The sequence below is a fragment of the Bufo gargarizans genome, chromosome 6, assembly GCF_014858855.1.
Source record: "Bufo gargarizans isolate SCDJY-AF-19 chromosome 6, ASM1485885v1, whole genome shotgun sequence".
In the NCBI taxonomy this organism is placed as follows: domain Eukaryota; kingdom Metazoa; phylum Chordata; class Amphibia; order Anura; family Bufonidae; genus Bufo; species Bufo gargarizans.
Window position 1 is genome coordinate 298,856,156 of NC_058085.1, and position 72,089 is coordinate 298,928,244.

Here is a 72,089-nt window from a genome sequence, read left to right on the forward strand (position 1 = left end):
GGAGAGATGTTATTTGCATGGGACTGTATGTTGGAGGGGGCTGGAGGGAGAGATGTTATTTACATGGGACTGTATGTTGGAGGAGGCTGGAGGGAGAGATGTTACTTACATGGGACTGTATGTTGGAGGGGGCTGGAGGGAGAGATGTTATTTACATGGGACTGTAGGTTGGAGAGGGCTGGAGGGAGAGATGTTATTTACATGGGACTGTAGGTTGGAGGGGGCTGGAGGGAGAGATGTTATTTACATGGGAATGTAGGTTGGAGAGGGCTGGAGGGAGATATGTTATTTACATGGGACTGTATGTTGGAGGGGGCTGGAGGGAGAGATGTTATTTACATGGGACTGTATGTTGGAGAGGGCTGGAGGGAGAGATGTTATTTACATGGGACTGTATGTTGGAGGGGGCTGGAGAGATGTTCTTTACATGGGACTGTAGGTTGGAGAGGGCTGGAGGGAGAGATGTTATTCACAAATATTTCCTTCCCTCCTCCAACATACAGCCCTATGTAAATAACATCTCTACCTCCAATATACAGTACCATGTAAATAACGCCTCTCCTCCTCCAACATACAGTCCCATGTAAATAAGATCTCTTTATCCTGCAACATCCAGTCCTACGTAAATAACAGCTCTCCGTTCAGCCCCTCTCACACACAGCCCCACTCCTCTCTTCCCCAACCTGCACCAAGATTCGTCCTGTAACCTGGAGGCCCCGCCCACCAGACCTCAAGTCTCCGCCTCTTCCGGTGACATCACGCCTACCAGGAGCAACTCCATTCTAGTCACTACCTTATCGCGAGTGACTCGTTTCCTCTTCGGCACAGCAGAGGCGCAGTGACAGGCCCAGTTACCGGCAGCAGGGACCCGCTCTTCTCCGTCAGCCCGGCACCCGGTTCCATCCTCCGCTCACCCTGAGCTGCTCCATGGCACTGAAGAGAATACAGAAAGTAAGTATGACCAGGGGGAGACAATGGAGGCCGGCTGCCATAGTGCTCTGTCATCTCCGTCCTGCTCCTCAGCCGGAGCACAGTGCTGTGGCGCCCCCTAGCGTCCTCGGCAATCGGTCCTACCCAGCGCTACGTCATTTAGTGGCTTTGTGTCCTCGGTTATGACGTCACTTTCCCTTGGCTGTGAGCCGTTTACCTCATAAGAAAGCTGGCTGCCATTGTGTCTGCAGGAGTGACTGGTTCTGTTGTGTGCAACATTTATTGGACACAGTTCAAAATGGCTGCCTTGTGTTTGCACGCCACTGTCCTGGTGTTTATACAGTCCATAGTATCCTGTGGGACGTAATCCGGCGTAACCATGGATACAGCCGTGTCAGACACACCGTGGGAGAATAAAGGGGAAGAGGGTCCCTTGCTCCAGACTTTGCTCCTATACTGGTATAGGCTCTGGAGGACTCTAATTCACGGATGCTCGCGCAGAAACCAGCGATTGGCTGCAGCGGTCACGTGAGGACATGACATCAGTTCTTTACTCAAGGCGAATCCCAAGGGTTGTTGGATTTCTTCCTGAAACCAGTCACTCTTTGGGTTTCCCAGTAAAAAAAAATGTTTTTTTTATCAAGTGTCCACAGCATGGCCCCTGAAGACTCATACCCGCTCCGGTCCTCCTCCGGGCTGACCCATCATCATCATCACTGGCTGTGACCACGTCCATAGCCAGCGGCCTGTGCCGTTCACAGCGCTCAGCGGAGTAGAGCGGAGAAGTACGAATCCTCTGTTTCAGGGGCCATGCTGCGGACATCTGTCAGTAGATTTGTACCTATGAAACAGACTGAGCTGACGTGTTCCTATGTGCTGTGGATCGGGGCTAAGTGTTTGTCATTAGACTACCCCTTTTAAAGGGGTTTTCCAAGATTATTTTTTTTACTGATGACCTGTCCTCTGTAAAAAATAAAATCTCGGGAAAACCCTTTTAAGTTAAAGGAGTTTTCCCCCTGAGAATGAAACCCCGAAATCACCGTAGACTTAGAAGCAGAGGTCGCAATAACGCCTGTGCAAGTGTCTGACGCTTGTTCAAGCTATTTTACTCCCAGGAAAAAGTCTAAGGTGTACCAATATGCCTCAGACTTTCCCCACATTCATCAGCGGTGTGAACGGCATGGGCAGCGCAGCGAGGCTGCCTGTGCCTGAGGGCCGGCTCCCGGGGGTGGCTGTAAGGAAAGCGGGGCGCGCTGCCCAAGGACCCCGTCAAACATGATGGGGCCGCTGGAGAGCTAAGGAGCCGACCCCACTAGTGACCCTGCTCCCCGCCCTCCTCCTGTCACCTCCACTAGTGACCCTGCTCCCCGCCCTCCTCCTGTCACCTCCACTAGTGACCCTGCCCCCCGCCCTCCTCCTGTCACCTCCACTAGTGACCCTGCCCCCCGCCCTCCTCCTGTCACCTCCACTAGTGACCCTGCTCCCCGCCCTCCTCCTGTCACCCCCACTAGTGACCCTGCTCCCCCCCTCCTCCTGTCACCCCCACTAGTGACCCTGCTCCCCCCTCCTCCTGTCACCTCCACTAGTGACCCTGCTCCCCGCCCTCCTCCTGTCACCTCCACTAGTGACCCTGCCCCCCGCCCTCCTCCTGTCACCTCCACTAGTGACCCTGCTCCCCGCCCTCCTCCTGTCACCCCCACTAGTGACCCTGCTCCCCGCCCTCCTCCTGTCACCCCCACTAGTGACCCTGCTCCCCCCTCCTCCTGTCACCTCCACTAGTGACCCTGCTCCCCGCCCTCCTCCTGTCACCTCCACTAGTGACCCTGCTCCCCGCCCTCCTCCTGTCACCTCCACTAGTGACCCTGCTCCCCGCCCTCCTCCTGTCACCTCCACTAGTGACCCTGCTCCCCGCCCTCCTCCTGTCACCCCCACTAGTGACCCTGCCCCCCCCCCCTCCTCCTGTCACCCCCACTAGTGGCCCTGCTCCCCCCCCTCCTCCTGGCACCCCCACTAGTGGCCCTGCTCCCCCCCCTCCTCCTGGCACCCCCACTAGTGGCCCTGCTCCCCCCCCTCCTCCTGGCACCCCCACTAGTGGCCCTGCTCCCCCCCCCCTCCTCCTGGCACCCCCACTAGTGGCCCTGCTCCCCCCCCCTCCTCCTGGCACCCCCACTAGTGGCCCTGCTCCCCCCCCCCTCCTCCTGGCACCCCCACTAGTGGCCCTGCTCCCCCCCCCTCCTCCTGGCACCCCCACTAGTGGTCCTGCTCCCCCCCCTCCTCCTGGCACCCCCACTAGTGGTCCTGCTCCCCCCCCCTCCTCCTGGCACCCCCACTAGTGGTCCTGCTCCCCCCCCTCCTCCTGTCACCCCCACTAGTGGCCCTGCCCCCCCCCTCCTCCTGTCACCCCCACTAGTGGCCCTGCCCCCCCCTCCTCCTGTCACCCCCACTAGTGGCCCTGCCCCCCCCTCCTCCTGTCACCCCCACTAGTGGCCCTGCCCCCCCTCCTCCTGTCACCCCCACTAGTGGCCCTGCCCCCCCCCCTCCTCCTGTCACCCCCACTAGTGGCCCTGCCCCCCCCCTCCTCCTGTCACCCCCACTAGTGGCCCTGCCCCCCCCTCCTCCTGTCACCCCCACTAGTGGCCCTGCCCCCCCCCCCTCCTCCTGTCACCCCCACTAGTGGCCCTGCCCCCCCCCCTCCTCCTGTCACCCCCACTAGTGGCCCTGCCCCCCCCCCCTCCTCCTGTCACCCCCACTAGTGGCCCTGCTCCCCCCCCCCTCCTCCTGTCACCCCCACTAGTGGCCCTGCTCCCCCCCCTCCTCCTGTCACCCCCACTAGTGGCCCTGCTCCCCCCCCCTCCTCCTGTCACCCCCACTAGTGGCCCTGCTCCCCCCCCCTCCTCCTGTCACCCCCACTAGTGGCCCTGCTCCCCCCCCCTCCTCCTGTCACCCCCACTAGTGGCCCTGCTCCCCCCCCCTCCTCCTGTCACCCCCACTAGTGGCCCTGCTCCCCCCCCCTCCTCCTGTCACCCCCACTAGTGGCCCTGCTCCCCCCCCCCTCCTCCTGTCACCCCCACTAGTGGCCCTGCTCCCTCTCTTCCTGTCACCCCCACTATGGATGAGTCTGCGTCTGTTCCACAATTTTTGCGGAACAGGTGTGGACCCATTCATTTCAAAGGGGTCGCAAAAGATGCGGACAGCGCACTGTATGCTGTTCGCATCCGTAGTCCCGTTCTGCGGCACCGCAAAAAAGGATCATGTCCAGACAAGAATAGTCATTTTCTCTGAAAGTGGCAGCCACCTGTGGACCGCATTACACTATGGTCATGTGAATGCGCCCTAAGGGTCATTTATTTTTATTTTTTTTCGTATTATTAAAGGGGTTTTCCAGGATTGGACAAATTTCGCTCAGTGGTAGGAAATGGGCTAAAAATAATAAGACACAGTAGTTGCCTGGTAAATCCCCTGCTGTTCCAGTAAACAAAATGCCGGAACGGCAGAGGGATTTGCCCGGTGAGCACTGCATCCATGACCATGCTCAGGAGGAAGTAGTCACGCCACAGACCAGACGGTGGACACATGGGAGGATTCTTTGCATGGTGGAGGCAGGCTGCGATCATCGGTTATAAGTAAGACATTCCTGGACCACCCCTTTAAATAGCCCAGCAGGGCGGACGTCAGTCAGAGGCGTACCTCAAGCTTCTACGACAGGTTTCCTCTCATGTAGCACTTGGGCCATCCTTTTCCTCTGCTCCTCATATACTTACACCCCTGAAAATGCACAGTGATGTCACAGTACAGAGATGAGACGGGAACGTACCATCACTGCTCTGATGTCGCCGATGATGTCAGTATGTGATACAGCTAGTGTCACAGCACAGAAAAGTCACCGTGGGGTTAATGGCAAAGGGATGATGCACGCAGTGATGTCGTAGTACATGATAGACACTGAAGGCATGAGTAAGCGCTATTGCACATAGTGATGTCATAGATCATGATAATAGACACCAAGGACGTGATGACACATAGGTGAGGGTTGTTGCATATAGTGATGTCACAAAGTGGGAGTAATGCACACTGTCAGATCTGTGAGGAGGGTTCATAAGCACTGTTAGATTATTGCACACAGTGATGTCACGGTATGGCAATCATGCACAGTCATAGTAAACAGTGATGTCATCTCACCGAGAAAAAGTACACAGCATTAGAATATAAGGATAGTGCAGAGAATGAGGCCACAGGACAGCGATAACAACTGGTGCCCATTGTGGCCCCAAAGATCCTACCACCCAGGTATGACCAACTCTCTGCTCTCTAGGTACACCCCGGGGGAGCAGTGGAGGAACTATTTGGAGCTGAGCTCTTTTCTTTCTTTTGAGAAGTCTGCCCAATCCCCTGAGCACTAAACAAATAAATCAGTTAACCCTTTCAGTGTACACTGTACCACTATCCAATATGTACATTTTTTTTGTAAATTATTACCCTGGTTATGGATACCAAGACATGATGCCGGATCCTATGTCACATCCTATGCTGTGGTGCCTGTCGGAGGCCATTGACTTAAAGGGGGATCAGTCAAGGTTTCATCATGGTGTCTATCATTTTGATGACCAGAATAATGAGCGCTGTTCTCATCAAATCAGACTGAGCTGGCAGTGGAGGCTGTGTAAGGCTACTTTCACACTAGCGTTCGGGCCTCTGCTTGTGAGTTCCGTTTGAAGGCTCTCACAAGCGGCCCCAAACGCATCCGTACGGCCCCAATGCATTCTGAGTGGATGCGGATCCGCTCAGAATGCATCAGTCCGGCACCGTTTGTCCTCCGCTCAGCAGGCGGACACCCGAACGCCGCTTGCAGCGTTCGGGTGTCCGCCTGGCCGTGCGGTGGCAAACGGCTCCGTCCAGACTTACAATGTAAGTCAATGGGGACGGATCCTTTTGAAGTTGACACAATAGGGCTCAATTTTAAACTGATCCGTCCCCCATTGACTTTCAATCTAAAGTCAAAACGGATCCGTCTGAGCAACTTTCACACTTAGAATTTTTTCTAAACTAGAATGCAGACGGATCCGTTCTGAACGGATCCCATCGTCTGCATTATAGGAGCGGATCCGTCTGTGCAGACACCAGACGGATCCGCGCTGAACGCAAGTGTGAAAGTAGCCTAACTTGCATTGTTGGATTCCGGCAGGCAGTTCCGTTGCCGGATCCGGAAATCCATATGCAAATGGGAAGTATTTGTAGACGGATCCGGATGTGGATCCGTCTCACAAATGCATTGCAATACCGGATCTGTCTCTCCGGTGTCATCTGTAAAAACTGAATGATTTTTATTTATTTTTTTAACATTTTTAAAGGTCCGGAAGATCGCATCCGTCAATGCGTCAATTTTAATGCCAGATCCAGCACTAATACATTCCAATGGGAAAAAAAATGCTCAGAATGCATTAGGATAAAACTGATCGGTTCTTTTCCGGTATTGAGCCCCTGTGACGGAATTCAATACTGGAAAACTTTGACGCAAGTGTGAAAGTACCCTTAGTAGTGTGAACCCAGCCTTACATGTACTGAATCCCATGTGTAGCTTGTGATCCTTCTGAATTGAACACCGTGCCCCTCCCCCGGCTGAGCGACTTCCCGTTATGGCCGTCCACTGATGAATACAGGTATTTCTGGCCTTCCTCCAGGGACGGGGAGCACTCCAGTCTTTATTGCTGACTTGTGTCCTATCTCTGAGTTTAACCCCTGGGCGGCCGGGAGTCTGCTCTGATTCATCATCTGTAGGTATGCAGGCCATTATGGGGAGGAGAAGGCAGCTTACTGGTCGAAGGGCTGTCAGAAATGTATTGAGCCGCTTGTGGGTTAATGAGCCGTGAGGAACGTTCTTGAGGGAGAGGCAGGAGAAGTGAGGTGAGGGCTCTGGAAACTTCTGAAGACTGTACTAAAGGAATGGAGGGGGCTCAGCTTGTCCATAGCTAGAGACAAGACGGGCCCAGGTACACAGCTGTATTATCACTCCTTGTAGGCGTCTATAATACGACTGGGGGGGGGGGTAGTACTGTAAAAACCGTGCGTGCTCCAAAGCATCCTGTATTATGAAGAGAGACTACCTTAGAGGCATTGCTTGGAGTGGAGAATACAGCGCCTCACAGAGGCACCATACTGCGACGCACAAAGTACCTATCTCTGTGTAAGGCCTCATGAATACGACCATATGTATTCTGAGGCCGGCAAAATGCAGATACAGTCCGTGTTGCATCTACGTTTTTTGCAGACCAATTGCCTTCAGTGGGTCCGTGATTGGCGTTTTGCAGGCGAGTGTAGGACATGTTCTATCTTTTTGTGGATCATCCATGTGATTTTCGCATCCCTATGTCTGTTCCACAAAATGCAGATCACTGACCCATTGAAGTAAAAAATGCAGACGGAACATGGACCACATCCGTATTTTGCAGATCCGCGACTTGCAGGCCGCAAAACGTATACAGTCGTTTGCATGACGCCTAAACATGGACTCCAGTGTATGAACTCTGCTTAAAGGCGAGCTCAACCTGACCCCCGAAACCTATAACGATCTGTATCTTCGTACTGCAGCATCATAACATCAAAGGGGTTGTCCGGGAGAATACAAATCTCAGACAGACCCTCTAATTGCCTTGATCCAGAACCATTATCAGTTCTGGTCCTCCTCCCGCTGCAGCGGTCACGTGCCGTACACCTACAGGTCTCTGTGATGTGCAGGTGTACAGCACACCTCTGCTGCAGCCAATCACTGTCCTCGGCGCTAATGGCAGCCGTCACGTTCTGTACTCCGACACATCTGTAGACAACAGCGGCAGGAAAATCGGACCAGCACCACAGAGAATGGCGCTGGGGAAAGGGGCGAGTATACTCAATTGGAGAGCTTGTCTAAGATTTTTAATTCTCTCTGACAACCCCTTTAAAGTGAAGATTCAGTGCCCTGCTCCTCCGCTATAAGTAGACGGTGTGCAGGTAGACTGACCCCCGCATGGGCTCAGCTGATCAGAGGCAGGCACTGATCAGACATTGGTGTCCTATTCTAAATTGTGTCCCATCTGAGCCCCTTTCCAGTCATGTCCTTACTCTACGAAGATAACTTTATTATTATTTTTTTTTCTCCTATCCTCGCTCCAGTTACGTCCAGCGTAATCATAGATGGGATAGAAAAGGTTTACTTAATCTGAAACTGGGTGTAACAAATCCATAAATGCCTGAACTGGCGGATTTACCTCTGGGCACTCGGCCCATTCCTCCAAACCCCGTGCCAGACGCTTGTGCAGTTAGATCATGCGCAGTCCGGAGCCAAAACTACAGCCAGGTTTATGGATGATGGCCTGGAGTTTTGCCGTCTTGGAATTATAGATGAGGAGTATTTGTTCTTTTGTTCTGTTTCCTGAATGTAACGTCTGACTTTTGTTGTGTGGTAATGCCCACCGTATGCTGTGATCTGCTGCCCGTCCTGAAAGCTCAGTCGCGAGATCGCCGGCACTGATTAGGCCGATTGCCCAGATTCCGCAGTTGTCCTGGATCTGAATGTGTGAGCGACGAGGCTTTGTTCACGGACGGATCTTCCACAACCGCCCTTGTTTGTCCAGGATTATTCCTAGAACTGTCTCTGTAAAACTGTGCCGCCACCTCACCTCCAAAATATTCACCGTTCAGTACCAGAGACAGCCTGAGGCTTCCCAGTGGCTCACTTGTGTGGGCTGTAGGTTTTCAGGTTGCATTTTCACCTTCCATTTACTGACAGAGAGCAGAGATCTTGAAAATGTTCTGAAATTGAACCAGGAAGTATAAGCGGGCAATGCGGTTCTTACTTGTAGCTTTCTATGTCTATAGAGACTTCAATAATGTGCAGCGGAAACGAGGGTAAGGCGCCTTTCTCCAGCTTTACCGCTCGCCCACAGCAGTGTGCCTGCTAGAGCGGGCAGAAACAAAGACGTCCTTTACCACTGTTAAAGGGGCCTTCTTGGCATGACTCTGGATTCCACATGTCGCCTGCCCAAAGATATCAGAAGTCCTTGATATATGTCATCCCTGAGCCGCGTTTCACACAGTTTTTTGCTGCATTTTTTTTCATGTGACCTGATGTAACTTTAAAGGGGTAATCCCATGGCTAATGTAAAAAATAAAAATCTGACATCACATAGTACATGACAATCTCTTTCTAACAGAGCTAGAACCAGCCTTGTGGTTTACAGCACTGCTTGGCACTTTTCCAAAAAGTGGCCGGACCTGGGCAGGGAGTGGGCAGTGCCAGGATACCATAGCCAGCCCGGCACATTTATTATACTCTACCCCAGGAAGCGGGCATAGCTTATACTGGAGAGGTACCACATGAATAGGAGGGAGGCGTCCTATTGTAGTGAATAGGATGGAGAAGCGGTGAGTACACTGCTCGCTGCTGCAATGTCGACAGTGAGGAGCACTGCGCTCGTACAAGCGCTGTGTTCTCTATATACAGCTGATCGGAGGAGTGCCTGCCTTCAAGCCCCGGTGATCTGATATCAATGACCTGTCCTGAGGACAGGTCATGAATATAGGGTAAGCAAACAACCCCTGGAAAGGGGCTATCCCATGACTAATGTAAAAAATAAAAATGAGACCTCATATAGTGGATGACAGCCTTTTCCTAACTAAGCTAGAACCAGCCCTGTATCTCCTCATTCATTGCTCCAATTGTTCTGCTAGATTTGTCAAGCTGGCAGCTCAGGGGGCGTGTCTTGGCTCTCCCTATCACAGCTCAGGGGGCGTGTCTTGGCTCTCCCTATCACAGCTCAGGGGGCGTGTCTTGGCTCTCCCTATCACAGCTCAGGGGGCGTGTCTTGGCTCTCCCTATCACAGCTCAGGGGGCGTGTCTTGGCTCTCCCTATCACAGCTCAGGGGGCGTGTCTTGGCTCTCCCTATCACAGCTCAGGGGGCGTGTCTTGGCTCTCCCTATCACAGCTCAGGGGGCGTGTCTTGGCTCTCCCTATCACAGCTCAGGGGGCGTGTCTTGGCTCTCCCTATCACAGCTCAGGGGGCGTGTCTTGGCTCTCCCTATCACAGCTCAGGGGGCGTGTCTTGGCTCTCCCTATCACAGCTCAGGGGGCGTGTCTTGGCTCTCCCTATCACAGCTCAGGGGGCGTGTCTTGGCTCTCCCTATCACAGCTCAGGGGGCGTGTCTTGGCTCTCCCTATCACAGCTCAGGGGGCGTGTCTTGGCTCTCCCTATCACAGCTCAGGGGGCGTGTCGTGTCTTGGCTCTCCCTATCACAGCTCAGGGGGCGTGTCTTGGCTCTCCCTATCACAGCTCAGGGGGCGTGTCTTGGCTCTCCCTATCACAGCTCAGGGGGCGTGTCTTGGCTCTCCCTATCACAGCTCAGGGGGCGTGTCTTGGCTCTCCCTATCACAGCTCAGGGGGCGTGTCTTGGCTCTCCCTATCACAGCTCAGGGGGCGTGTCTTGGCTCTCCCTATCACAGCTCAGGGGGCGTGTCTTGGCTCTCCCTATCACAGCTCAGGGGGCGTGTCTTGGCTCTCCCTATCACAGCTCAGGGGGCGTGTCTTGGCTCTCCCTATCACAGCTCAGGGGGCAGTTGATAGATGAAACTGAGCATGTGCGGCCATCTCAGTGAGCAGGACAAAGAAATGAGAAACAAGCAGCAGTTGGCGCTATACAGATACATTATATTGAATAGCTCAGTAGCTATAATACATTTTGAATTACATGCAATTACAAAAGTGTTCAGATCCAGGTGCTGGTTTGAAAACCGTAGAATATGGGCATGTGCATCCTAATAATTGTAATGCATCTGATGCCAGCTTGCGGTAGACCAGTGTGTAATATGCCAGTCATAATAAGTGTCCCCTAAAGCATTTTTTGCATAGTGTTGGTTTTGTTTTTGTGAAAAGCCAAAATGCTCAAGGTATGGCTTTTTTTTTTTTTTTCCATTTCACCACCAGCAGCATTTAACAGGAGATTGATCCCTGACCTCTGTAGGGGCAGAAAAACTGAGAAAGATTAAATAGCCCACTCCCACCACCACCTCAGTGTTTTCCTGCCCCTACAGTGGCCAGGACAGAGAAAAGGGCCTCTCTGCTCGCCAGGGAGGTGAAGATGGATTTATATTCTTTATTTTTCACAGGGCAGCACATCGGGGGCTGGGACCTTATTTGTGTCACTTATATTCCCTCTAAATAGGTGTCTAAGGATACTCAGAAAAGGCCCCCCAAAAGTATCAAATTAATTTCATGCTTTAAAAAACTGCCAGATCAGTATACAAAAAAAAGCTATGCAAAGAATGCATTCCGGACATTGTAAGAGAGGAACAACCGTCTATGATGGACGATTTAAGGACCATAATCCGTGAAATCTTCCCTGGTTTCTTTAAGAGATATCAGCCCCGGTCCACAACACCTTAAAAGACAAACAAATTAGAGGCTCACTCCTCCTGTGATTCTGATGGTTTAATGGATGAGGCTGCTTCTTCTAAACAGTGGGATGATGATGATGATCCCCTTGCTGAAGGAGAGATCATCGAAGATTCAAAAAAATATTTTTTATTATTCGGGACCTGTTAAAAGCTGTCTGGGACACTATTTGACCCGCCTGAATCTAAAATATTTGATATTTCCAAAATTGATGTACAGGTAGTGAAGGTTAGTAAAAAGACCTCTCCTCCATTTGAGGACTCTTCCCAGTTGAAAGATCCTATAGAAAGAAAGGCAGATAGCCTCTTGCGCAAGTCTTGGGTAGCGGCGATGTGTAGTGTAAAGACCAACATAGCGGCAACATCAGTAGCCAGGTCCATGTATTTGTGGCTCAATGAGCTGGAAAATTATTAATAAAATAAGACCCAATGGGAATATATAATAGATTCGGTACCCTTACTAAAATCAGCCACAGCTTTTCTAGCGGACGCTTCAGCAGAAACTGTAAGATTCTCTGCTAAAGATGCAGCCCTCTCAAATACAGCCTGGAGAGCTTTGTTATGCATAACCTCAGTTCCTTGGTGTCATATTCATTTCAGAACCCTGCAATCCTGGCTACTGAAAAGATAGAACAAAAGACAGATATCCTTAGATAAGAAAATTCTAATACCAGAACATGTAAAACTATCATCTGGTGGACCATCTCGTCAAACCTAAACAAAGGGGTAGTATGGCAGAAGACACTTTTCATCCAAATTCAGATGGATGCAAGCAAGTCAGGTTGGGGAGCAAACATTGACAGAGGGTTTTACCAAGGACTTTGGCCAAAGGCCATAACAGATCGGTAATCAAACTACAGAGAGCTTTGTGCTGTATGGGAGACTCTAAAAGCTGCATCAGATCTCCTAAGGGGTCATCATCTAAAAATTATTTCCGACAATATAACAGTATCCTACTTGAGCTGATAAATCTATCAGGGAAGATATTTTTCATGGGCCGAAAAAACTGTGGAATCCATATCTGTAGTTCACCTAAAAGGTTCCCAAAATCAAATCGCAGATTTTCTAAGCAGAAGGAAACTAGACCAGGGAGAATGGTCTCTGAACATAGAAACCTTAAGCTTGATCAAAAAGAGATGGGGTTCTCCGGTAATAGACTTATCTGCCTCAAAAGAAAACGCCAAAGTTCTGAGATTCTGCTCCCTAAATCCAAGAGACAACCCTTGGGCAATCGACTCCTTTTCTCAGATCTCGGATTGGAGCCTAGCCAATGTGTTCTCCCCCCCTATTTCAGCTGATCCTAAAAGTGATTTTAAAAGATCCTTCAGGAAAAACCGACTCGCATTCTAATAATGCCGTTTTGGCCAAAGAGAAGCTGGTTCTCAAAAATCTGTCTCTACAGGAACCTTGGATTCTGCCTATCAGAAAGGACATTCTAACACGGGGTCCGTTGATTCACCTCATCCAGAATTCTTCAGTGAATCCTGACTCAAAGATATTAGGACGCCAGGGTCTATCAGATAAAGTAATCTCCACTCTCAGATCTTGTACAAAAAAAATCACTTCAGCAGTTTATCTAAAGATATGTTGCTCCTGGTTGGGAGAAGCTAATCCAAATCACTCAGAACCAAATATCCCCAAAATTCTGGAATTTCTTCAGCAAGGGTTAGATCTAGGTCTTCGTTGTTCTACCCTAAAGGTGCAGATGGCTGCCATCGGTGTCCCTTTCTTTTTTTTCTACGGACTTGGCAGAACACAGGTTAAAAGGTTCATCAGAGCAGCTTCTAGACTAAGACCCTTCATCAGACCTCATGTCCCTTCCTGGAACTTGAATATACAGGTCCTTCTCAAAAAATTAGCATATTGTGATAAAGTTCATTATTTTCTGTAATGTACTGATAAACATTAGACTTTCATATATTTTAGATTCATTACACACCAACTGAAGTAGTTCAAGCCTTTTATTGTTTTAATATTGATGATTTTGGCATACAGCTCATGAAAACCCAAAATTCCTATCTCAAAAAATTAGCATATCATGAAAAGGTTCTCTAAACGAGCTATTAACCTAATCATCTGAATCAACTAATTAACTCTAAACACCTGCAAAAGATTCCTGAGGCTTTTAAAAACTCCCAGCCTGGTTCATTACTCAAAACCGCAATCATGGGTAAGACTGCCGACCTGACTGCTGTCCAGAAGGCCATCATTGACACCCTCAAGCAAGAGGGTAAGACACAGAAATTTCTGAACGAATAGGCTGTTCCCAGAGTGCTGTATCAATGCACCTCAGTGGGAAGTCTGTGGGAAGGAAAAAGTGTGGCAGAAAACGCTGCACAACGAGAAGAGGTGACCGGACCCTGAGGAAGATTGTGGAGAAGGACCGATTCCAGACCTTAGGGGACCTGCGGAAGCAGTGGACTGAGTCTGGAGTAGAAACATCCACAGGCGTGTGCAGGAAATGGGCTACAGGTGCCGCATTCCCCAGGTCAAGCCACTTTTGAACCAGAAACAGCGGCAGAAGCGCCTGACCTGGGCTACAGAGAAGCAGCACTGGACTGTTGCTCAGTGGTCCAAAGTACTTTTTTCGGATGAAAGCAAATTTTGCATGTCATTCGGGAATCAAGGTGCCAGAGTCTGGAGGAAGACTGGGGAGAGGGAAATGCCAAAATGCCTGAAGTCCAGTGTCAAGTACCCACAAACAGTGATGGTCTGGGGTGCCATGTCAGCTGCTGGTGTTGGTCCACTGTGTTTTATCAAGGGCAGGGTCAATGCAACTAGCTATCAGGAGATTTTGGAGCACTTCATGCTTCCATCTGCTGAAAAGCTTTATGGAGATGAAGATGTCATTTTTCAGCATGACCTGGCACCTGCTCAGTGTCAAAACCACTGGTAAATGGTTTACTGACCATGGTATCACTTTGCTCTATTGGCCTGCCAACTCTCCTGACCTAACCCCATAGAGAATCTGTGGGATATTGGGAAGAGAAAGTTGAGAGACGCAAGACCCAACACTCTGGATGAGCTTAAGGCCGCTATCGAAGCATCCTGGGCCTCCATAACACCTCAGCAGTGCCACAGGCTGATTGCCTCCATGCCACGCCGCATTGAAGCAGTCATTTCTGCAAAAGGATTCCGGACCAAGTATTGAGTGCAGAACTGAACATAATTATTTGAAGGTTGACTTTTTTTTTGTATTAAAAACACTTTTCTTTTATTGGTCGGATGAAATATGCTAATTTTTTGAGATAGGAAATTTGGGTTTTCATGAGCTGTATGCCAAAATCATCAATATTAAAACAATAAAAGGCTTGAACTACTTCAGTTGTGTGTAATGAATCTAAAATATATGAAAGTCTAATGTTTATCAGTACATTACAGAAAATAATGAACTTTATCACAATATGCAAATTATTTGAGAAGGACCTGTAGTACTAAAAGGTCTAACAGGAAGTCCCTTTGAACCTCTAGACGATACTTAGGTTAAATTCCTCTCTTTCAAAACTGCTTTTCCAGTAGTAATTTCTTCAGCTAGGAGACTAGGCGAAATACAGGCCCTGTCAATCAGAGATCCCTATTTAACGACTCTAAATGATAGAATTATTCTTAAACTTGATCCCGGGTTTCTTTCAAAGGTGGTATCAGACTTCCATAGAAATCAGGAAATAGTCCTTCCCTCTTTTTGTAGTAATCCCAAAAACCCAAAAGAAGATTTTCATTCTTTAGACGTCGGGACAGTGTTACTAAAGTACTTGGAAGTTTCCAAAAGCTATAGAAGGGTAGACAACCTTCTAGTCCAGTTCGGGGGGAAGACGGGCAGCATCCAAAGCCTTCATTGCTAGGTTGATTAAACAGATTATCAGAAACTGTTACCTGATTCAGGGTCTTCAGTGTTCTGTTCAGATTAGGGCCCATTCCACCAGGGCAGTATCCTCTTGTTATGCAGAAAAAGCTGGTGCGTCTTTGGAGCAGATCTGCAAGGCTGCGACCTGGTCCAATGTGCATATTTTTTATTATAGGCTTGATGTGACAGGATTTTCAGATCTATCCTTTTGTAGGAAGGTTCTTCAGGCCATAGCCCCCCCCTTATTTGGTGATCTGTTAGGTCTCCTGTTATATGCCGCCATGGTGGTGAAATGGAAAATCTGAATTGGTCTTTCTGATTCCTTTTCCATGAATCCACCATGACTGCACCGAATTCCCAGCCCCCCCCCCCCCCCCAATAAAAAAAAAATATAATAAATTATATATATATATATATGTGTACTTACCTAGTTATAATAAAGTATACTTTAAAAAGATTAAAATAAAATATTTTTCACAGGCGCTATAGTAATTTGATAAACACTGAGGTGGGTGGTGGGAGGAGGCAATTTAATCTTTCTCTGTTTTCCTACCCCTACAGAGGTCAGGGATCAATCTCCTGTTAAATGCCGTCATGGTGGATTCATGGAAAAGGAATTACCGAAAAGACTAAGGCCTCTTTCACACGACCGTACGGCTTTTTTAGTGTTTTGCGGTTTGTTTTTCACGGATCCGTTTTTTGTTTATGTTCAGTTTTTTTCCATATGGCATATACAGTAGTTACATAGAAAAAATTGGGCTGGGCATAAAATTTTCAATACATGGTTCCGCAAAAACGGAACGGATACGGAAGACATATGGATGCATTTCTGTATGTGTTCCGTTTCTTTTTTTTTTTTTTTTTTTGCGGACCCATTGACTTGAATAGAGCCACGGAACGTGATTTGCGGGCAATAACAGGACAAGTTCTATCTTTCAACGGAACGGAAATACGGAAACGAATGCATACGGAGTACATTCAGTTTTTTGTTTTTTTTTGCGGAACCATTGAAATGAATGGTTCCATATACGGACCGTATACTGAATGGAAAAAAGCGGTTCGTAAACAGAAAAGGCTTAAGGCTAAGGCTTGGGGCTACATGGCGACCTTAGGGATGACATTTGTCGCACAACCATGGAAATGAATCGGGTGGCAGGGCCCTCTGTATCCCTGCTGGAGGTTTTTGCAATTCTGGAGTTGGGCCATAACATATATACGGTGGGTAAATAAAAGGATTTAGAAGCGTAGTACATTATGCTTTTCTATCCTGCAGGGTCCAGCAAAAAGTTATATATTTTTATATATACAGTAAAACCCTGCGGTGTTGAATACCGTTATATGGCATCTGTCATGTGTACGCACGTAGGACAGAATCATGATGTAAACCTAGCGTAATTTTTTGCAGATCTACTGATGTGTGTATGGCAGAAGTACAAGGGTCAGCCTTGGATCCTCTTGTAATTACACGTTGGATATGCCGTGGGCAAATCCATGGCCTGTGCAGATACCTAAGGGCTGTGTGCACACCTGAGTAAAATGCAGTAAATTTTCTGTCATGGGTTTTCATGCCACAGATCCACACTGTTGTACTGTACCAGCAAAGTGTATAAAAACCGCAGCTTCCATTGACCTGCCAGGCAGATTTGCTGCAGTTCTCCTTCTCTTTAAGGCACATGTTGCGGATTCCCGTGCAGAAAAATCGCAGCATAGCGCAGTACCAGCAAAGTGTATGGGATTACACAAATCTCATGTACACTTTGCAGACTCTTTCTGTGCGGAAACTGACCTGCATTGTGGATTCCAAAATCTGCAGCATGTCCATTATGTTTGCGGTTTTAGCTGCGGATTTTACCCTTTTCAATGGAAGGATGAGCTCTGCTGCGATACCGCATCAAATCCGCACCAAAAACCACCGAAGGGCATTCCTGATCATTGCCCTGTGTAAACCTGCCGCCCATCAACCTCACAGACGAGCGTCAAGTGACCACATCTTTTATGTGCCACGAAAAAAATCACTGTTTGTCGCCAGCACATCAACCTGTGTAGAGAATAATGTGCTGCTGACAATACTGGAACTGTTTGGGAACGAACAATCGCCTTAACGATTGTTTGACCTCATTCAGTTTGCGTTAGGCTATACACAAATGAGCACTGATCAAATTGTATGTGGTCAATTGGTGTTTCTTCAGGGCTGAAATTGCCCGATGTAAAAGCACCCTTACTTTTAAAGGGTTTTTCTGAGATTTTAATACAGATGTCCTGTCCTCTGGATAGTTCATCAGTATCCGATCGATGAAGGTCTAACACCCGGGACCCCTACCGATCAGCTGTTTGAGAAGGCAGCGGCCCTCGTAGTAGCGCTGCAGTCTTCTCCACTTTTTCATACCAAGCACAGCCACTATACAATGTAAGCTGCGAGGAGGCCACCTCCTCTTCAAACAGCTGACCAGCAGGGGTGCTGGGAGTCGGACCCGCACCGATCTTGTATTGATGACCTATCCGAGGAGAACCCTTTTAAAGGATAAGTGTGTAAATAATTTTACTCAGCGAATCAGCCCAGAGCACAGAAGAAATGGGTACATGCCCGTTCCCCACTACCGCCTGTGTGTGTCAGGGATGGTGGTGAGGTTATTGGGCAGGTGCTGTTTGCGTTTCGTTGTTTGTGTACTCGATGCCTTGTCTTATCCCGATACGCTATGATCAGAAACTGGTTAAGTTACATTTTTCTTTTCTTTATGACAAACTGACTGCACTGGCTCAGCTCTTGCCTGTAAAGGGTTTCTGTAAAAGGTACGTAATAGGCAATTACTGTTAAAGGGGTTCTGCACTTTGTTTAAACTGATGATCAGCTGTTTGAGAAAGCAGCAGCAGCGCCGCGGCCTTCTCACTGTTTACCGCTGGCCGAGCGACGTCACGACTAGTATCGCTGGCCTGGGCGCGGCTAAGCTTCGTTCCCTTGAATGGAGCTTAGCCCCGCCCAGGCCAGTTGATAAAAGTTGTGATGTCACTCGGCCAGCGGTAAACGGTTAGAAGGCCGCGGCGCTGCTGGAGCGCCGCTGCCTTCTCAAACAGCTGATCGGCGGGGGTCCCGGGTGCTGGACCCTCGCTGATCAGAAACTGATCTATCCAAAGGATAGATCATCAGTTTAAACAAAGTGCAGAACCCCTTTAATGTAGCTTTCCCAGGAGTTGGGCACTTAGTACGCCTAGAAATGTGCTGCTAGTGGCTTGCATTTTAGGTTGTGAATATATAATTTATTTTATTAGTCAACGCATTTTGGGAGAACAGCCCTCTTAGTCAGCCACAATAACATCAAAGCCGTTCGTGCTCAAACGCATTGACTCATAAAGGAATTATATCTTCATACATTCCTGCTCCTAAGCATCGCGGTGATGGCGCCCGTACATTGGTTCCTTTTTTGCATATTCTCCCTCATGAGCTGCCGGCTCACTGCCTACATCGCACAGCCGGCTGCCGTGCCAGGCATCCACTCGCTGTGCGGACCATAATCTTCACGCACCTAAGTTGTCGTGACTCTCACGACAACTGATGGTAAGCAAAATACTCCCCGTTGATCCCTCTGTTTTTATCTTCTACGTTGCATTTTAGGTTGGCATGCTGCACTATATTTGTCACATAGAATGCCAGGCTGTATGATGGAAACATGACAGACCCCATTATAGTGAGTGGGGTCCATAATGTCTATAAGAGTAGCCTTGTGAAGAAATGCACATTTACAGAGACCTAGAACAGCTGTAGCTATAGGGTATGGGAACCCCATGCTCCTGGTCATGGTCCTACTGATGCTGTCCAGCTTGTTCCAGGCCAACATTTTATTGTGACTCTATGTGACACCAACTCAAGGGTACTTTCACACTTGCGTCACCGGAACTGCCTCCTGGATCCATCAAAACATATGCAAACTGATGGCGTTTGTCAGACCCCGGATCCTGATCCATATGACAAATGCATAAAAATGCCGGATCCGTCTCTCCGGTGTCATCTGGCAAAAACGGATCCAGTATTTTATTTATTTTTCAAATTTTTTGCGGGCTGAGCATGCGCAGACCACAATGCTGAATCCGTTTTGCCAGAACACTCAGCATTTAATGCATTTCGATGGGAAAAAATGCCGGCAAGTGTTCCAGAATTTTGGATGGAGATAAAACCGCAGCATGCTGCAGTATTATCTCCGTCCTGAAAAGGCAAAAAGACTGAACTGAAGACATCCTGATGCATCCTGAACGGATTGCTCTCCATTCAGAATGCATGGGGATAAAACTGATCAGTTTTTTGGGGGTATGGGCCCCTAGGATGGAACTTGGTGCCGGAAAAGAATAAGGCTAGTGTGAAAGTACTCTTAAAGGGCTTCCTCGATCGTATAGGCTATCAAGTAGCTCGGGGGGTGGGGGCATCCGACTCTCATCTGCCCCAGGCAATCAGCTGTTTGAAGAGTCTGCAGCGTTCTGGTGAGCAATATGTCCCATCATTATTTACAAGCCACAGTTCTGTACTTTTAGGACCACCTGTGCCTGGTATTGGTGGCTGGTCGAATGGTGGTGAGCTGTACATATACTGGACACAGCCTCTACTGAAAGTGGAAAGTAAAAAATGAGGTTGATGGGGTGCAGAGAGTCAGACCCCCTCCAATCCTGAGACTAGGCTATCTGGGCACTCCCAGGAGCGGCGATATACCCCTCCACACCCCTGTTTCTGTGCGGTTTGCTGCAGTGTGCGCACATAGCTTTATTAGGTGTTTCTTTGTAGTACTGCTGTTCACATAAAGCCTTCTATGAGAGCACTGGTGCGGATCTCTGCAGTCTGTAGGAGTTCTGCGCTGCATACGTTTTCAGGCTTCATGTGTTGGCTGGAAGGTGTAAAGCTGCTAATAGCTTTTCTTCTCACCTCGGTGCTTAGACGTGAAATGTCACTCGGAGACTTCTGGTTAGATTTTCTCTTTCATAGAGCTGGAAAAAAACCACTATGTCTGAGGTGATCACGTTTTATATAGACGATGTTTCTTTGTTAAAGGAGACAACTTATAATAAATCTTCTTGCTGTGTCTTGGTAGATGTCACCTAATGTTTTATTATGGTGCAGTGTTATTAAAGAAGCTATGCTGAAAATAATATTGATCGCCTATCGTCAGGATAGGTCATCAATATCAGATTGGCGGGGATCCAACACATGGGACCCCTACCGCTCAGCTGTTAGAAGAGGCTGTCTCTCCATGAGGCCATATGGCGTCACCGTATATCGGTCACGTGGCCTAGTTGCAGTTCCTCCCCATTGAAGTGAATGAGCTGAATTACCGAACACAGCCGCTATACAGTGTATGGTGCTGTGCCGTGCGAGCTGCCGGGAGCCGGCTGCAGTCGTAAGAGCTCCGGTGAGCGCGTCTGCTCTCTACAACAGCTGATCGGTGGGGGTGCCTATCCTGAGGATTGGTCATCACATTAGGGTTTCTTGGATAACCCCTTTAGTGGTAGAAATGACAGGTCACCTGTGAGGCTTGCAGATGTTATGGAAGTCCAAAAGTCTGGCCAAGTTCTACAAGAAAGGGGTTATCCAAGACTTCTGCTTCAGGCTCAGTCCATTGCAGCTGCCCAAAATAGCTGATAAAACGGTGATATTGACTACCTCTCCTAAAGATAATCAATATCGAAAAATGCCTATTTTGGCCAACAAAACTAACATGTCCTATAATTTGCAGCCTGTCTGCTTTTTTTTTTTTTTTTTTTCTTTTTCTTTTTTTGCAGTTTGCGGCCCCATAGAAATAAATGGGCCGTGTGCGTTCTGCAAATACGGTCATATGAATGCACTCTTATAAGAGACTGAAATCTGAGTCAGACTTTTTTGTAGTTATTGCTGAAACGTTTTTTTTTTTCCTCTAGGAGCTTACTGACTTGCAGCGCGACCCTCCTGCCCAGTGCTCTGCAGGACCAGTCGGAGATGACTGTAAGTTCTGTATAATTTGCTGCCTTTTTTTGTTCTTCATTCTCCATGCACTGTGGTAATAATACTCCTTTTATGTTCTGCAGTGTTTCACTGGCAAGCCACAATCATGGGACCTGTAAGTATAAAGTTTATGGATACTGCTTGCTTAGGAATAAGGGTCCATGGTGGACATACTGCATAATAGGTCCATACGGTGGACTTCTCCCGCGGTCCTTGTGCTGCACTCTGGCGATCATGTGGGGCACCTAACTTTCTAAAAGCAACGTTCCTTGGAGAAGCTCTAGTTGCGCCAATTTGCACCACTGTTTAGAGAAATTCTAGACTGAGACACATCAGTAAATCTGCCTCTATGATTATTTTATTTATTTATTCCAAGCATAGACATTTATGGCAGATCCACAAGATATTCCATAGCTGACTTGTGTACAGCATTCTCCATTCATTTTTATGGGAGGTATGGCAACTGCTGAGCAAGCTGCGACTCCCATAGAAATGAATGGAAAGAGACATGCAAGTGCCATCTATCCAGTTATTGGCCCCTCACCAAGCGGACAAGTTTGAGAGACCCTTTGGGACCTGCACCTATCAGACATTTATGAGCTAATATTCTTTTACGTTTTTGGTCCCATTAGACTGGACATCTAATGAATATACGTACACTGAATAACTTGTTTTATTTCCCGCCAGTCTGACAGTCCTTACCAAGGTGGTGTCTTCTATCTCACAATCCAATTTCCAACAGATTATCCATTCAAGCCACCAAAGGTATAAATGCATTCCTCCCCACTGTGTATACTTTACTTGATGTCTGCAGAAGCAATGTAAAGCCTCACACTGCCATATTTTTGGGCAGATAATTGCTAATCGTTAGCAATCTTCTGGCAGTGTAATACGGCCGCCGATTGCCCAATGAATGAGCTTGATCAATTCAAATCTTGTGACATGTTTAAAAATTATCGTTTGCAGGCGGCAGATCATGGTGTCTAATAACGATCTGCTGCCGGCAAACCACTATATAGCATGGGGACGAGCGATGGCTTAGCGATCTCTCCTCCCTGTGCTGGGGATCTACACTGTGTGCTGTCCGCATCTTTTGCGGCCCCATTTAGAAATTGCGAAATGGATGCGGAGCCAAAAATACGGTCGTATGAATGCACCCTAAGTGTTGTATTTATTTGCTATTTGGCATTGATCACTTTTGCTTTTTCTTTTTCCAGGTTGCATTCACGACAAAAATATACCATCCAAATATAAACAGCAATGGAAGTATTTGCCTTGATATTCTGAGGTCGCAATGGTCTCCGGCTCTGACCATATCAAAAGGTAACTGACACGGAGAGATTTGTAGTTTCATTCTGTCACCTTTTAGTCCATAGGTCTTGATGTATTGTTTTTGTTTTTATTTATTTATTGCGCCTTTGTTAAAGTTTTAACAGAATGAAAGTCAGGCACAACTTACTATAGTTAACATGAAAGGTGGCAGCGACAGTAAAGCGGTAGATGGAAGTTGTGAAGGCAGAAAGGGAAATTGGGCAGAGTCCAGTAGAGGCTGGAAGGCACAAAAGTTCTTGAAATATTAGGCCGGACCATTATAGAAATGCCTATTCTTGTCCGCAAAACGGGCAAGAATAGGACATGATCTATAATTTTTGCGGGGTCATGGAACAGAGCGACAGATGCGGACAGCACACAGAGTGCTGTGCGTATCTTTTGCGGCCCCGTTGAAGTGAATGGGTCCACACCTGAGCCGCAAAAAATGCGGCTCGGATGCGGAACCAAATCACGGTCATGTGCAAGAGGCCTTAGATTCCAGGTCTCGCAGGGACACACACCCTTATAAATCATTATAATACTGTGCAATCCTGTCAGTGGAGCAGAGGTCAGAAAGGGAACTCGCACTGCCACAGGCATTGAGTTTCTTGCATTGAACTTGCTCGTCTGTGTCTGGCATTTGTGTGCCTGATCCACCAGTGCTGCTACCCACCAACACCCATCGTTGGTGTTCTTGCGCAAATGGGCGTATTCAGAAATATTAGCAACATTGGATTTTGATTTGTGACCCTGGAAAAAAACTAAAAGTGGCCCTATGTTGTAGGTAGGTCCAAATTGAAAGAAGGTGGAGACAACAGAAGTAGGCAGGGCCTGCAATACTGTAGTGCAGCACAAAATACCACCCCAGCAGAACCAAATGGCACAGGGTAGCACAAAATACTTCCGCCCTTTCCACAGTATTCAATTGTATCATGGTCCTGAGGACGGTGATATAGTTAGTTCAGGAGCACCTGCAGATGTTGGCCAGGTGCACAAGTGCCTGTTGATCCTATCATTAAGAGAGCTTGGGTGGCTCCGTGGGGCATCGGCCCACTGGGAAATTTTGATCAGTTAGTGAAGGCCTATCCTGAGGAAATGTGGACAACCCTTTTGAAGGAGCCCCAATTTTTAAAGGGGTTGTCTGAGTTATGAAAAAAAAAAAAAATATATATATATATATATATATATATATATATATATATATAGCACTGAAAATCTGATGGGCAGCAATATATAACTAAGCTAAGCAAAAAAGAAATGTTATATTATATTATATTTTCCTAATTTCCGTGGTTGTTTACACGCAATAAAAACAACCTCTGCTCTGCTAAGGGTCCATTCACACGTCCGTTGTTTCTTTCCTGATCTGTTCCGTTTTTTGTGGAACAGATCTGGACCTATTCATTTTCAATGGGTCCTGAAAAAAAAAATCATTGTGCTGTCCGATATTATTATTTTTTTTTTTTTTTTTTTTTTTTTTTTTTCAGGACCCATTATAAATGAATGGGTCCAGATCTGTTCCGCAAAAAAACTGAACAGATCAGGAAAGAAACAGACGTGTGAATGGACCCTAAGGGAGTGCTACAAGAGCTGCCCTGAGTGACATGTCTGCCTGCTGGGAGAATCGGCAGCATGTTGTGTGTGTGTGTGTTTGTAGGACTACAAGTCCCAACTGAATAATGACCCTGCTAAGGGAGTGGATACAAGAGCTGCCCTGAGTGCTGGGAGAACAAAAAAATTACTCGGACAACCCCTTTTAAAGCCATTTTTTTTTTTTTTTTTTTTTATAATTCTATGTACTGTGAACCATGTTGGCATTCCCACTGCTTTAAAAGCATTGCATGCTATGGGTATGTTCACATGTGGCTGATCTGTTGCAGAAAATTCTGCAACATCAGATTGGGGCCTGAAGAAATCTATGTACATACTGCAGATTCAACCCCATTCACATGTTTTTTTAAGAGTTGCAGAAATTTCTGAGCTAATCTCTATTTCTGTATTTCTCTAATACAATTTTCTGCTGACGCCGCTCGGTGCACTTGTAAAGTAAACTGCAGTATATTGGCTCTGATTCACTAAGTTGAGAGCTGGGTATTGTACACATGGCTAAGTGGGTAATTTCAATGTCAATCTGAATGTATTAAGTGACTATAATACCCTTGTCGGTAATGTTTTTCCCAGTTTTGTTGTCCATTTGCTCCTTACTTTGCGATCCAAACCCAGATGATCCTTTAGTACCAGACATTGCACAGATCTACAAGACAGACAAGGAAAAGTAAGTTTTAATTGTTTTTCATTTGTTTCTCTTAAAGGGAATTTGTCACCATGAAAATGCAGCGTGTTATAGAGCAGGAGGAGCTGAGCCGATGCATCATTTTATGGGAACAGATTTGATGTAACTTGGAATTAATTTCTTTAAATCTCTGATTGTTCTCTGCTTAAAGGTCATGTGGGCAGTCCTACCCAGTGATTGACAACTGGGTAGGACTAAACATAAGGGGGTCATTTAGTATTGGTTTTGTGACACTTTTTGGGCATTTTTTGTCGCAAAGGGGTTTTGCGGCAAAATCTGCAACTTCCCTGCTCACGCCACTATTCCTGCATAGGCAGGGAAGAGGGCCGGCCATCCCGTCTAATCATTTTCTACGCCGGTTTATGGCAAGTCAAATGGTCTTAACCTAAGGCAGGAATTGAGCTGGCATAGTTTAAAGCACGTTGCGCACGAAGTTATGTAGATGCCTGCTCCTCTACTTAACTTGGGCGCATCCGCCACCAGCACAGGGGGATTAAGATGGCAGTCTAAATGGCCAGTCTTAATAAATGATCCCCCAAGTTTTAGCTGTCACTCAGTAAGTGTCACTCAGTCCACCCACATGGTTTTACTGAATCCTAAACGAGATATCCATCCTCTCCGCTTCTCTTGCTCTATGGCATGCTGCCTGCAGATTGCACTGTATTTTCATGGTGATAGGTTCCCTGAAAACTTTCCATCAGGGTGACTGTGCCTTGTGTTTGGCTTTATGCATAGAACTTTTTCCTCAGCCTATAGAAAACGTCACCTATAATTTAGAAATTGTTGTTGCGTATAAAGCCAATGGCTCAGGCACTGGGATAGGCCACACTCACATGACTGTATTTATTTTCTCAAAATGCGTATCGAGATCGAGTGCTGACCCAGTCATTTCAACGTGGCCGCAAAAAATGCAGACAGCACACTGTGTGCTTTCCGCATCCATATGTCTGTTCCGCAGTCCTTCAAAAAAGATAGAATGTGTCCTATTCTTGTCCGTTTTGCTGACAAGAATAGGTATCGTTACAGTGGGTCTGCAAAAAAAAAAAATGGGTGCAACACAGACATCATCTGTAGATCTTCATTCTGCAAACCGCAAAATTCATAGTCGTGTAACTGCATGCCTAGAAGAAAAACAATTGAGTGCTGCCAAGCTCGGACTGACCCACGGGGGAACAGGCAAATCCACCCGGTGGGCTCCTAGTCCCGCACCCCCTGCAAGTATCACATGACAGATGCATCATCACAACCAGCCCAAGTTCTGGGCAGACTATGTCACAAACTACCTAGTTTATTACTATAGACTCATTCGGTGGCTGAGATGACTTCTAGGCACAGAGACTCCCCAGCGAATATCCTTTCCCCAGGGATTCTACTTAAAGTCACTGCAGGGACTCCATAATCAGTCATCTTGTAGCATCTTCTGCTGCCTCTATAATATTTGCATGTAGCTGTACAGTGGGCTCCCAGAATGATTTTTTTTTTTTTTATGGTGGGCCCTCGCCACCCCTGTCCGACGCTCAGTGCTGCCAAGAAGATTCTCATTTTTCCAGTAGGGAGTAGATTTTCTATCCAATCACCCAGTCCCTGTATTTGGCTCCCATAGGCTTGTTACATTTTTATATCAAGTCCCAAAACCTGACCCGACCTGTACTGTATAAACGGGACTCATCTGCTCTTCTGACTTGTCTGTTCAAAAAATTATTGTACTCCCCATGAAATAAAAATGGTGGAAAACCCTTCACTTCCAGGAGGAATAACTGAAGAATGGCAAAACGCAGATAATTGTTTATGGGGATTGGAAATATTTACTAAGACATGTCAGGTACAGGGCAGATCCATATTGGGAACTTGCTGTACTACTGTACAATGAGCTACTCATGGTGCAGATTAAGCAGCCTTTTAGGTCTTCTGCACAAACTTATTTTCTTTCTGCATCCGTTCCGTTTTTTAATTATCCGCGGACCGTATGCGAAACCATTCATTTCAATGGGTCCGCAAAAAAAAGGAAGTTACTCCGTGTGCCTTCCTTTTCTGTTCCACAAAAAATAGAACATTTACTATTATAGTCTGCATTACGGACAAGGATAGTACTGTTCTATTAGGGGCCAGCTGTTCCGCAAAATACCCTTATAGAGCAATTCCAGGAGGAATATTCCTTCAAGGAATGTTTTGTGAATTCAGTGAATATGGCATCGTAGTTCTAGCTCTTGAAATGAAAATACTTGTAATATAACAAGTTTTTATATTGGATGTTCATCTTTTCTCATTACAGATACAACAGAATAGCAAAAGACTGGACTCAGAGATACGCAGGCGTGTGAAGCCATCATCACACATAGTCCAGTGTACTGTACATTCTAGGTTTTTCAAGATTAGAGGAATCCAGGGCACAGTTTTACTGTTCCAGAGGGAAAATAAAAATGTTCAGACCTTTAAATACTTCTCCAGAAGTTCCAAAAATATGTCTAAATATCATTTATGGGAGAATTTCATGCATTTTTTTTTTTTTTTTTTTTTTTTTTTTTTAAATATAAATTAGGGCTCATTAGAGTGACCACCTAAAGTGTTATAAGTTTCATATTGAGACCTGCAGCATCAATGATATGAAGTGTATTCCTCATCTGCGTTGGGCTTTGGTGTTAGGTATATTTGGTTTATAGGACTCCTGTTGCCACCACTGTCTGGCCACAGTTCTTTACAAGTCCTGTTAACTTGATTAAAGGGAACCTGTCACCTCCCAGAACCATCCCAAGCCGCCAGCAGTACCTGCGTGTAGCCAGCAGCGTGTTTCTGATGATGCCTTTCTTCCTGAAGGCAGATGCAGCAAAAGTACTGAAAACGTTTTATCCCCTGCCCGGCGCGCTTCTCCACACATGCTTGAAGTCAAGGGGGCAGCGGCCTCCTTGCTTCAAGTCACTGTAACTGCGCCCCCTTTCCTGCCCCTTCGCTGTGACTGACAGCGCTTATGCAGAGAGTTTGGCTGCCTTTGCCGAACAGCCGGCTGTCAGTCACAGCGAAGGGGCAGGGAAGGGGGCGCAGTTACAGTGACTTGAAGCAAGGAGGCCGCAGTCCCCTTGACTTCAAGCATGTGTGGAGAAGCGCGCCGGGCAGGGGATAAAACAACGTTTTCAGTACTTTTGCTGCATCTGCCTTCAGGAAGAAAGGCATCATCAGAAACACGCTGCGGGCTACACGCAGGTACTGCTGGCGGCTTGGGATGGTTTTGGGAGGTGACAAGTTCCCTTTAAGACTATAGCTACTTTCACACTCGCGTTTTGGCCGGATCCGTTATGGATCTGTTACAATAATACAACCGAGTGCATTTGTCATGAACAGATCCGTTTGTATTATCTGTAACATAGCCAAGACGGATCCGTTATAAATTCCATTAAAAGTCAATGGGAGACTGATCCGTTTTCTATTATACCAGATTGTGTCAGAGAAAACGGATCCGTCCCCATTGACTTTCCTTGTGTGTCAGGACGGATCTGTTGGTATTATCTGTAACATAGCCAAGACTAATCCGTCATGAACTCCATTGAAAGTCAATGGGAGACGGATCCGTTTTCTGTTGTACCAGAGAAAACTGATCCGTCCAGATTGACTTACATTGTGTGTCAGGACGGATCCGTTTGGCTCAGTTTCGTCAAGCGGACAGCAGTGTTTTGGTGTCCGCCTCCAGAGCGGAATGGGGACTGATTGGAGGCAAACTGATGCATTCTGAGCGGATCCTTTTCTATTCAGAATGCATTAGGGCAAAACTGATCTGTTTTGGACCGCTCGTGAGAGCCCTGATCGGATCTCAGAAACGGAAAGCCAAACCGCGAGTGTGAAAGTAGCCTAACCTGCATTATTGTGTAGAAATTGAGCAATGTGGCCTTTATCAGGTATAAGGGGATAATGCTCTGAATCATTCATGCTTCAAAAGAAAAAAATGCTAATGGTAAGTCCCCCTCAAGAATCCAGAGATGGAAGATCTGCTGTCAGACTGAGATGCTAGCATGCTTGGCTATAAGGATAAGCCGCTTACATTGATCTCACTATAGGCAGCTTGTGTTTGGAGCCAAGTCCAAAGGTGCTGCAGTGTGAATGAACACCGCCAATGCCTCTCTGAAAGGTGTTCTGGGGGGGTCCAGGTTCACAAGTCTCATTATAAGAAAGTTAACACTTCAGGTGCCTGTTCTAATGTATCTTAATAGGTAAAAGTGAAATTTGTCTTTTAGGTTTGTGTCAAAGTGTCGATCATTTATATTTTTATCGGAGACATGATGTAGAATCTGCTCCGGCATAGCCTGCTTTATTACATACTCGGAGCTACTGTTAGAGGTTCCTGTGGCCATTTACAGGGGTAGTAGGGAATTTGGGCCCTAAGACAATACATTAACGGGAATGTGTCGCCAGAAAATTCACTGCTTAGCCGGGCATAATGCCTTGTAGGGCTAGCTCAGCTGGATGGAATGAGATCCATTGCTTCATTCTGGAGGTAAAGTACTTTAAATCACATTCAAATGAGTAGGAAAGTGCACTGAGGGTGCGCCCAAGACATTCTGTGTGCCTTTCTCTGCCAACTCCTCCTACCCTTAAATGATAGGGCCAGGCCCTTTCAATCAAGAAGGAGAGGGAGGGGCTGGCAGAGGAGCAAGGGTGCAAAGAGTGGCTTGGGCCCGGCCTCTGTGAACTTAAAGGAGTTGTCACTTTTTAGCAAATGGCATTTCTTTTAGACAAACTAATACAAGGCATTTACTAATATATTGTGATTGTCCATATTGTCTCCTTTGCTGGCTTGATTCATTTTTCCATCACGTCATATACACTGCTCGTTTCCCTAGATACAACCACCCTGCAATCTATCAGTGGTGGTCGTGCTTGCACACTATACTAAAATGTGCCAGCCTCTCTGGTGGCTGGGACAGCGAGAGTGCACCTAGGCCAGTGCTCTGTCCTATAGTGTGCAAGCACGGCCTCTGCTGCTGCATTGCAGGGTGGTTGTAACCATGGAAACGGTCAGTGTTTAATGTGATGGAAAAATGAATCAAGCTGGCATAGGAGGCAATATGGACAATCACAATACATTAGTAAGTGCCTTATATTAACTTTGTCCACATGATAAATGCCATTTTGCTGAAGTGAGAGAACCCCCAAGGCATTGGGCCAGGTTTAACAATGCATTTCCTGTTGATAGATTCCCTTTAAAGGGTATGTACAATACAGCTAAAATTGTAAAATTTCCTACTGGTTTGTGTCTACAGCACCTATGCAAACCTTTCTCCATGGTAATAGACTACAAAATAAAAAAATCTATGTAGTCATTCTGGATCTTACTTTTTGCTAACAGATGTGGTAAACATGAGAGACGGAAGGATCAGACTACACAAAGTTTGTAGACTGTTACCATGGAGACATAGTGTAAATATAAAATGGCAGTTTTTGTGAAGATTATTTGGAAAGTGCATTTTTAATTTTTCAATGTCATTGCATTGGAAACGTAAAAAAAAAAAATATTGGTTGCAAAAGTGGTCATGCCCTTTAAGAAACCAATCTGTGAAAAATTTGAAACCTATTTCTGTAGTAAAATTTTGACTGATGGGTACTTTAAAGTTTGTGTATTTGCAGAAGACATTTAATGCTGTTTTTAAGACACCTGTATCTGTACATCTTCTAATGGTAAAAGCTTTTTTTTTTTCCGTTGTGAGTCTGTGTTCAGGTTTCGTTCTGTTAGCTCTCTATTTAATTTGTATTTTTTACTGTATAGACTAATATTATTTAACTTTGTAAGTAAACTCACTAGTTGTATTTTTCTCTTTTTAAGCTCCGCATTGTCAAGGTGAAATAGCCTAAAAACTCCACGTTGAATGATTGCAGATTTCTTAAAAACGTCTAATGATCTTTGGACTTTTGATCTTCTAGTTACAGGGGAAGTTGTTAGTTTTCATTCCAGTTGTTTTTTGTTTTGTTTTTTTATTTCTGTTGCATACTTGACCATTTAAATGCAATGTGAACACAAGTTGCACTGCTGAGAAGACAAAATGTATCTTTGTTTCTAGCTCTTATTGCATTTTTATTTTTCTAGTTTAATATTCATACGGGCAATATAATACAAATCACATATCTTTTACAAATCTTACTGTTGCTTTTTCCATACAAATAAAAGAGCATTTTCTACTATTTCTGATGTCATTTTTCTCTTTTTTACTATGTAAGATGACTATATGGCACTTACTATTATAGCCTTTGTTGATATTTTGTGCTATGTAATATATTTCATAAGGTATGCCCCCTTCTGTGCTGTCATAAGATGGCCGCTGATGGAGGGTCATGTGACCAGGCCTCCTCCTATTGAAACATATTGCACCTGCACTAATCTCCTAGCATTGAGGTGCAGATGGCTGGTGCAATGTAATTGAATGCAGGAGACATCACATGGAGGTGATATTCCTGGTCACATGACCCTCCATCAGCAGCCATTTTATGGACAAGACCTCTGTGTGGACAGCACAAAGGACTTGGCAAACAAGGTCGCATTCCTTAGAAAACGGTGCAGAATTTCAACAAAGATTAGTAAGTGCCATATAGTCATTTTATAAACAGAGTTTTTTTTTCTCCCAGGCTGTGAGCTCTGCGCTGCGATTGGACAGCGCTACAGCCTGGGAGAAGGAACGTAGCTAACTTAGTCTGGACCCATGAAAGGTTGTCTTTAACTTTTAATACAGGAGGCAGGTGCCGGCAGCAGAATAACATAGCCGGCTCCCTGCCTCTGACGGGGAGCGGTGATCAGCAGCAGTTAACCCCTCAGGTGCAGCACCTGAGGGGTTAACTGCCGCTGATCTGCTGCCGGCACCCACCTTTCCAGTATTAAAATCATTGGTGGCAGTGGCCACAGGGTCCCCTCTCCCCTCCTCCTCATTGGTGGTAGTGGCCACAGGGTCCCCTCCCCTTCTCATTTGTGGCAGTGGCAGCTTCTGATCGGAGTTCCAGCAGTGTAATCCTGGGGCTCCGATTGGTTACCATGGCAGCCAGGACGCTACTGAAGCCCTGGCTACCATGGTAATCTCCCTGCTGCTGTGTGTACTATGCACAGGGCAGCAGGGAGAGTGTGAGATCCTTTTCACCCTAATAGAGCTCTATCAGGGTTAATAGGACAAGGGATTAAAATATCCCAGGTTCTAACCCCTAAGGGGGAAATAGTTATTAAATAAAAAGTAAAAAAACAAAACACACCAAAATATTAAGTTTAACTCGCCCCCTTTCCCAATTTAACATATAAAATATAAATAAATAAACATCTCGCATATTGCCACGTCCAAACTATTAAAATATTTTTTAAAATCTATGCGGCGAATGCCGGAACAGAAAAATAAAATCTGCGCGATTCGCCATTTTTTTAAATGCAGATTACTCATGCCTTTATTTTTATTTTTTTCACGTGGTATCAAGTATCGCAATACTTTTTTATGGTATCGAAACTGAATCAAAAATTTGGTATCGCAACAACTCTAGTAGCCACGCCCTTTGTTTTCTCCGCTCAGTTGACTAGGGAAGTTAAAATCTGCAACAAACCCCAATATTTGGGGTTGGCGCTGCAGCACAGCACTGATGGACAGATCGTCTAATCCTGTTGTTCCGGGGCCTGTCATGGTAGCTCTGAAGGGAATGATGAGTAACCATTTACAATTGGTAAATGTATTTTTCCTAATTTTTTTTTTTTTGAATAAGATAATTTTTATTGTTTTTTAAAGAAAAATTGTAATACAATTACAATATAAAACCTACCCAACCCCCTCCCATTGCACGACCATCTATAAGGCCTCTTTCACACTACAGTATGTCCATTTCAGTGTTTTGAGGTCCGTTTTTCACGGATCCGTTGTTTTGCTTCCGTTGTGGTTCCGTTTTTCCGTATGGCATATACAGTAATTACATAGAAAAAATTGAGCTGGGCATAACATTTTCAATAGATGGTTCAGAAGGAACGGAAACGGGAAAACATACGGATGCATTTCCGTATGTGTTCCGTTTTTTTTTTGCGGACCCATTGACTTGAATGGAGCCACGGACCGTGATTTGCGGGCAATAATAGGACATGTTCTATCTTTCAACGGAAATACGGAAACAGAATGCATACGGAACACATTCCGTTTTTTTTGCGGAACCATTGAAATGAATGGTACCGTATACGGAACGCAAAAAACGGACCGCAAAACGGAAAAAAAAACGGTAGTGTGAAAGAGGCCTAAGAAGCAGTATCCAGTCCATAACTGTGATTGGAAAGTCCATCTGGAGACATCATAGTCCATTCTCCTTTAACCAAATCTGTGGCATCACAGAACTTCCGTATTGCTAAATAAACAGCCACTTGGTGTACCGGTACAGACATCCCATCACCATCTGTTCACTCATATCATATCATTCAAACATCATACACTTCCATCCCTACCATTCCTCTCACACCCTGCAGACATACCCTCAGACAAGTTATAATGTGTAATCCACGAGGACCATATTACCTCAAATTTCTTCCCTGAATTTCTTTTCAAATAAACATATTCCTCCAGCTTAACCAATGTATGAACCTCCCTACTACTTCCTGAATCGTATGAGCTGTTTCATCAGTCCAGTGAAATGCTATGCACTTCCTCGCTTGGTACAATACCCTCATAACGGCCACCTTTTTTTTAAGCATGTTTTTAGGCACTGTCACATAACCGAGTAAACATGTCAAAGGTTCAACTTCCAGATTGACTTTAAAAACCCTGTTTATAAGTTCTACTATCTCAACCCAATACCTCCGTAATCTTGGGCAGTTCCACATAAGATGGATCAAATCTGCACTACTAATGTTACAACGTGGACAGACATCATTTTCCCTGTAACCCATTCTAAACAGCAATGTAGGTGTCCTGTAGACCCTGTGCAGGAGATATAGTTGTGAGAGCCTATACGACTCACTCAGCGATAGCTTCGGTAAGTCAGTGAGAATTTCCTTCCACTGCTCCTCAGTCAGATCCTCAATATCCTTCTTCCACTTCTCATACAACTTCAGTGGGTTGGATTTATCAATTTCCTCCCTAAGTGTGTTGTAGTAAAAGGGATATCACCCCACTAGTGGTCCCTGACCTTGCTGTGTAGTCAATGATAAGGCATCTGGCTGCCTGTTGAATCTTCCCCTTCTTTTCCTGAGTATGAATAGCGTGTCTCAATTTTAAAGACACATAGAAATATTTTTGTGGAATATTAAACTCCCGTCTCAATACCTCAAAGTTCTTCAAAGACCCATCCGAAAACAGTTGAGCCATCTTCCCCAACCCATATTGCTCCCACTGCTGCACACCACTAATCTTATTCAATTCAGAATATAAGCAATTAGGCCATATAGGCGTGTGAGTGCTATATCCTGTTATATTCATTTTTTCCTTAGTTTTCCACCATATCTTATGCATCAAGTTTATCAATGGGTATTGAGTACCATGAGAATGAAACGAACCATCTTCAAGGGCCAACAGTAGGCACGTACGATGTATCAAATATCGAACAATGCGACCCGCACTATTCAATTGTGTTGCATCCCCTCATCCTCTAAAATGCTGTAACTGAGCCGCAATGTAATATGACCAAGGATCTGGTACTGGCAGTCGACCTTGTGTTTTAGGTCGTTGCAGGGTTGAAAGCTTAATCCTAGGGACACCTCCCCTCCATATTAAATCCCTGAACACTGCGTTGACAGTATTAATAAACCTAAGTGGGATCCAGATCGGCGTGTTATGGAGAAGGTATAAGAGTTTTGGCATCAATATCATTTTCAAGAGATTAACCCTGCCGATCACAGACAAGGGTAATTTTCTCCAGGCCTGTACCTTCTTCCTGAAATTCAGCGAGCATGGGCACCAAATTTAGACGTTCATAATCGCCCAGCTTTGCTGTTACCCACACTCCCAAATACTTTAGGGACGACACTACCTGCAACCCTCCCGTATCAGGTGGTGGCACAGTGTTACTACCACCCAAGGGCAATAAGGCCGATTTCGACCAATTGATCACTAACCCAGACATGGTCCCAAATTTATTAATGATCGCCATAGCAGCAGGGAGAGACTGCTCCTAATCGTCCAGGAACAAAAGCAAGTCGTCTGCATATAAGGCCACTTTTTCTATTCTGGATCCATACTGAAGTCCTTTGACAGTAGCAGCCATTCTTAGAGCTTCCGCTAAGGGTGCCACCGCCACCGCGAAAAGAAGCCCTAAACAGCATGAACGGATTAGGTAGGTCCCCGTTAACCCTCACTGCCGCTCTAGGGCAGGAGTATAGTAGCTGAATCCATGAAACAAATTCAACTCCAAAGCCCATTTTGTATTTTTCCTAATTTAATGTAGATATACTTATGTAATAGTTGTCGGGGTTGACCCTCTCCCCCAGTGGGACGTGAAGAGTTATACTTACCTGCTCTCCATCTCTCCAGCTGTGCTCCATGGCTCCTGGGCTGTCTTCATCAGTTTTCCAGTTCCTACATGGAAACCTCCTGAAAGCATTTATAAAGAGATTTTCATGTGTCTTATATCCTAGTGCTGGAGTTCCCTTTCTATTATTTTCTTCTATTGGTAACTGGTGCACCATTCCAAGCATGGCTGTCTGAATTCAAGTAAATGGCGAGCCGACTATACATTTTTGTGCTTGCATTCTGCAAACAATGATCCACAGCAATTCAAAAAATTATCATACCTTTTGTTCCTCAGGAATGGCATCTACTAACAAAATTGAGGTGATGGACATTTCAAAAATTATCACATCATGGTATTTGAAGTCCAGACCTCTTCCATACTTGTACGATGGAAGTCCAATCTTAAAAAAAGGCAACTGCTGGGTTTCTGCTTTTTCACACAATAGACACTTGGGGCTAATGTCTGTGATTGGCAATAATTCCAAGCATAGACGTCTAACCCCTCCCCAAAAGCTGTGATCGATTGTGACCATGGCATCTGAGGCGGCCATCTCAAGGAGCCTTGTATCTCCAGGGCCTGTACAGCTCTCTCTCATGGCAATCCAGGGAACCGCAAGTTCTTGAGGCTACCAGGCTTACCACAGCAATGTTCTTATGGAGCCCTGCCTGTGGCAAGGCTCCATAGCAACACAATGAAACTCCCATAGGCTGCAATGGTAAATCATTTTAGTCTATGGGAGAAGCAATCGATTGATCGCATGTTAAAATCCCCTACGGGACTTAGTTTAAAAAACAAAAAAGAAAAGTAAAAAAAAAAATACAAAGTGTAAAAATTCTAATTACTGCCCTTTCCACAGTTTAAAAATAAACAATAAAAAAAATATAGGCAATGCTGTGTCCTGTACTATTAAAATATAAACATTTTTCCTATAACATACAGCAAACGCATTAAAGAGAATCTGTCACCAGTTTTATGGGGTCCTAACTAAGGGCAACATAAACTAGTGACAGATCTTGGCAAAATGCCGGGTCATTTGCAAAAAAGGCCTGGTCAGGAAGGGGGCAAATGGCCCGGATGTGAAGTGGTTAAACTCCAGTCCGGTATCTGGCTGGAAAACAGCCCAGCCGCACATGTTTGGAGGAAAATACCAGCACATGCTGAACGAGTCCCCATATTCATGAGCTCATGCCTCTCCCCGCCCAACCTGTTGCTGATTCAGCTGGGAAAAAAAATGTCAGAGGCAGGAGGGCGGGGAGCGCCATGAGCTCATGAATATGGGGACTCATTGGAAAACTGCTGACAGATTCTCTTTAATGGAAAAGTGGCCGATTCCCCATTTTATGTCTCGCCTCCCCGCTACATTGTATGCAATATAAAATGATACCATTAGAAAGTGCCACTTGCAATATGGCTATGTGAAAGGAAAAATTAAAAAAGTTATGGTTCCAGGAAGAAAGGGAGTAAAAAAAACCTGAAAATCGCAATGTCCTGAAGGGGTTAAATCAATATCCGTAAAACTTCAAGTGAATCTCTAGTTTGCGCTTGTGTTTCTAGAAGTGTAAAAGGGAACTTGCAGAGCAAACTGAAAGGAAAGATGTATTTCTAGCTGAGAAAATTATTTTCTCATCTGTATCACACAGTCGTTTCTGTAAGGCCTCTTGCACACAAACTTGTGCGCCCCGTGGCCGTGCTGCGGGCTGCAATGCACGAACACCGTGGGGCAGCCGCAGCGGATCGCGGACCCGTTCACTGTAATGGGTCCGCAATCCGGCCATTCAGCAAAAAGATAGGACATGTTCTATCTTTTTGTGGAACGGAAGTACGGGTTCTGTTCCGTGCTTCTGTTCCGCATCTCCGAATTTGCAGCTCCCATTGAAGTAAATGGGTCCATATCAGTGATGCGACACTGCACCACAAACAGGAATGCTACTGTAAAGGAAATCACAGAATGGGCTCAGGAATACTTCCAGAAACCATTGTCAGTGAACACAATCCACCGTGCCATCCGCCGTTGCCAGCTGAAACTCTACAGTGCAAAGAAGAAGCCATTTCTATGCAAGATCCACAAGCTCAGGTGTTTTCACTGGGCCAGGGATCATTTAAAATGGAGTGTGGCAAAATGGAAGACTGTTCTGTGGTCAGACGAGTCACGATTCGAAGTTCTTTTTGGAAATCTGGGATGCCATGTCATCTGGACCAAAGAGGACAAGGACAACCCAAGTTGTTATCAACGCTCAGTTCAGAAGCCTGCATCTCTGATGGTATGGGGTTGCATGAGTGCGTGTGGCATGGGCAGCTTGCATGTCTGGAAGGCACCATCAATGCAGAAAAATATATTCAGGTTCTAGAACAACATATGCTCCCATCCAGACGTCATCTCTTTCAGGGAAGACCCTGCATTTTTCAACAAGATAATGCCAGACCACATTCTGCATCGATCACAACATCATGGCTGCGTAGGAGAAGGATCCGGGTACTGAAATGGCCAGTCTGCAGTCCAGATCTTTCACCTATAGAGAACATTTGGCGCATCATAAAGAGGAAGGTGCAACAAAGAAGGCCCAAGACGATTGAACAGTTAGAGGCCTGTATTAGACAAGAATGGGAGAGCATTCCTATTTCTAAACTTGAGAAACTGGTCTCCTCGGCCCCCAGACGTCTGTTGAGTGTTGTAAGAAGAAGGGGAGATGCCACACAGTGGTGAAAATGGCCTTGTCCCAACTTTTTGGGGATTTGTTGACACCATGAAATTCTGATTCAACATATTTTTCCCTTAAAATGGTACATTTTCTCAGTTTAAACTTTTGTTCCGTGATTTATGTTCTATTCTGAATAAAATATTAGAAGTTGGCACCTCCACATCATTGCATTCAGTTTTTATTCAGGATTTGTATAGTGTCCCAACTTTTTTGGAATCCGGTTTGTAGTTTTTGTTACTATTTTTAGAAAAAATAAATAAATCTTGACACCATATTCTGGTATTTATGTCTGAGGGGTTAAATGGCTGCTGTAATTGGGTGTCAGATATATAACAGCCAACATCAACCGAGTATAGAGCAGGATTCGCTCCTGCGCCTGTTCCATACGCCCCTTCTGTAATTACAATGCACATGTATGGTAGATGTTCGGAAGAAAGCAGTGGACAAGATTGCTTTATGGAGCTGATACTTGTAATAATTGGGTCTCACCGCTGTGACACAGCGAGGGGGAAGGCAGGCATTTTCCTCCCAACATGTGCGGCTGGGCTTGTTTCCAGCCAGGTGAGGTCAAATACCGAACTGGAGTTTAACCACTTCACATCCAGGCCATTTGCCCCCTTCCTGACCAGGCCTAATTTTGGAAATCTGACATGTCTCACTTTGTGGTAACTTTGGGACACTTATACTTATCCAAGCCATTCTGAGATTTTCTCGTGACACATTGTACTTCATAATAGTCATACATTTGAGTCAATATATTTCACCTTTATTTATCAAAAAATCCCAAATTTACCCAAAAATTAATATTTCTCCCCTTTTCAAACAAAAAAGTGATACCTCATAAAATATTTATTACTTCACATTCCCCATATGTCTACCTTTATGTTGGCATCATTTTGGAAATGTCATTTTTTTTAATTTATTTTTTTAGGACGTTAGAAGGCTTCGAATTTTAGAAGCAATTCTTAAAATTTTTAAGAAAATTGCAAAAACCCACATTTTAAGGACCAGTTGAGGTCTGATGTCACTTTGTGGGGCCTATATAGTGGATACCCCCATAAATGACCCCATTGTACAAACTACACCCCTCAAGTTACTTAAAACTGATTTTACAAACGTTAACCCTTTAGGTGTTCCACAAGAATTAAAGGAAAATGGAGATCAAATTTTTAAATTTCACTTTTTTGGCAGATTTTCCATTTTAATCCATTTTTTTTTCTTTAACACATCGAGGGTTAACCGCCAAACAAAACTCAATACTTATTCCCCTGATTCTGCAGTTTACAGAAACACCCCACATGTGGTCATAAACTGCTGTATGGGCACACGGCAGGGCGCAGAAGAAAAGGAGTGCCACATGGTTTTTGGAAGGCAGCTTTTGCTGAATTGGTTTTTAGATGCCATGTGCCATTTGAAGCCCCCCTGATGCACCCTTACAGTAGAAACTCCCAAAAAGTCACCCCATTTTGGAAACTTGGGGAGAAGGTGCCAGTTTTATTGGTACTATTTTTGGGTACATATAATTTTTTGATCATTCATTTTAACACTTTATGGGGCAAGGTGACCCAAAAATTGTTGTTTAAGCACAGTTTTTATTTATTTTGACAGCGTTCACTTGAGGGGTTAGGTCATGTAAAATTTTTATAGGGCAGGTCGTTACGGACGCGGCGATACATATGTATACTTTTTCTTTAAGTTTTACACAACGCATTTTTTAAACCAAATTTTTTTTTAATGTGTCCATGTTCTTAGAGCTATATTTAATTTTTATTTTAGAGCGATTTTTCTTATGTAGGGACTAATTTTTTGCGGGATGAGGTGACTGTATTATTGGTACCATTTTGTGGTACATATGCCTTTTTAATCACTATGGTGTTTATTGGACTGGGTGGATCATGTGATATATTTATAGAGCCGACCGTCACAGCCGTTGCAATACCAAATATGTCTATTTTATAAATAAAAAAAAATCTATTTTAAAAAATATAAATTCGTTACTTGGGGAATTATTTTTTTTTTACATGTGAAACCTTTTTTTTTTTTTTTTTAACACTTAATTTTTATTTTATTTTTTTTACACTTTGTGTCCCCCATAAGGTCATACAAAGCCTCTGAGGGACATTTAACTTTTTTTTTTCTTCTTCTTTCACTATTGATTTCTCCTGTATCTTTGGCTGACATAGTAGTCGCAGTTACAGGGGAAATACACCCCCAGAGAGGCTGTATAGAGGTATACTGCGCTGTACAGCCTCAGTGCGGGGCTGGTCGAGGTCTGTGAAAGACCCGACAGCTCGAGCACTCTCCGGCCCCTCGTGTCACATGACCGCCAGGACGAAACAGGAAGCGCATCATTGACAGCGGGCAACCCGACCTGCAGCTGCACAATTAGCGTGCAGCTGCAATCTCTAGCGTCCAGAAACGTCCATTCAGAGATATAGAACCACCTCTCGGACGTTTTTGTAGTCAACATGCGGACGGGAAATGGTTAAGTGCTGGTCTGGGTTTTGGCAGCACATGGCTGTCCTTAAATAGGCAGCTGGGCTCAGCAGCTGAGTCTCTGTGTTGGGATCTAGGAGCCTTGTGTCTGGATGAAGGCTTGCTATCTGTTCGGCCAGGACTCTTTTGAGGCAGAATTGCCGCATGGTTTGAATTACCACCAACACCGCAAGGTGACTTTTTGTTTGAAATTGACTGTTTGTTTTGTCACTTGCCTAATGTGTGAATAAAACACTGAACTGTTTGATCCAAAGAACTTGTTGCCTCTATACTGCGTCTGCTAATCCTGTCTACCAGAGCGAGTTAACACAATTGGTGGAGGATGCGTGCAGGAGCAGTGAGGCTGTCATGAAGGCTGAAATATTTTTGTTTTTCCTGGAATGGTTGTATGTCTTAAATCAAACCAGCGAGATTACAAACCATGTTTCTCGACAAAATGGAAGCGGTTGTTAAAGCCCTCGTGGAGGATGACCTGCAACAGCAGGAGGCTAATAAGCAGCTGCTATTGCAATATGTGATGGCTTTACAAGCATCAGGAGCATCCCAGAGTGTCAACGATGCCTGAAAAGAGGTCCGTGCGGCAATCCCTCAGATGAGGTCGAGACCTATCTGGCAGTGTTCGAAAAGGTGGCCATGAGGGAGAAACTACCCCGAGATCAGTGTGCTGAGGTTGTCACTCCATTCCTGGCATCCGGACCCCAGCAGGTCTTTTTCAACTTACCAGATGATCAAGCGACAGTAAAGGGTGAGATTCTGGCAAGACTGGGGGTGAACCCGCGAGACCTCAGTATTATGATATGTTACACCGGTTGCAAAAATGGCTGCAGCCTGACGTGCTGAGTTCCACTGCTATGCTGGACTGTTGGCTGATGTATTGTGGAGGGCTTTGCCATTCCCTCTCCAGCACTGCATCAGCCAGGTGTCTCCTGGTAATGCCCTTGAGATGGTCGACCTGGTGGAGCGCTATGAGGCTACCAGGACTCTAGAGGGGGGTTCTTTTGGGAGGGAGGCAGTCAAAACCCGGAAATCTCCACCCCAGACCCAGTGACTGGTGCCAGCAAAACCCACCCGGGATATACCCCCTACAGATCTAGCTCTGATAGTCTGCTGGCGGTGTCAGAAGCCTGGCCACATAAGGAACGACTGTCCCCATCGGGGCGAACTCATGGATACTTACTATGGCTACCGCTACTCCTTGCATGCCAGGAAGCTGTGTGCAACAGGTAACCCAGAGACTATAGACAATAGCCATCTGTGCCAGGTGGAAGTGGGAGACACTCTGGCGGTAGCTCTGCTTCCACGGTGCAGCCCGCTGAGTATACTGGCCGAAAAGTCGGGGTCGTGTGCATCCATGGAGACTTAACCCCTTAAGGACCCATGACGTACATGTACGTCATATCCTGACGGGAATTAAAGACCCATGACATACATGTACTTCATGAGGTCTGGGGGGAAGATCTGGGTGGAATCGCGGCACCATGGCTGCTCTTACCAGCAGGCAGCCATGCCGGGAAAGAGCAGCATGGTGCCAATCCACCCCCTGCAGCTCCAAAAGAACTAGTAGTTAGGGCTTTATATAAATATAAATAGTTATATATATATATATGTGTGTTTTGTGTGTGTGTGTATATATATATATATATGTGTGTGTATATATATATATATATATATATATATATATATATATATGCGTGCGTGCTTGTGTGCTGCAGAGTACCAATCAGTAGTGTGCTCAGGGGCACATCTGCCCATTTTTTAGTTTTATTTTTTTATATAGTTATCTCAATTTCAGTTAGTGTCAGTTTAGCTTTTTGCACGAACGCACCATCAGCGTACATGCATTTTGCCACCACTGAGCACTAATCAGTAGTGTCCATTACTGATTTGTGTCTGCTCAGTTTGTGCTGCAAGTTTTTTTTTTTCTGCAGAAAATACTTTTTTGTGCAGAAAGTACTTTTTTTTTGCAGAAAACGTTTATTTTCTTACAACTTTTCTTCAAAATTTTATTTCAATTTTTTTACAAGACCCTTCATGTGTAAGAAACACTACATACACACCCCACACTAAATAAATGTCTACACGTTTCACACATCACACCCCAATAAAATATAAATGTCCCATTCATCCCAACGAGTGTACTCAGCTGAAGAGGCATACGCCATCCTTGCCTCCGATACTGAGTCTGTCAGTGATGGAGAAGAGGATGCCACTTTTCTCTACTCCTCTACCCCCTCATAATCATCATCATCCGCTGATGAGGGACCCTCTAGAAGGCGCCCCAGGGTAGCAACGGAGGCAGCCCCCCCAGAGTGAGCCCACATGGACCCCACCCCCTGACAATTATCGGCCCCAAATTCCTGAGTTTGTGGGCAACTCAGGAATTCTGATAGATTGTGCGGACTTCTCTGAGCTAGATTTTTTCAATTTTTTTTTCTCTGAATATTTTATAAATCTAATGGTGGCCCAAACCAATTTGTACACCCAACAATTCATTGCTCAGAACCCTAGTTCGCCATACACAAGACCCCTACGTTGGACCCCAGTAGATGCAGCAGAGTTGAAGAAGTTTTGGGGACTCATGCTGAATATGGGCGTAGTAAAGAAGCCAAACATTAGGCAATATTGGAGTTCGGACATTTTCTACCAGACTCCAATTTAATTAGTCAGACCATGATCTGGAAGCGATTTTGAATCAATCCAAAAATCCCTACACTGCAATGACTATACACAGTGCCCACCCCAAAACAACCCAACATTTGACTGATTGTTCAAGGTTAGGCCCGTCATTGACCACTTCAGCAGCAAGTTTGCTGAGCTGTACAACCCAGAGAAAAATGCAAGTGTAGATGAGTTCCTATTATTGGGAGGATTAGATTCCGCCAATACCTGCCTAGCAAACGGGCAAGGTATGGCATAAAAATATACAAACTCTGTGAGAGTAGATCCGGGTACACCCACAAATTCTGCGTTTACGAAGGAAAAGATTCCAGAATAGAACCCCCAGAATGCCCCCCCATCCTAGGAGTTAGTGGGAAGATTGTGCGGGAATTACTGCACCCACTGCTGGATAAGGGTTACCACCTCTATGTGGATAACTATTATACCAGTATCCCCCTATTCAGGTCCCTAACTGCCAGGGGTACTGTGGCTTGCGGCACAGTACGCAAAAATCAAAGAGGCCTCCCTAGATCCCTGGTAAGGCAACCACTGAGAATGGGTAAGAGTAGGGCTCTCCACAATGAGAATATGCTGGTGGTTAAGTACAAGGACAAGAGGGACGTCCTTGTACTACCACCATTAACACTAACGCCTGCTCCCCTGCCGCTGTACAAGGCACCACTACCACTGTCCCCAAACCAGACTGCATCCTTGATTACAACAAGGGGTGGATCTTGCAAATCAACTTATGAAGCCCTACAGTGCCACACAAAAAACTAAAGTGTCGTACAAAAAGCTGGCCGTACACATTGTACAGATGGCAATGTGCAATGCGTATATCTTATTTCAATCTTCAGGCCACAGAGGAACTTTCCTTCAGTTCAAGAGGTGGTAATAAAGGCCCTAATTTTTCAAACCCAGGCCGGGGAGGGTCCCAGTACTTCAAGAAGTCATGGTACCCGAGTTGTACCGGGGCAACATTTTCCAGGTCAAGTCCCCTAGACAGCAAGGAAGGGAAGGACCCAAAAAAGATGCAGGGTGTGTCACAAAAGAGAGATAAGGAAAGACACTATTAACCAATGCAAAACCTGGCCTGTGCATGCAGGACTGCTTCAGAATCTACCATTCTTCCATGGAAAGTATGTGAGCCCTTTGGAATTATATGGATTTCTGCACAAATTGGTCATAAAATGTGATCTGATCTTCATCCAAGTCTAACTTCATCTAACTAATAACACACAAAGAATTAAATGTTACCATGTTTTTATTGAACACGCCATGTAAACATTCACAGTGCAGGTGGAAAAAGTATGTGAACCATTAGATTTAATAAGTGGTTGAACCTCCTTTGGCAGCAATAACTTCAACCAAACGTTTCCTGTAGCTGCAGATCAGATGTGCACAACGGTCAGGAGTAATTCTTGACCATTCCTCTTAACAGAACTGTTTCAGTTCAGCAATATTCTTGGGATGTCTGGAGTGAATCGCTTTCTTGAGGTCATGCCACAGCATCTCAATCAGGTTGAGGTCAGGACTCTGACTAGGCCACTCCAGAAGGTGTATTTTCTTCTGTTTAAGCCATTCTGTTGTTGATTTACTTCTATGCTTTGGGTCGTTGTCCTGTTGCAACACCCATCTTCTGTTGAGCTTCAGCTGGTGGACAGATGGCCTTAAGTTCTCCTGCAAAATGTCTTGATAAACTTGGGAATTCATTTTTCCTTCGATGATAGCAATCCGTCCAGGCCCTGACACAGCAAAGCAGCCCCAAACCATGATGCCCCCACCACCATACTTCACAGTTGGGATGAGGTTTTGATGTTGGTGTGATGTGCCTCTTTTTCTCCACACAGTGTTGTGTGTTTCTTCCAAACAACTCAACTTTGGTTTCTTCTGTCCACAGAATATTTTGCCAGTACTGCTGTGGAACATCCAGGTGCTCTTGTGCAAACTGTAAACATGCAGCAATGCTTTTTTTGGACAGCAGTGGCTTCCTCTGTGGTATCCCCCCATGAAATCCATTCTTGTTTAGTGTTTTACGTATCGTAGATGCTAGGATGTTAGCATATGCCAGAGATTTTTGTAAGTCTTTAGCTGACACTCTAGGATTCTTCTTCACGTCATTGAGCAGTCTGCGCTGTGCTCTTGCAGTCATCTTTACAGGACAACCACTCCTAGGGAGAGTAGCAGCAGTGCTGAACTTTCTCCACTTATAGACAATTTGTCTTACCGTGGACTGATGAACAGTAAGGCTTTTGGAGAGCTCTTCTGAGAGCTCTTTTGTGTGAGGCATCATTCACATCAGGCAATGCTTCTTGTGAAAAAGCAAACCCAGAACTGGTGTGTGGTTTTTATAGGGCAGGGCAGCTGTAACCAACACCTCCAATCTCATCTTATTGATTGGACTGCAGTTGGCTGACACCTCACTCCAATTAGCTCTTGGAGATGTCATTAGTCTAGGGGTTCACATACTTTTTCCACCTGCACTGTGAATGTTTACATGGTGTGTTCAATAAAAACATGGTAACATTTAATTCTTTGTGTGTTATTAGTTTAAGCAGACTGTGATTGTCTATTGTTGTGACTTAGATGAAGATCAGATCACATTTTATGACCAATTTGTTCAGAAATCCATATAATTCCAAAGGGTTCACATACTTTTTCTTACAACCGTATTTCCACTTTATATCTGATTTAGTCCACCTCGCTTGAATATCCACTTTCCAACAACCACTACATATTCTTTTCTGTGAGACACCTGTTTGGTAAAAAGTACCCTTTCCACCACTTAACATGTTCGTACGGGGGTGCTGTTTCTGAAATAAGTTCACTTCTTGGGGTTTTTTATTTCTGGGGACCTCAGGAAAAAAAATGTATGCGACATGGCAGCTAAACCCCATGTCTGCCAATTCAGGCCTGCAAAAACATATTTTGCACTTTGCCTGTAGGGGCCTACTGTGCGCAAAAACAGCAGGCTACGAGCACATATGGGGTGTTTAGAAAATGGGGAGAAAATGGGGAACATATACTGCGGTGCATTTTCACCTTTAACCCTTTGTGAAAGTGAAAAATTGGGGTCTGCTAGTAATTTTTTTATTTTTACAAATGTGTGCTTTGAAATACTCTCTAGTATTTCTGCCTCCTGTGTGACACCTGTTTGGTAAAAAGTACCCTTTCCACCACTTAAAATGTTCATCTGGGGGTGTAGTTTCTGGAATAGGGTCACTTTTCGGGGTTTCCACTCTAGGGCCACCTTACTCAGCTCCTTCCACTCTGAAGCCTACTGTGCGGCCATACATCTATTTTTGAGCACATATGGGGTGTTGGCGTATTCGGGGGGAAATGGGTAACAAAATTTGGGGTGCATTTGGTCCTGTTACCCCTTGTGAAAGTAATATATGTTTTTCTGGAAAAAAATTTAATTTTTTATTTTCACAGCCAAGTGTTTCCTATTTCTGTGAAATGCCTGATGGGTCAAAATGCTCACTACACACCTTGAAATATTCCTTGAGGGGTGCAGTTTCTGGAATGGGGTCACTTTTGGGGGTTTCCACTATATGGCCACCTCAGGGTGTCTTCATATGCGACATAGCTCCCAATTACCATTCCAGCTAAATCCTCTCTCCTAACCGCCATATGGTGCTTCTTCCACTCTGAAGCCTGCCGTGCACCCATACATAATTTTTTTAGCACATATGGGGTGTTGGCGTATTCGGGAAGGGGGGGGGAATGGGTAACAAAATGTGGGGTGCATTATGTCCTGTTACCCCCTGTGAAAGTGAAATATGTGGGTGTAAAGCAACTTTTTCGGGGAAAAAATTGTAATTTTTCATTTTCACAGCCAAGCGTTTCCTAATTCTGTGAGACACCTGATGGGTCAAAGTGCTCACTACACACCTTGAAATATTCCTTGAGGGGTGTAGTTTCTGGAATGGGGTCACTTTTTGGGGGGTTTCCAATCTAGGGTTACCTCAGTGTGTGTTCAATTGCAAGATGGCGCCTTTGAATTATTCCAGTGAAATCTGCCTTCCAGAAGCAATTTGGTGCTCCTTTCCTTCTGACCCCTGTGGTACACCCATATAGCAGTATACAAGCACATATGGGGTATTGCTGTAATCAGGAGAAAATGGGAAATAAATTGGGGGGTGAAAAGTGGAAGTGAAAAATTTGGGCCTAAAGTAAATTTTTCTGGAATAAATAAAAAAAATTCATTTTCACAGCCAATTCTATGATTTACCTTTGTGGACAAAGTTATCTCTATACATCTTGAAATATTCCTTGAGGGGTGTAGTTTCCAGAATGGGGTCACTTTTTGGGGGGTTCCACTCTAGGTGTACCTCACGGTGTCCTTATATGCGACATAGCTCACAAAAGCAAATCCTTCAAAATCTGTCCTCAAAAAGCCCTATGGCGCTACTTCCCTTTTGGACCCTGACATGCACCCATACATCATTTTTTGAGCACATATTAGGTGTTGATGTATTCAGGGGGAAATGGGTAACAAAATGTGGGGTGCATTTTGTCCTGTTATCGCTTGTGAAAGTGAAAAATGTGGGTGTAAAGCAAAGTAATATTTCATTTTCACAGCCAAGCTTTTCCTTATTCTGTAATACGCCGGATGGGTCAAAGTGCTCACTACACACCTTGAAATATTCCTTGAGGAGTGTAGTTTCCAGAATGTGGTCACTTTTTGGGGGTTTCCATTGTAGGGCCACCTCAGGGTGTCTCCACATGCGGCATAGCTCCCAATTACCATTCCAGCTAATCTGCTCTACAAAAGCCATACGGTGCTCCTTCCACTGGAGCTGTGGGCCCATACTTTGGTTTTTGAGCACACATGGGGTGTTTCTGTAAACTCCAGATTCAGGGTAATAGATTTTGAGTTTTGTTTGGCTGTTAACCCTTAATGTGCTGAAGAAAAAAATAGATTAAAATGTAAAATCTGAAATTTTTAAATGTAATTCTCGTGGGGCACCTAAAGGGGTAACAAAGTTTGTAAAATCAGTTTTGAATAGCTTGAGGGGTGTAGTTTCTAGGGGTGATTTATGGGTGGTTTCTAATATGTAAGCCCCAGAAAGTGACTTCATAACTGAACTGGTCATGAACAAATTGGGGTTTGGAAATGTAACCCCCAAAGGAATGTAAAGTAATTACTATTTTTGAAGGTCTTACTATCTATTATAAAAAGTAGGGGAATTAAAATTTGGAAATTTGCAAATGTTTAAATTTTTTCGGTAAATTTGGTATTTCTTTTAATAAATCTCAGAATGGCCTGGATATGTAAAAGCGTTTTAAAGTTATTACCACATAAAGTGACACATGTCAGATTTGCTAAAAATGGCCTGGTCTTTAAGGTAAAAAACGTCAGGGTCCTTAAGGGGTTAAAGGACTATCCCACTGTCTCTGTCCACGGTGGCCGGCAGGTGGACCCATGAGGTGGCAGTCACCATTATGAACTCATAATAGGGAGAGCACTGTGGCCTGCTATGAGAGTGACTGATACCCATGAGACAGGGGTAACCCTAGCAGAGTAGCCCGGCTCAGGGGGGAGACCAGAACCCTGGGAACTTGAGACCGAAGGGCCAGCGGTAGGGGTGACCGCCACTTCGGTGGAAGAGGGGGAGACAACCCCGCTAAGTGTGATGGTGGGAGACATGGAGGACTTGCTGCCGGGTCCTGAATTGGCGGACCTTAATGTCTCCGGGGTTAATTTTGGTACTGTCCGTCGGGACCCAATCCTATACCGTGCCTGGGAAAATGTGTTAATAGTAGATGGTGAACCACAACGACCTTGGGCAGAGTCAGTGTTTCCTCATTTTGTGGTTCATCGAGATATGAACACCTTCTCGGGGGTCACCTGGGCTGCAGAAAACGCAGGATCGTATTCTACAGCGGCTTTCCTGGCCCAGCATATTCAAAGAAGTGTAAGGCCCCTTTCACAGGGGCGAGTATTCCGCGCGGATGCGATGCGTGAGGTGAACGCATTGCACCCGCACTGAATACCGACCCATTCATTTCTATGGGGCTGTTCACATGAGGTGATTTTCACACATCACTTATGCGTTGCGTGAAAATCGCAGCATGCTATATTTTGTGCATTTTTCATGTAACGCAGGCCCCGTAGAAATCAATGGGGTTGCGTGAAAAGCAAGTGCGGATGCGATGCGATTTTCACGCACGGTTGCTAGGAGACGATCGTGGTGGAGACCCGATCATTATTATTTTCCCTTATAACATGGTTATAAGGGAAAATAATAGCATTCTGAATATGGAATGCATAGTAAAATAGCGCTGGAGGGGTTAAAAAAAAAAAAAAAAAATTTAACTCACCTTAGTCCACTTGATCGCGCTGCCCGGCATCTCGTCTGTCTCCTTTGCTGAACAGGACCTGTGATGACGTCACTCCGGTCATCACATGTTCCATCACATGATCTTTTACCATGGTGATGGATCATGTGATGACCGGAGTGACATCACCACAGGTCCTGTTCCTGCAATGAATGCTCACCACAGGTCCTGTACAGCAAAGGAGACAGAAGAGATGCCGGAGTGACATCACCACAGGTCCTGTTCCTGCAATGAATGCTCACCACAGGTCCTGTACAGCAAAGGAGACAGAAGAGATGCCGGCTACGCGATCAAGTGGACTAAGGTGAGTTAAATTATTTTTTATTTTTATTTTAACCCCTCCAGCGCTATTTTACTATGCATTCTGTATTCAGAATGCTATTATTTTCCCTTATAACCATGTTATAAGGAAAAATAATACAATCTACAGAACACCGATCCCAAACCCGAACTTCTGTGAAGAAGTTCGGGTTTGGGTACCAAACATGCGCGATTTTTCTCACACAAGTGCAAAACGCATTACAATGTTTTGCACTCGCGCGGAAAAATTGCGGGTGTTCCCGCAACGCACCCGCACATTTTCCCGCAACGCCCGTGTGAAAGAGGCCTAAGAGTTTTGTAAGTTTTGCCCGACCTGCCAGATAACTAGCCCCCAGCCACATTTCCGTAGTCCCCTAGTACCTCTCCCGATTATCGAAGTACAGTTTCACCGACTAGCTATGGACCTCATAGGCGCAGTACAGAAGTCCGCCAGAGGGCATCAACACATCTTAGTCATTCTAGATTACGCCACTTGGTACCCAGAGGCGGTGCCACTGTGACATACCTGGGCCAACTCATAGCTAAGGAGTTAATGGAGATGTTTTCCTGAGTAGGACTACCTAAAGAGGTTCTGACCGACCAAGGGACCCCTTTTTATGTCTAAGGTGATTAGGGAACTCTGTAAGTTACTGCATATAAAACAATTACGGATGTCCATTTACCATCCGCAAACGGACGGTCTGATAGAATGGTTTAACCCAGGCATGTCCAAACTGCGGCCCTCCAGCTGTTGCAAAACTACAATTCCCAGCATGCCCTAACAGTTGTAAGCTATCCAGGCATGCTGGGAGTTGTAGTTTTGCAACAGCTGGAGGGCCGCAGTTTGGACATGCCTGGTTTAACCAAACCTTAAAAAATATGTTGAAAAAGGTAGTGTCTAAAAACGGCAGAAGGAGGTCCCAGTCCTCCCCATATCTCATGTTCGCAGTGTGAGAGGTACCCCAGGCCTCTACTGGGTTCTCGCTCTTCGAACTGCTATATGGCAGACACCCTTGTGGTCTCTTGGACGTGGCCAAAGAGGCGTGGAAACAACAACCCACTCCACATAAAAGTGTCATTGAGTACGTTACCCAGATGCAAGATCGGATAGAGACAGTGTTGCCTCTTGTTAGGGAACATATGTAGGCAGCTCAGCAAACCCAGAGTCGGATCTATAATCGGCAAGCCCGGGTCCGGATCTTTAACCCGGGTGATCGGGTTTTGGTTCTGGTGCTGACCGTGGACAGTAAGTTCCTGTCTAGGTGGCAGGGGCCCTACAAGGTACTCGAGAAAATTGGAGATGTAAACTGCAAGCTACACCAGCCAGGGCGTCGAAATCCTGAGCAGGTTTACCAGGTGAATTTACTCAAACTGTGGAAAGATAGGGAAACCTGTACAGAAGACAGCCCGTGGCCGGGTTTTCTAGCTGAGGTACCGGCCCCTCTGTCTGATGCAAGAGAGGCGGCTGCCACAGTAAAAATTGCTGACAGGCTCTCCTCTAAACAGACTCAGGAGGCCAGGGAGTTTGTTAGTAGTAACACGGATGTGTTCTCGGACCTCCCTGGACGCACTTCCATAATCCAGCATGACATTGTCACTGAGCCTCAGGCAAAAGTCAGATTAAAACCATACCGGGTGCCCGAGGCTTGGCGACAAGCCATATTGGAGGTTGTGCAGCTAATGTTGCAACTAGACATCATTGAGGAATCAAAAAGTGAGTGGGCCAACCCTATAGTATTGATACCCAAGCCAGACGGGATGTTGCGGTTTTGTAACGACTTTTGAAAACTTAATGAGGTTTCCAAATTCGATGTGTATCCCCATGCCCGGGGTGAATTTTCTGTTTTGGACCTCACAAAAGGGTACTGGCAAAAGAGAAAACTGCCTTCATCACGCCTCAAGGGCTGTATCAATAAAAGGTCTTACCCTTTGGTATGTATGGCGCCCCCGCCACTTTTCAGCGACTTATGGACATTGTGCTTCATCCACATCATCGGTATGCTTCGGCTTAACTGGACGATGTCATCCACAGTACCGACTGGGAAAGTCACCTACCCAAAGTGCAGGCTGTAGTGGTCTTCCTTTGGAAAGCTGGCCTAACCGCTAACCCATTTATTTCAGTACTGCAAATTAAAAGAAATTGCATTAATGCAGCTTAAAATTTTAATTTTGTGAAAAGGTTCAATATTCTCGGCTCAAAGTGTCACACTCTAGTCAGCTAATTAATCCATACCCCTGAGCAAAGGGTACCTGAGATTGTGACTTTGGGGTTTCATAAACTGTAGTCCGTTATCATCCAAATTATAACAAATAAAGGCTTAAAATATCTCGCTTTGCATGTAATGAGTCTATCGCATATGTTAGTTTCACCTTTTAAGTTGCATTACTGAAATAAATGAACTTTGCATGATATTCAAATTTTTTTTGTTTCACCTGTAAGTACCTGGGGTATGTCATTGGGCATGTAGTCATCAACCCCAAATGAACAAAATAGAGGCGATACAGAATTGGCCACGACTAGAGTTGAGCGGACACCTGGATGTTCGGGTTCGAGAAGTTCGGCCGAACTTCCCGGAAATGTTCGGGCTCGGGATCCGAACCCGATCCGAACTTCGTCCCGAACCCGAACCCCATTGAAGTCAATGGGGACCCGAACTTGTAGGCACTAAAAAGGCTGTAAAACAGCCCAGGAAATGGCTAGAGGGCTGCAAAAGGCAGCAACATGTAGGTAAATCCCACGCAAACAAATGTGGATAGGGAAATGAATAAAAATATAAATAAAATAAATAAAAATTAACCAATATCAATTGGAGAGAGGTCCCATAGCAGAGAATCTGGCTTCACGTCACCCACCACTGGAACAGTCCATTCTCAGATATTTAGGCCCCGGCACCCAGGCAGAGGAGAGAGGTCCCGTAACAGAGAAGCTGGCTTCATGTCAGCAGAGAATCAGTCTGCATGTCATAGCAGAGAATCAGGCTTCACGTCAGCCACCACTGCAACAGTCCATTGTCATATATTTAGGCCCAGCACCCAGGCAGAGGAGAGAGGTCCCGTAACAGAGAATCTGTCTTCATGTCAGCAGAGAATCAGTCTGCATGTCATAGCAGAGAATCAGGCTTCACGTCAGCCACCACTGCAACAGTCCATTGGCATATATTTAGGCCCAGCACACAGGCAGAGGAGAGAGGTCCCGTAATAGAGAATCTGTCTTCATGTCAGCAGAGAATTAGTCTGCATGTCATAGCAGAGAATCAGGCTTCACGTCAGCCACCACTGCAACAGTCCATTGTCAGATATTTAGGCCCAGCACCCAGGCAGAGGAGAGAGGTCCCGTAACAGAGAATCTGTCTTCATGTCAGCAGAGAATCAGTCTGCATGTCATAGCAGAGAATCAGGCTTCACGTCAGCCACCAGTGCAACAGTCCATTGTCATATATTTAGGCCCAGCACCCAGGCAGAGGAGAGAGGTCCCGTAACAGAGAATCTGTCTTCATGTCAGCAGAGAATCAGTCTGCATGTCATAGCAGAGAATCAGGCTTCACGTCAGCCACCAGTGCAACAGTCCATTGTCATATATTTAGGCCCAGCACCCAGGCAGAGGAGAGAGGTCCAGTAACAGAGACTCTGGCTTCATGTCAGCAGAGAATCAGTCTGCATGTCATAGCAGAGAATCAGGCTTCACGTCAGCCACCACTGCAACAGTCCATTGTCAGATATTTAGGCCCAGGCAGAGGAGAGAGGTCCCTTAACAGAGAATCTGGCTTCATGTCAGCAGAGAATCAGTCTTCATGTCATAGCAGAGAATCATGCGTTACGTCACCCAACACTGGAACAGTCCATTGTCCTATATTTAGGCCCAGGCAGAGGAGACAGGTCCCATAGCAGAGAATCTGGCTTCATGTCAGCAGAGAATCAGTCTTCATGTCACCCAACATTGGAACAGTCCATTGTCATATATTTAGGCCCCGACACCCAGACAGAGGAGAGGTTCATTCAACTTTGGGTTGCCCCGCAATATAATGGTAAAATGAAAATAAAAATAGGATTGAATGAGAAAGTGCCCTGGAGTACAATAATATATGGTTAAGGGGAGGTAGTTAATGTCTAATCTGCACAAGGGATGGACAGGTCCTGTGGGATCCATGCCTGGTTAATTTTTATGAACGTCAGCTTGTCCACATTGGCTGTAGACAGGCGGCTGCGTTTGTCTGTAATGACGCCCCCTGCCGTGCTGAATACACGTTCAGACAAAACGCTGGCCGCCGGGCAGGCCAGCACCTCCAAGGCATAAAAGGCTAGCTCTTGCCACGTGGACAATTTAGAGACCCAGAAGTTGAATGGGGCCGAACCATTAGTCAGTACGTGGAGGGGTGTGCACACGTACTGTTCCACCATGTTAGTGAAATGTTGCCTCCTGCTAACACGTTGCGTATCAGGTGATGGTGCAGTTAGCTGTGGCGTGTTGACAAAACTTTTCCACATCTCTGCCATGCTAACCCTGCCCTCAGAGGAGCTGGCCGTGACACAGCTGCCTTGGCGACCTCTTGCTCCTCCTCTGCCTTGGCCTTGGGCTTCCACTTGTTCCCCTGTGACATTTGGGAATGCTCTCAGTAGCGCGTCTACCAACATGCGCTTGTACTCGCGCATCTTCCTATCACGCTCCAGTGCAGGAAGTAAGGTGGACACATTGTCTTTGTACCGTGGATCCAGCAGGGTGGCAACCCAGTAGTCCGCACAGGTTAAAATGTGGGCAACTCTGCTGTCGTTGCGCAGGCACTGCAGCATGTAGTCGCTCATGTGTGCCAGGCTGCCCAGGGGTAAGGACAAGCTGTCCTCTGTGGGAGGCGTATCGTCATCGTCCTGCCTTACCCCCCAGCCACGCACCAGTGATGGGCCCGAGCTGCGTTGGGTGGCACCCCGCTGTGACCATGCTTCATCCTCATCCTCCTCCACCTCCTCCTCATCCTCGTCCTCCTCGTCCTCCAGTAGTGGGCCCTGGCTGGCCACATTTGTACCTGGCCTCTGCTGTTGCAAAAAACCTCCCTCTGAGTCACTTCAAAGAGACTGGCCTGAAAGTGCTAAAAATGACCCCTCTTCCTCCTCCTCCTCCTCCTCCTCCTGGGCCACCTCCTCTTCCATCATCGCCCTAAGTGTTTTCTCAAGGAGACATAGAAGTGGTATTGTAACGCTGATAACGGCGTCATCGCCACTGGCCATGTTGGTGGAGTACTCGAAACAGCGCAACAGGGCACACAGGTCTCGCATGGAGGCCCAGTCATTGGTGGTGAAGTGGTGCTGTTCCGCAGTGCGACTGACCCGTGCGTGCTGCAGCTGAAACTCCACTATGGCCTGCTGCTGCTCGCACAGTCTGTCCAGCATGTGCAAGGTGGAGTTCCACCTGGTGGGCACGTCGCATATGAGGCGGTGAGCGGGAAGGCCGAAGTTACGCTGTAGCGCAGACAGGCGAGCAGCGGCAGGATGTGAACGCCGGAAGCGCGAACAGACGGCCCGCACTTTTTGCAGCAGCTCTGACATGTCGGGGTAGTTGTGAATGAACTTCTGCACCACCAAATTCAGCACATGCGCCGGGCAAGGGATGTGCGTCAAACCGGCTAGTCCCAGAGCTGCAACGAGATTTCGCCCATTATCGCACACCACCAGGCCGGGCTTGAGGCTCACCGGCAGCAACCACTCGTCGGTCTGTTGTTCTATATCACGCCACAACTCCTGTGCGGTGTGGGGCCTGTCCCCCAAACATATGAGTTTCAGAATGGCCTGCTGACGTTTACCCCGGGCTGTGCTGAAGTTGGTGGTGAAGGTGTGTGGCTGACTGGAGGAGCAGGTGGAAGAAGAGGAGGACGAAGCCGAGAAGGAGGAGGTGGCAACAGGAGGCAAAGAATGTTGTCCTGCGATCCTTGGCGGCGGAAGGACGTGCGCCAAACAGTTCTCCGCCTGGGGCCCAGCTGCCACTACATTTACCCAGTGTGCAGTTAGGGAGATATAGCGTCCCTGGCCGTCATTACTGGTCCACGTATCTGTGGTTAGGTGGACCTTGCTACAGATGGCGTTGCGCAGTGCACACTTGATTTTATCGGATACTTGGTAGTGCAGGGAAGGCACGGCTCTCTTGGAGAAGTAGTGGCGGCTGGGAACAACATACTGTGGGACAGCAAGCGACATGAGCTGTTTGAAGCTGTCTGTGTCCACCAGCCTAAATGACAGCATTTCATAGGCCAGTAGTTTAGAAATGCTGGCATTCAGGGCCAGGGATCGAGGGTGGCTAGGTGGGAATTTACGCTTTCTCTCAAATGTTTGTGAGATGGAGAGCTGAACGCTGCCGTGTGACATGGTTGAGATGCTTGGTGACGGAGGTGGTGGTGGTGTTGGTGGTACATCCCCTGTTTGCTGGGCGGCAGGTGCCAACATTCCTCCAGAGGCGGAGGAAGAGGCCGAGGCGGCAGCAGCAGAAGAGGCCGAGGCGGCAGCAGCAGAAGAGGTAGCAGGGGGAGCCTGAGTGACTTCCTTGTTTTTAAGGTGTTTACTCCACTGCAGTTCATGCTTTGCATGCAGGTGCCTGGTCATGCAGGTTGTGCTAAGGTTCAGAACGTTAATGCCTCGCTTCAGGCTCTGATGGCACAGCGTGCAAACCACTCGGGTCTTGTCGTCAGCACATTGTTTGAAGAAGTGCCATGCCAGGGAACTCCTTGAAGCTGCCTTTGGTGTGCTCGGTCCCAGATAGCGGCGGTCAGTAGCAGGCGGAGTCTCTTGGCGGCGGGTGTTCTGCTTTTGCCCACTGCTCCCTCTTTTGCTACGCTGTTGGCTCGGTCTCACCACTGCCTCTTCCTCCGAACTGTGAAAGTCAGTGGCACGACCTTCATTTCATGTGGGGTCTAGGACCTCATCGTCCCCTGCATCGTCTTCCACCCAGTCTTGATCCCTGACCTCCTGTTCAGTCTGCACGCTGCAGAAAGACGCAGCAGTTGGCACCTGTGTTTCGTCATCATCAGAGACTTGCTGAGGTGGTATTCCCATGTCCTCATCATCAGGAAACATAAGTGGTTGTGCGTCAGTGCATTCTATGTCTTCCACCGCTGGGGAAGGGCTAGGTGGATGCTGTAAATTCTGTAAATTCTGGCGGCTACTGGGACCTGAGGTAGTTGGTACACTAGGACGTGTGGATGTGGCAGAACGGCCACGTCCTCTCCCAGCACCAGAGGGTCCACTAACACCACCACGACCATGTCCGCGTCCCTTACTAGATGTTTTCCTCATTGTTATCGTTCACCACAACAACAAAAATATTATTTGGCCCAATGTATTGAATTCAAATTCAGGCCTTTTTTTACAGACACCTAACACTATCTGGCTATCTATTTAGGTACCGTATTACACTAATACAGGCACAGCAGTAACCACAGATTTAGCTGACTATGAATTTGAGGCCTAGTATTTAGGCGCTGGGTGACAGGTATACGTTTTATGGACAGAATTAGACTGGGATATGCACAGTAGCGTGTGTGTGAAGTTATTGAGAATGACCCTATCAGCACCTTGATTCTGATATACCCTTTTAGGGATGTATTTAAAGTAGGCCTGATACAGCAGAAACCACTAAATTAGGAAATTGCTAAATTGGGAATTGTATTTCAACCCAGAACAAAAAATGTGCTTTGACGGACACTAAATAACTTGCCCAGCCACAACAGTACAGCAGTAACGACAGATTTAGCTGGATATAAATTTGAGGCCTAGTATTTAGGCGCTGGGTGACAGGTATAGGTTTACTGACAGAATTAGACTTGGAAATGCACAGTAGCGTGTGTGTGAAGTTATTCAGAATGACCCTATGTGCACCTTGAATATTATATACCCTTTTAGGGATAGATTTCAAATAGCTCTGATACAGCAGAAACCACTAAATTAGAAAATTGCTAAATTGGGAATTGTATTTCAACCCAGAACAAAAACTGTGCTTTGACGGACACTAAATAACTTGACCAGCCACACCAGTAACGACAGATTTAGCTGGATATAAACTTGAGGCCTAGTATTTAGGCGCTGGGTGACAGGTATACGTTTACTGACCGAATTAGACTGGGATATGGCCAAAAAATAACCACACTATTGATGGTTAAATGCACTTGGTGTGACAGCTTGACCAACCACACTACTGAGGGTTAAATGCACTTGGTGACAGGCGCAGCTTGCCCCTGATGTAGTATATGGCCAAAAAATAAACAGACTATTGCTGGTTAAATGCACTTGGTGTGACAGCTTCACCCTGATGTAGGATTTAGCCAAAAACAACCACACCATTGAGGGTTAAATGCACTTGGTGACAGCTTGCCCCTGATGTAGTATATGGCCAAAAAATAAACAGACTATTGCTGGTTAAATGCACTTGGTGTGACAGCTTGACCCTGATGTAGGCTTTAGCCAAAAAACAACCACACCATTGAGGGTTAAATGCACTTGGTGGCAGCTTGTGCTGGCGCAACACAAGACACAAAATGGCCGCCGATCAACCCAGAAAAAAGTGACTGAAAAACGCCCTGGGCAGCCTAAAAACAGTGAGCAATTCAATAGCAGCAGTTCAATCATCCACAGCTGCAGATCGATCACTGGATGGAGTCTTTTGGAGGAGTTAATCAGCCTAATCTCGCCCTACTGTCGCAGCTGCAACCTCTCCCTACGCTAATCAGAGCAGAGTGACGGGCGGCGCTATGTGACTCCAGCTTAAATAGAGGCTGGGTCACATGGTGCTCTGGCCAATCACAGCCATGCCAATAGTAGGCATGGCTGTGACGGCCTCTTGGGGCAAGTAGTATGACGCTTGTTGATTGGCTGCTTTGCAGCCTTTCAAAAAGCGCCAAGAAAGCGACGAACACCGAACCCGGACTTTTACGAAAATGTCCGGGTTCGGGTCCATGTCACGGACACCCCAAAATTCGGTACGAACCCGAACTATACAGTTCGGGTTCGCTCATCCCTAGCCACGACCTGTCACCACTAGGCAAATAAAGTAATTCCTGGGAATGGTGGGCTATTACATGTTTGTTCCCCACTTTGCTACTCTAGCCACGGCCTAGACAGGACTCTTGAAGGAACACAAGTCAGTGATGGTTCGCTAGGATGAGCGGGCGGAAAAGGCTTTTTCAACTTTGAAGTCGGCCCTGTGTGGGTCACCAGTTTTGGCGACGCCAGACTTCAAAAGGGAGTTTATAGTACAGACTGATGCCTCCAAAGTAGGCCTTGGTGCTGTACTGTGAGATTCTGCGGTCACCGGGACCAAAGTGTGGCTTTTTATCACCTCACTGACTAATTATTTTAGTAAAACTTACATTTTAATGATTCACTTTAAAATATTTATTTCCTAAGATTTTAAATTCCTCAGAACTTGGAGAGATGGGAATTGTGTCTAATACTGACACATGGACTTATTCCCTGCTGGGGTGCCTGATAACTCCTCAGGACTATCCCCCTTCTTTTCATGAGTCCTACTCCTTTCTGTCAAACTATTTTCTATGCCAGCTGTTATTTTGCTGTGTTATTTCGCTGTGTATACTGTCTCCCTTATTAGGGTTCCCTTCTCTCCAATTCTGAACTAAAATCAGTGTTACTCCTGCATCCCTACATGTTTCGCCGTACCAACGGCTTCTTCAGGGGATGGCGTGCAGGCAACCTTGGTGCTGTACTGTCTCAGGAAGTCAACGGGGAGGAGCATCCTGTTGTCTTCCTCAGCTGTAAGCTCACCCCAGCTTAGACCAGGTATAGTGGAGAGAAAGTGCCTGGCTATCAAATAAGCACTCAAGTCTCTCCGCTATTATTTGTTGGGAAGAAAGTTCTGCCTGGTGACTGACCACTCCCCTGATGGTCAAGGACAGGTCACCCGATGGTTTCTGTCCTTACAAAATTTTACGCTTTCAGTGGAACACAGGGCAGGCCGGTTACAGGGAAACACAGAGCAGCCGAGTCTCTGTGTTGGAATCTGGGAGCCTTGTTTCTGGATGAAGGCTTGCTACCTGTTTGGCAGGGAAAACAGTTTGATGCTGCTATCAGCAAGGACTCTTTGAGGCAGAATTGCCACATCGTGTGAATTACCACCAACACCGCAAGGTGACTTTTTGTTTGAAGATGACTGTTTGTTTTGTCACTTGTCTAAAGTGTGAATAAAACACTGAATTGTTTCATCCAAATAACTTGTTGTTGCCTCTATACTGCGTCCGCTAATCCCGTCTACCAGAGCGAGTCCCTACACCGCCTATCACAGTTCACACCAAGTTTCTGCTGTTAGTATCACCAACTACAGCGTCTGGCAGAGTAAGAGGAGATTTTGAAGGCTACATATTTCAATTTTTTTTTTTAATATTAAATAATACTTGATCCATTCGCAGAACTCGTTGGGTTTCATGCCATGTAAAACAGGAGGAAGTTGGCAACTATGGCGTCCACTCAGCATCTGAGCTGGCACATGTTTAAACCCCAGACTTCCACTGTATATGTACGGAGGTCATCCTTAACCCCTTCACTACCGGAGGTTTTTTCATTTTTGCATTTTCCTTCCCTATCTTCCTTGAGCCATAACTTTTTATTTATGTTCACAAAGCTGTATGAGGGCTTATTTTTTGCAAGACGAGTTGTACTTTCAAATGCCATAAATGGCATAAAATGTAGTGGGAAGCGGTGAAAAAATTCTGAATGGGGTGGAATTGAGAAAAAATAAAAATAAAAAAATTCTTCCACCGTTTTACAGGTTTTGTTCCCATGGCGTTTCGTTTGTGGAAAAACTGACCCATGCCCTCCATTTTCTGGGTCAGTACGATTAAAACGATACCCCATATGTATAGTTTTTTTTTTTAAGTGTCTAAATAGTGTAAAAATAAATTTAAAACAAAAAATATATATTTACATCACCATATTCTGACCCCCATAACTTTATCGTTATCTACTGAGCTGTTTAGGGGCTCTTTTTTGCGGGACAAGCTGTAGTTTTTATTGATACCATTTTGGAGTGTGGTGACTTTTTGATCACATTTTATAAAAAAAAAAAAAAAAAAAAAAAAAAATTCGGTAAGAGAAGCAATGAAAAAAAAAATGGCTAAATCAGCCATTTTGACCATTTTTTGGGTTACGCCATTCGCCGTATTGGAATTTTTTTAAACTATGTTAATAGTATGGGCGTTTTTGGTCGTGGTGATGTTTTTATTTGTTATTTAGGTATTTTCTTTAATTATATGGAAAGGGGGGGGGGGTGATTTCAACGGTTATATTTTAACTTATAATTTTTTGTGATTTTAAAGCTCATATATGAGCCTATAAATTATGTTTTTAATTTTGTACTATCAGGGATTTTTAAAATGGAGTTTGGACTGAAAATTGCTCATTTCTTATCCTGGACTGCCATCTGGTGGCCAAAATAGGAATTGCAGCATGAACACTATCAGCCTCGTCAGCGAGGTTGAGAGTGTTCAGCGCAACTACCAATGCACTGATTGGCCGCAGGGGGTGTCGGTAGGAAGCCCGAATTACGAATTTAGATGGCTGTGCTTCTTTGTACAATCATAACTGAAGGAACTGGTGTTTGAGCGTCCCTAAAGTCAGACATATTGTTCCCCGTTTCAGCTACACAGCTAGATGCATTTCACTCAGAAGCAGAGGGTGTCTTTCTTCTGCCTGAACTGTATGCAATAACTTCACTTTCCACTATGTGTGTGTTCTTCTACAGAGCTCAGAAAGCTGACAAGGAGGGATAAATCACACTTAGACACACAGGAGGCTCCTGTTATGTTCAGAAGCAATTTTATCAGGATCAGAGCTAGCTTCCTGTGAGCAGTCTTCTGTGTCTTACTAAGAATGGATCTTGGATGGACAACAGGCAGTGGAAGGGAGACCCCTAGTGGCCATGACTTTACAGCTTTTTTTTCAGGTGGATGCAGGCAGATTTTTTAAAGTGAAGTGATTTAGAAATGTGCTAGTTACTCCATTCTCTATTAAATAAAATTGTGTGAACGTATAGTGACTAAGGTTTTCATTTGTCTCTCAGACTGCAACCAAGATCCTAAATAGTCTTTGCAGAAAGTTGCCCTATGACACCCTCCTTGTCTCTCCCTGCAGGCATATCCCAAGACTGAGCAGCATGTGACATTTCCATCCTGCATAAATAAAAGAAGTGCTGGATTGTTAATTCTGGGGATTCTCTCCTTGTTGTTGCGCCAATATTTTGTGGCTTATGTCTGGCTTGTCGCGGATGTTAATCTCATCACTAAGGCTGGGTTCAGACCTGAGCTTTTTACAGCACCACCTATTGGTTCTCTCCACACTCTGCTTAGATTCCGTCAGTAAAAAAAAAAAAAAAGAAGAATTAAAAATAAAATCACTCAGATAAGCTTTTGGACGTCATTTATTGTCCAGGTATCAGTTTTACATTCCAATGTCAGTTTCACAACAGAAAGGAAAGCAGGTGCCCACCTGAGTAATGGCCCCCGCTCAAACAGTGGTTTTAGACAAGTACAGAATAAATCAAGCTTCCGTTTCCCTGCCAGACGAAGACACAAGAAGTTCCACCACCGCAGGATTTAACAGTTTAGGCAGATGACAGGGACGGGTGGTGGGTTTTGCAGAAGGAGGGATTTCTCTGTTGTAGAGCAATGATTGATATGGTGTTTTATTATTAACGTGGCCGTTCATCGTTTAGGATTATTTCTTCTTAATGATTAAAGGTCCAACGTTGTCACCGGTTTCCTCGTTGTGTTTTGTGTGTGCGCCATCACAAAACGGGAACTGGAAGGCAAAAAAAAAAAAAAAAAAAAAGTGAATCCCTGAATGTAAAATACAATAAATGTACTCCATAGAAAGTTACATGTCATACCCCCTAATATTCATCATACTTAGGCCTCAGACACACAACCATATTTGTTACAGATGGGATGCGGACCCATTCATCTCTATCGGACCGCATCTGTATGTCCATTCCACGACCCCGTATTGTGGACGAGAATAAGCATTTCTACAGTAGCACGGAACATGCGTAAGGGGAAAGTGCGGGGCACGAGGCCGGTATCTGCGTTTTGCAGATCCGCAGTTTTTAGACCACCAAACGGAAATGGTTGTGTGAGGCCTTAAAGGGAGCCCGTTAGCAGATTCACGCTGTCCTACCACACAGGCAGCACAAAATACTGCCAGGCTCCCTCATTACAATGAACTATATTTTACTCCGAAACGCCACAGCACGGGGAGAAGTGTCTGCTGGGCAGCTCCACTGGGAGCCTCTCAATGAACTACCCAATCCATGTGACTGACTAGAGGGGAGCCCCCCAGTGGACACTTCTCTTCATGCAACCTTTTCTCTGAAATACTGCAGTGTTTGAATGACAAAAGGAGTCTGTCGTTATTTCATGCTCCACATGGTTAGGATAGCACGAGTCCCCTGACCAAAAAAAGCTGCACGGAAAACAATTACGTTAAAATACTAAATAAAAAGTCATAGACACCAAACCAAATCTTTCTATTCTAATACATGGAGGCCTTCTATCCTGGCTGAAGACATCCAGAAATTCTGGCGGCATGAATTATAGGGAGTCAGTCACCAGATTTATGGTTCCTTAACTGCTGGCAGATACACTGAGCAAAATACTGGGTCACTTGAATGGACACATCCGTCTTGAGCAGCTCCAGAGCAAGCAGCGTACCCGTGAGCTTCCTGGCTATCTTCACCCTCTGCCACTGATTGCTGTAGGAACAGAGTAGTCAATCAGCGTCAGCGGACTGGCAGAACCAGGAGCTCATGAATAGGAGGACTCGTTGAGTGGACTCCAGGCTTCAGCTCACACTGGAGCTGCTCAATACTAATTTTAGAAAAAAAAATCTGGGACAATTCAAGTACCTTCAAAAAAATGATAAAGTGCAGAGTTCACACGCCACTTATGCATGTATCTTCACATACTCACCAGACCTGAAGAGACCGAAAACATTTCTAGGAACCAGCAGATGCCAGTAAACTTTTGAGTCACTGCCCCAACAAATGTCCCAATTAGGGGCAGGGGGTTGATTACGTGTGCAACTGCTCAATCTTAGGGCTCCTTCACACGAGCGGATGCCATGCAGGTCATCTGCTGCGTGAAAGTCAAGCCCCGTTCCGGACAGCAGAGACACGGAGCAGTAACATGATTGATAATACTCTGTGCCTTTCTTTGATCTTTTTACTACAAAAATCACAGTGAGATAAAGTTGTCACTGCAATTTTGTAGTAAAAAGGTCACAAAGACACAGAGCATTATCAATCATGTTACTGCTCCGTGTCTCTGCTGTCCGGAACGGGGCTTGGCTCTCTTTCGCACAGTGGATTCCATGCGCAGGATCCACTCGTGTAAAAGAGCCCTTATTTGTGCTATTGCTAAAGAACAGCACCAGTGAAAAAGATGGCAACATACCGTACGCCACAGCACATTATAAAGATGGTCATGACACCAGTGGGGCTCACAATCTGATTTTCCTATCTAAGGACACACACATAAGACCACTTATGGAAGCCAATAACCTATTCCCATGCTTTTGAGGGTGGATATAGGTGAAAGGAACCCCGCAAAACACAGGGAGAACAAAACGCCAAGCAGATGCAATATCACTGAATACCTCTTCAATCACACCTAAAGGACGACAATTTTGTGCCATTTCGGATATTTATTTTGAGTACCTTGTTGGATCTCCAGCAGCGACAGTACACGGCTTTATCACCCAAGTCCTCGATGTCAAAGGCATGTACAACCTTAGGATTGTCTTTCTGTATGCCCTGGTTTACCATGGATTTGCAGCACTTGTCTTTGCAGGAGAGTGATCTGTAAGCCAGGTATCCGACAGCAGCCGCTCCAACAGCCAAAGCGCCTGCACAGGCCCATTCTGTCAATGAGAAAAACAGAATCACATAGGCTGTTTTATTAGTGTACATAGCTGTAAAAACGAAATGAAACACTCAATGCTGATATATGAGAGCTAGTAAAGACAGCAGCATCCCTGACACACAAACCTCACATCCAGCATGTATTCATTTCAATGGGCCTGCATCAGTATGTCCGTTCTGTAGCCCCGCAATTATTATTATTTTTTTTAACATGTCCTATTCTTGTCCGTTTTAGGAATTGTTACAATAAAGCCGCAAAAAAGGATGGCATACAGATGTCATCTTTTTTTCTCTCTTTTTTGACGGATCCGCAATTTGCGACCGCAAAACACATACGGTCGTGTGCATGTAGCCTTATACTAACCTTTTTCTCCAGCACTGATCTCTGCGCCATCAGTCTTCCTGTTGCTGCTTGTTAAAGCACGGTTGCGACGTGCTGATGTACAACACATGACCGCTGCAGCCAATCCTGTCCTCAGCTGCCTTGATACTGCAGATCCATCCCATTTACTTGAATGGGACTGAGCTGCAAGAAGGTCATGTGAGTAATGGATCGTGGAAGAGGACAAAGTGGTTGCTTGAGTGCCTCCGCTGTTTCCTGGGGTACCAGCAATCCGTTCACCAACCAATGAAATACTAATGACCAGGCATCCTGTTTTTGCCCAAAAAGCCTACAGGTATCAGCCTACAGCAGGACATTGTGGGAGATGTAGTTTTACAACAGCTGGAGGGCCGCAGTTTGAGGATGCCTGCTAATGACCCATCCTGAGGATAGACTCAATATGTAACCGGCAGTAAATCCCTTTAAAGGGGATGTCTGGGAATAAGTTGTTTTTAACCTATCGCCTTCAGCCTACCTCGGTAAGCAAAAGATTCACACTTGATTGATCCCCACCACAACGGCTCCAGAGAGTCCATCTTCTGTTGAATCACTGGCAGTCTAACCATTGAGATGTCTAGTGATCCCAAAAATGGAGGGTCCCCGAGTACCCCTTATCTGAATGGAGCAGTAGTGCACGTTGGTCCACTGTTCTAGTCACTTCTTTGGGACTTATGGACCACTGTCTACGCCAGTCCCATAGAAGTGAATGAGAAGGTGGACCAACACACCCACTTCCACGTAATTCAGGAACAGGACTTGGGTCCCTCCCTTCTCAGGAAAAACTTCAATCTTCTGATGATTATTTCAAGGCCGACATGACAACTTATCAAGACACCAAGTAATAAGCGAGCGACTAATCACACCCAGCCCTGAAGAAAGCCCACAGGCAGCTAGTCTAGGCGCGGGCGGAAGGAATGTAAGTTTGCTTTGCACCCAGTTCTTACAACAATGGGTTTCTATGCAGTTCATACAAGCCCAGAAAATATATTACAAAGTTCAATGTCTTAAAGGTTACCAGGCTTCCTACTACATTGGATTAGCCTGACCAGAGGCAGGGAAGTAGATTACTGGTTCTTAAAGAGCCTTTCAATCTAAAATTTGAAAAAAAAAAAAAAATACTTTTTTTTTTTTTTGCGGGTCGTTTTTAAAATTTATCAGTAGTGTTTCCAGTTCCATTCGGCATATACAGTAAATACATAGAAAAAAAATGGTCTGGGCATAACATTTTCAATAGATGGTTCCGCAAAAACAGAACGGATATGGAAGACATACAGAGTACATTCCGTATGTGTTCCAATTATTTTTTTGCTGGCCCATTGACTTGAATAAAGCCACGGAACGCGATTTGTGGGCAATAATACAACATGTTCTATCTTTGAATGGAACAACGGAAACAGAATGCATACGGAGCACATTCCTTTTTTTTGCGGAACCATTGAAATGATTGGTTCTGTAGACAGAACTAAAAAAAACAGCCCTTATACGGAACGCAGTGATGTTTTTTCAGGTTCACTCCTATGTTGCTAAAGAACTGTGTAAATTTGGAGACTACACAGAGTATTTTGGTCACCAATCTAATAGTTATCCCCTATCCCAGTGGTCGGACCCCCAGAGATCTAATAGTTATCCCCTATCCCAGTGGTCGGACCCCCAGAGATCTAATAGTTATCCCCTATCCTGGTGGTCTGACCCCCACAGATCTAATAGTTATCCCCTATCCTGTAGCATAATAATAATACCTCTTCTTGAATGAGGAGTCACACTGGAGGGCTTTATATAGTCTCTCCCACCAAGCTCCCTATAAACATGTGTGATCTGTTTGGCCGAGGATGCGTGTGCACTCTATGGAGAAAAGCCCCTGCCAGACAACACTGGCGCAGCTTAACTGCCTTGAGGACAAAAGGATAGGGCATGTTGCAGTTCAACATGCTTGATGTCAAGATTATCAGGGCCACGATGTCAGTCCCGGTCAATCGGGCAGCATGGGGAGTGTGCCAAGCTTCGGGGACACCACGTCGCAGCTGATCTCTGCTTGATAAGATGAAGCCATCACTCATCTCTAGTCGGCACTGGACGTCTTCTGCCGCACTAAATGAACGACATGAGGATTTAGCTGCAGATTTTTTATGCAGTGTTAGACTTGGTTAAATCTCATCCTCTTTGCTGCTCCAGTAAAACCCTGTGGATATTCCACACACACATTTCCTTGGTGGAAAATCCGCAGCGCAGGCGCCCCACGTGGTCATGCCCTTACACTCGGCAAACCTGAAACTTCCATCCCCTCTATACATCTGAACGGGCCGGTGACTGCAGCATGCTTGTGGATTTCTCTAAGTCCCCATTCAGACAGAGCAAACATTTCTTGAACAAATCTGCAAAGTGTGAACATAGCCTTACAGCAGATCATGTGGACATCCTGTCAATTTCAATAGGCGCCATCCAGCGCTGCATTCATCGTTGCCAACCGTCCAGAAATTTCTGGACAGTCTAACAATAGGAGACTTTTTTTCCTGTGTCCATGGAAAAAAAAAAATATAATTGGAGGTCTACAATTTTTATTTTTTAGGCTGATGGTCCTTGACTAGATTATTTTGGTGGCAATCATCATTTTACAGCTGACGATTTCTGAGTATTCTGAGCTGTAGACATGTATCACTCATAATCTTTATATTATTCATTATGGTTTTCCAATCTGTCCGTAAAAAAAAAAATTCGGGGCTGTCTGTGATTTTGGGATAAGTTTTCTAATAAAAATAAAAAATAAAAATCCGGTTGGCAGCTGGCTTCCTTTCCGCCATTTCATCTTGCGTGAAAGGATTTGGCATGTCCAGAAAAACTTGGCACAAACGGTGCACAGCGATTAGTAAACCCGTAATGCAACCCCAAAGAGAGCAATCGAGTGGGGAACATGTAAAGGACAGCGATATATTATTCAGCCACCACTGGCGGGATTTAAGACGCCTCCGAGGCTTCGCTCGCTCCTGGGCCAACACTGGATCGATACGTTGTGCTGCACGCGAGGATCCGGCCAGGATCAGATCCGTATTACTACAGGGATCATGGCTGGAGAGCGCGGGGACATATTGGGAGAAAATTAAAAAGCACATGGCACTGATCAAAGCTTTATGGCTATCAACCAAATTGCCTTCTGAGGAAAAACTGCTGGCAGGCGTACCATATACTGCGGTATAGAAGCCATAGCTTGGCATACGGTACTATGTACTTTATTGGTTGTTTTATTCATAGGGGGCTATGGAAAACTCCTTTAAATTAGGACTATAATTATCAGCAAGCCCTGGCCCTCGCAGTGCATGCTGGGAGCACAGCAGGGGTGACACAGGCGTCCAGCCTGCTCCTGCACTTCTATACTACACACACGATGAAGACCAGCAGTCAGTGTAGTAAGCCGAACACAACAGCAGGGGCCGCACTGCCCTCTTACCTCGCACCCCGCTGGTAGAGCTCATGTCTCCAGCTGCCCTCCGCTCTGCACTAGGATCTCAAGGACACTGGGCGCCCCTATCACGTCTCCTGCGCTAAATACTACCTTTCAGGGGGAGAGCCGAGGCATGTGGTTAATCGCTTCAAAGGCAAGCACAAGAGGGAAGACAGGTGGTAACAGAAAACGTCAATGTGTCCGCACTTCGCGCGACTCATCCAGGTCATATAGTGCAGTTGGCTACAACAAAATGGCTTCCTTGTAAATTTTGTATATGTTCTCTAGCGCAGAGTGGGAGAGGGAATTCTGGGCAGACAGAGTTGGAAGCTGTAGTGGCCATTTGAAGTTCTGGCAAGACACCAGCTGAGGGTTTGTTTTTTTTAAAGAGTTGTTACATGAAAAGACGTCAAAGGGGATGAAAATATAATCAACCACAGGATTTCAGGACTGAGGTTTTCTCACCTTTTCAGCTCACAGTGATGGCCAACCTGTGGCTCTCCAGATGTTGCAAAACTACAACTCCCAGCATGCCTAGACTGCCTACAGCTATCAGCCTACAGCAGGGCATGTTGGGAATTGTAGTTTTACAACAGCTGCAGAACCGCAGTTTGGCCAGCCCTGACTGCTATAGAGACATACTTATATGTATCATGAGGAAAATAACATCTTTAGAATAAAGACTCCCTGATTTACATTATTTTTGAATGTTTTGGTGATTCTAGCCACATAAAGTATCTTGAAGTGTTCCTGATTCACACTGGCCACAACAGCAGTCGCAATAGTGTGACTCTTCCTGTTTTCTATAGCTCACCTATCGGACTTTGCTGTGTAGACAAGGTCAGAGTAAGCAGGATCGCCTCATTATCATTACGGTGGGAGAATAAGACTGTTCACACCTCTAACACATTTGACAGAAATAATTTTGCAGTCCTCAGATGCCGCTGGTGTCTGTTGTGTGGAGGATCCATCACTGCACTGTTTGTGTCCATCGTGTGACGGAAATAAACACATATATATATATATATATATATTACAGAAAAAATGGCCATCAGATCTCCCTACCCCCACACTGCGCAGGCGCGGAGATCGGATGGATGTTCTGTAGTTAGCCGCGCTTGCGCACTGGGCCGTAATTTTTCCCTACCCTAAGGCTGGTGAGGCTGGTGTACCGGTGTCCAGCTGAACTCCGCTGTGAGATTTCCCTAAACCGTCGTTTTGCGCATGCGCAGATTGGCACAACTCCGGCACGCCTCCTCACGTCTTTTCCGATGCAACCGGAAGTTACGAGGTAGGGAAATCTCACGAAGTAGGGTAATGTAACGTTACACGGAGGGTTCTCCGGGACTGCAGTGCTGATAACCTCTCGTTAGGACAGGCCTTCGGTGTCAGATTCCAGCATTCCAGCCAATAAGCTATTTTGCATTAGCTCCAGTGCTAGAAACAGGCACCAGAAGTGCGCTGCTCTCATGAATGGAAGCGAATGGGAGCAGCGCCGCAGTAACCAGTGGATTGAGCGGTGTAGTTCCAGTGCTATTTTCTGGTGATGAAGCTACTTCATCGATGGGAGTGCCGATCGAGTCAGACGCCATGACAGACACCCGACAGACCCATTGCAAGGGTGCATTGGTGTACATCATAGGACAAATAAGCACTCCGTTGATAGCAGTGTAAACAAAACCTTAATAGCTTTGGATATCAATAATTTTTTTTTCTAGAAGACCATTCAGAAGAAGAAAGACAGGGACTGGACACTGTAGGAAAGCGCCAGGGGCCGTCATTTGTGTCACCGAAGTTCTTGGCCTCAGTGAGGTAAGAGCCGGTAATTTTAAGTGTCAGCGGCAGCTAGTGCTGACTGACACTATTGGTTATTTAGTGTGGCAGTAAAGCCGATCCGTGCCAGGTCTTATTATGTGTGAATAAACACTGCACGTTTAAGTCAAAGACTTGTTTTTGCCTCTGTACTGCGTCCGCTAGCCTGTCTACCAGAGCGAATCCCCACATTTGGCGGAGAATGCGTGCAAACGCAGTGAGGCAGGTCTGAAGGCCAAAAAGTTTTTGTTTTCCCGGGCACAAGTGCATGTCTTATATTAAGGTTGCCACCCGAGCCCCCTGACAAAATGGAGGCGGTTGTGAAAGCCCTCGTGGAGGCTAACTTGCAGAAGCGGGAGGCTAACAAGAAGCAATACGAAAGTAACCAGCTGCTATTACAACATGTGATGGCATTGCAAGCGGCAGGAACGTCCACAATGCCCGGAAAGCTGTCCGCACGGCAATTCCTAAGATGACCCCCTCGGATGATGTCGAGAACTATCTAGCGGTCTTCGAAAAGGTGGCTGTGAGGGAAAAGTTACCCTGAGACCAGTGGGCTGGGGTCGTCGCTCCATTCCTGGCCTTTGGTCCCCAGCAAGTATTTTTTGATCTCTCCGATGATCAAGCGGCCGACTACCCAACAGTAAAAGGTAAGATTCCGGCGAGACTCGGGGTGAATGTATTGGTCAGGGCCCAGCGGGTGCCTCAGTGGGAATTTAACTTGCCAGACCACAATATTATGATCTGCTGCACCGATTGCAAAAATGGCTGCAGCCTGACATGTTGACTCCCACTGCTATGTTGGATTGGCTGTTGGCGGATGTGTTTTGGAGGGCTTTGCCGTACCCTCTCCAGCACTGGATCGGCCAGGTGTCTCCGGATAATGCCTTGGAGATGGTCGACCTGGTGGAGCACTACGAGGCCACCAGAAATCTGCAGGGGGGTTCTTTTGGGAGGGGGCCAGTCAAACCCTGGAAATCTCCACTCCAAACCCGGCGTCTGATGTCAGCCAAAGCCGCCTGGGACGTACCCCCTGCAGACCCAGCAACGGTGGTCTGCTGGCGGTGTCACGAGCCTCGACACAAAAGAGCCGACTGTCCCCATTAGAGTGAACCCATGGATGCCAATTATGGCTACCGCCACTCATCGTATGCCAGGAAGCTGTGCACCACAGGTACCTCCGAGACTGTAGACAATAGTCACCTGTGCCAGGTGGAAGTGGGGGACACTCTGACGGTGGAACTGCTGGATTCAGGGAGCCTGGTGTCCCTGGTAAGAGCTGCCCTGGTGCGGCCCACCGAGAATACTGGCTGAAAAGTCTGCGTTGTCTGCATTCATGGGGACTTAAAGGACTATTCCACAGCCTTGATCTCTCTGTCAACGGTGGCCGGCAGGTGGACGCATGAGGTGGCCGTCACCACAAAGTTGCCGTATGAGTTAATAATTGGGAGAGACTTCCACGGTTTCCCAGCACTATGGCCGGATACGAAAGTTACAGATACCCGGGAGACAGATGTAACCCTAGCAGAGAGGCCCAGCTCAGGGGGGAGACCAGAACCCTGGGAACCTGAGTCAGAAGGGCCAGCGGTAGGGGTGACCGCCACTTCGGTGGAAGAGGGGGAGACAAGCCCGCTAAGTGTGATAGTGGAAGACGTGGAGGACTTGCCACCGGGTCCTGAGCTGGCAGACCTCAATGTCTCTAGGGATAATTTTGGTACGGCACAGTACCAGGACACAACTCTGTCTCGAGCCTGGGAAAATGGGGTAATAGTTGAGGGTGAGCCGCAACAACCGGGGGCCAAGTCTATGTTCCCCCGTTTTGTGGTTCAACAGGAGGTGCTGTTCCGGATAAATCAACTACGGGGGGGGA

General features: G+C 45.9%; 2 protein-coding genes across 2 annotated transcripts; one reads left to right on the top strand and one right to left on the bottom strand.

Annotated features, from left to right (window-relative positions):
* Window positions 1–756: 756 nt before the first annotated feature.
* Window positions 757–27,561, top strand: UBE2D1 (ubiquitin conjugating enzyme E2 D1). The gene is made up of 7 exons (XM_044299037.1): window positions 757–951; window positions 21,091–21,154; window positions 21,238–21,269; window positions 21,842–21,919; window positions 22,372–22,477; window positions 24,647–24,740; window positions 27,031–27,561. Exons 1-7 carry the CDS (start codon window positions 928–930, stop codon window positions 27,077–27,079), a joined length of 447 nt encoding a protein of 148 aa, XP_044154972.1. The 5' UTR covers window positions 757–927; the 3' UTR covers window positions 27,080–27,561.
* A 34,514-nt stretch (window positions 27,562–62,075) lies between these two features.
* Window positions 62,076–68,572, bottom strand: CISD1 (CDGSH iron sulfur domain 1). The gene is made up of 3 exons (XM_044299944.1): window positions 68,414–68,572; window positions 64,386–64,588; window positions 62,076–62,473 (listed from the first exon to the last, which is right to left on the bottom strand). The coding sequence occupies exons 1-3, from the start codon at window positions 68,436–68,438 to the stop codon at window positions 62,390–62,392; spliced, it is 312 nt and encodes a 103-aa protein (XP_044155879.1). The 5' UTR covers window positions 68,439–68,572; the 3' UTR covers window positions 62,076–62,389.
* Between the last annotated feature and the right edge of the window lie 3,517 nt (window positions 68,573–72,089).

Coding starts and splice junctions, on each gene's coding strand:
- UBE2D1 (XM_044299037.1), top strand. CDS start 928: ATGGCACTGAAGAGAATACAGAAA. Junction 952..21,090: donor CACTGAAGAGAATACAGAAA/GTAAGTATGACC, acceptor TTTTTCCTCTAG/GAGCTTACTGACTTGCAGCG. Junction 21,270..21,841: donor AAGCCACAATCATGGGACCT/GTAAGTATAAAG, acceptor ATTTCCCGCCAG/TCTGACAGTCCTTACCAAGG.
- CISD1 (XM_044299944.1), bottom strand. CDS start 68,438: ATGAGCTCTACCAGCGGGGTGCGAG. Junction 64,589..68,413: donor CTCTACCAGCGGGGTGCGAG/GTAAGAGGGCAG, acceptor TCTCATTGACAG/AATGGGCCTGTGCAGGCGCT. Junction 62,474..64,385: donor GCTGCTGGAGATCCAACAAG/GTACTCAAAATA, acceptor TTTGCCTTCCAG/TTCCCGTTTTGTGATGGCGC.